The sequence below is a fragment of the Papaver somniferum genome, chromosome 5, assembly GCF_003573695.1.
Source record: "Papaver somniferum cultivar HN1 chromosome 5, ASM357369v1, whole genome shotgun sequence".
Lineage (NCBI taxonomy): Eukaryota > Viridiplantae > Streptophyta > Magnoliopsida > Ranunculales > Papaveraceae > Papaver > Papaver somniferum.
The window spans coordinates 182754853-182815800 of record NC_039362.1 but is presented as its reverse complement, the minus strand read 5'-3'; the positions used below and the strand labels follow the sequence as shown (position 1 = coordinate 182815800).

The 60948-nt window shown below is 35.5% G+C and overlaps 2 protein-coding genes across 2 annotated transcripts; one reads left to right on the top strand and one right to left on the bottom strand.

Moving 5' to 3' along the window:
* Positions 1 to 10202: 10202 nt before the first annotated feature.
* LOC113278294 (cysteine-rich repeat secretory protein 55-like) lies at positions 10203 to 11118 on the bottom strand. Its single transcript, XM_026527176.1, has one exon. It carries the CDS (start codon positions 11048 to 11050, stop codon positions 10256 to 10258), a length of 795 nt encoding a protein of 264 aa, XP_026382961.1. The 5' UTR covers positions 11051 to 11118; the 3' UTR covers positions 10203 to 10255.
* Positions 11119 to 12835: 1717 nt separating this feature from the next.
* LOC113280255 lies at positions 12836 to 13567 on the top strand. Its single transcript, XM_026528904.1, has one exon. The coding sequence runs from the start codon at positions 12836 to 12838 to the stop codon at positions 13565 to 13567; it is 732 nt and encodes a 243-aa protein (XP_026384689.1).
* Positions 13568 to 60948: the final 47381 nt, after the last annotated feature.

Genomic DNA, 60948 nt, shown 5'->3' with positions numbered 1-60948 from the left:
AGCTTAAAGCTAAAAGCTAAAGGAGAAGAAAAAAAAAGACATAATTTTTTTTTTTTTTAGGATTTAATTTTTTTTTTATTTTTTTTGTATATAGCTTTTATTTATTTTTTTTAGAATTTGTAAATAGGCTTTATTTTTCATAGTTTTTGTAATTTTTGGACTTTTTATTTGGACTTTATTCTGGACAATTGGACTTTATTCTTTTTTTAACCCTACGGAAGGGTATTATTATTAAAAAAAATAAAAAAAAATTATATAAACTGTGTGCAGGGAAGGACGACGATTACTATATCATCTCGGCCCCTCGGGTTCGTACATGACATAGAAGTCATGGCCCGAGTCGACTTCAACGGTTCATCCCCCTTCTGGTACGGGAGGTAAGTCCATCGAAACACTCGCGAATCTCCTGTAAGCGAGTTACTGTATTCCTTAAGGTGATTCATTGATTGAGGACGAATTTGGACTGTTTTTAAATTCCTAGTAAAGGGTAAGGCCTGGCCAATACAAGATAAGGGTTTGGATTTCATCACCGCTCCCTTCTTGCCCGCCTTAGGAAAACGAAACCTAACGCGAACCCAAGCTTAAAATTTGGAATAGAACGAGACCGATAAGGTAACGAGCTTAATAGGAAACTCGTTCGAAAAATATTGGTTGCTCTTTAAGCACACTCCAAAGTTCATGATGGTTTCTGTGAGTTGAATGCGTGATTGCGCCGCCTTGTGATAGCGGTGAGGCCTTGGGTATCAAAGCTCCACTGAGCTTCCCTCGCCTCAATTCAACTTACTTTGACTCGGATTGATTCCAGAGGGGTTTGCTTTAATTGTAACGAATTCCCTTTCGATAGATAGAAGCTGGTCTAGAAACAATCTAAGTGGAGCCATCATGCTTTTTTTTTGCTAGATTTTATAGGTTTGATTTGGTCGAGTCAGCCTTGTTTGTGATTGTGTAGAATTCCCTTACAATTAAAAATGTCGAGCTGGTATGATAGAAGCCAATACAATGAATATCGACCTGAATTTGAATATGGACATCATCAGTTTTATTACCATGGTGGGAATAGTGGTTGGGAACACCAAACTTTTCAAGGTTATGGTTCATACCATGGTGAACCCAATCACTATCCTCACAACCATCAGTCATACGAGAAAAATTCTGCTGATTCCTCTTTACTTGAGTCGACACGTAAGTTAGCTGAGACATCACGTAAGTTCGCTAAATAAATAACTTAGTTATGGACGAAAATAATGTAATGAGTGAACTTTCTTTACCTGATTTCCTAGATTACGTCATGAATTCATGTGAGTCGGCCCAAAAGCTTTTGTTAGAGACCCAGAATAGAACTTCTCTAAAAGATCTAAATTTCCAAAATAGTGTTTCCAATTTTACCCTTGATGTAAATAGTGAATATTTTCCTAATTTAGAGGACGAGATTAGAATAAAAGACACTACTTATTTAGATAAGGTTCAATCATCTTCGTACTATGATGATGAGGATAGCAGTAATGAAGAATCTGAAATATGTAGGCATAGTGATCAGGAGTCTAGTAATCCAATTGAGCTGTATAGTGATTATATTATTTCTAGTTCAAATCCAAATAATTTTTATGATTATTCACCTATTCAAAAGGACGAGGATTTGATTAGGGATACCACCGTTTTAGACGATGTAGTTTTTCCTTTTGATTACGAAGCCGATAGTGGGTTAGAGGAACGGGTTCATTTCGAAAATACTGTTTTAGAGTCTAGCGACTTAGAAACAATAGTCTTGGAAGAAGAAGATAGACCCGTAGAGATGAGTAAAGATGCACTACCTGATAATAACTTAGAAGAATCTCTTGAATATTTTAAGGACTTTGAAGATACGGAAATTCAAGAAATAATTAGAGGTCTATCTAGAGAAACTGAAAACTCTAAGTTTGGGGGTGATTATCACTTCCCTAGTGCCTTACCTTTAACTCTCAGAAAGTCCCCACACTTAGGACTTGATATCTGTGCCTCGACCATTTTACAAGATTACCTTCATACTCGTTTTCTGAGCCTAATGATGTCCATGAAGGAGTTCAGTTATTAGAAACCCATCCTATGGTTGATGTGGTTTTCCAAGGCTATGATACCCAGATTGACTTTGTTTTCCCACCAAATAGTTTTCTTCCAACTGTGGGAACGTTTCAAATGAGTCGAATATTAAGTTATGAGACTAAGCCTAAGTACTTTAGATTAATAGAATCGACACATTTTCTTAAGAATGACCACTACTCTCACTGTGGTCAACTATGTAAGTGATATATGATTGACTTAGAGGATCCGAAATTATTTAGGTTATTACTTCGTGATTCTAAGTTCGTATTTGAGTTTTTACAGACTCTAAGACCTAGTGATGCGGATCCCATCTATAAAGAAACGCAACCAATGGAAATATTATATTTAGACCCTTTCATAAAACCTGAACCTGAACCGCAATTAGCGATAGTTTTCAGGAAACTAGGTAAGGGAATGCTATTCTTGTCCATTTTCTTGGTTCACTGCAGTTTCATATGGTCAGCTCTATTTGGTTTTAAAGACCCACAGTTATTTCGACTGTTACTTTATGGTTCGAGTTGACCAATCCTTTTCTAAGTCTGGCTGAAGACTTTAAACTTAGCACTTCTTGGGAGGTAACCCAATCTCATGCAACACAGTAATATCCTTCCTTAACTCTTTTGCTTCAAATAGTAACCGTTTCTCCTTGTTCATGCTTTTAATTTCATCTTTAGAACATTGAGAACAATGTTAGATTTAAGTTTGGGGGTATGGGAGAAACTTTTTAGTTGCAATTATTAAACTCCAGAGCCTAGAAATTTATGCATATTAGGGTTTGCACTAACTAATCTAAGTGGATGGAAGCATCTTGGTTGTAGGAGTTGAGGAACCAATCTGATTAGATGAAAACATCTATATAGTCTATTCATAAAAGTACAGAGCTCAGGTGTTAGAAATAACATGATAGTTTCACCATATCTCGTTGAGTCCTTTTCACTTTCATTTTTATTTTATTTTATTTTGTTTTTAAACCATGTTTCTCTAAGTGATAGGTGGGGCCCACGATTCAAGTTGTTACCAATGCTAGGGTGATTAGAGTGATTGAGATACCATGAAAAAAAAAGAAAAAAGAAGAAAAAAAAAAGTTGAAAAACAAAAATTTAAAAAAAAAAAATTGAAAAAAAAAATTTGAGACCAGACCATTTGACCAAAAGGAATAAATTCAATAAAGTCGACTACTGGTACCCTTGTATATGCCAGTTGTGTTGACCTAGAATTAGGTTATCGACCACTGGTACCCTTGTATATGCCAGTGTGTTGATATTAGTCAGACTAGTATCTCAATCCATTAGGATAGGTTCATTTTGGCGTAGGCCTTCAGACAGATATGGGAAACGCCGTTCACTTAGTAAAAATCAAAACCATCTATGTTTTTCTATATCCATCTTCTTGATCTATCCATATGATTAGTTTGACTCCGAATATGATGTCCATAGTGCAACTATCTGAGTAGAGCTCTGTCACTTATATATGAATTTTAGTATGCTTGAGTGCAAACTCGTGTACAACAATTGGAATTTCGCATCAGGGTACTTCCTCCTATAGTCAATGATTGTATGCCAACCAAGGAGATTCTTTAGTGCCTTCCAAGGTTCGTTGTAGATAGCTAGGGTATGGAGTATTAAGGTTTTGTGGGTATATCTCTTGTAAGCCCTCCCGAGACTATAACTCGGCCACTAGGGCCACCTAGGGGTTTAAAGGCTTGTTGCATACGCTAAATGCAATCGACGGTGCCTGCGACAGTGAGTTAGGATTTTATTTTCTATTTGATTTGCTCGGGACTAGCAAATAATAAGTTTGAGGGTATTTGATAGACACATTTATGTGTCTAATATAGCCCAATTGTATATATTGTTAGTACCCATTTTTGTACTTATTATGGTATTTTATTTATTTGTAGGTGTTTTTGGAAAAATAAGGTTTTGCGGCGAAAGTGACTGAAAATGTGGCATTTGGACCTCTGTAAACAGTGAACCGGAAGTACCCCGAAAGTATGCCGGAAGCGCCCTAGAAATGCACCGGAAACGCCCCAAAAATATACTTGAGGAACCCAGAAAAATTACTATTTCCACCCCAATTGCTATTCGCACCCCATCTCTGGTTAAAGGGCACCCTTCTTTTCAAATTCAAAAATAAATTTGAGAAGAAGCGTGCGGTGTACATTACGCCCGTTACAAGACAGTGTCATAAGGATGAGGCGGTTAGTAAATACAGGGAGTAATGGGAAAACGCTTTCTTTATGGAACATCAATACCAGGCGTTACCGGTTACCACCTTCTCCCATTTACTCATCCGTTTTCCATTGTTACGATACCAGAGTACGTTTCACTTCGACTTGTATAAATAGGTCTTACCTATTTCCACCGAACAACAAGTTCTGTTTAGGAGCATACAACACTCGGAAAACGTTTGCTAGCTTTCCCATCTGTTAGCTTCCAACTTTCTGATGCAAGTCACAAAACAACTACTCTTCCAGAATCAACTATTCTGGTCTCAACATTCTCTTCTCTTCCCTCCCCAAAACCAACCCTTCTCCTCCTCTTTGTGACCCAAGCAAGTCTGGAACGACCATTTCTTGGTTTAGGACGGATTTGTACAGATTGATCTCTTGAATCTAAAGTACTCCCTTGCAGTACATTGTTTAGGTTTTAGACTCGTTTCTCACCCACACACCCGAAATTACCAAAATCAGCAGAAACCGTTTTCACCCTCAAACTGGGAGGTATCAAGATTCAGAAACTTTCTGGGATAAAATCGAACCGGAATACCACCGCCCTTTTGGCATACGTACAAACCGGACTCGAAAAGCGCTTCAAAACAGAATAAGTGCCCTCAAAACATATTGCAGAAGATTTGCTGCAATTGTTGCGGCTTTTCCCAGGAACCCGCCTAGTGGATGGACTGACGAACAAATCGTAAGTTTTGTCATACAAACAATGTTACTAATTTTTATTTAATTTCATATGATAATACTAACTCAGAAGTTTACTTCATTGACACTTTCCTAAATATGACTACAATACATAGAATCAAGAATGAAGTTTGTTGAAGGAATTGGGGGGAAACCTTGGAAACATAGCGCGGTTTTCGCAGTTTTGAGGCAGCATGTTGAAGGTTGTGACCCGGAGAATTTAAGAAACTATCATGGTGAACCTAGTCAGTCCACCCCGATTCCTATGGTTGTTTCAGAAATTGAAGATAGTGATGGCACAGATACAGCAACGGAAACCCAAACACAAACACACTTTTTTGCAAAAGATAAACCAAGGGGACCTAGCAGAGATAAGACTAAAATGGAAAATTCCATGGCTAAAGTTGCAGAACGAGGATGAAACAACATGATTCATTATTTTGAGAAGAAGGACGCAGTCAAACATGAAGAAAAATTAGCTGAAAATGAGTTAATTCGCCAGTTAGTTGAAAATGAGACAAGGGATACCTTGTCTAGAGAGAAAAAATCCCACACTGAAGAAATGTCCATTAGGCATAGAGATATGGAAATATTATTAACGGATATGGAAATGCTGCATGAATGAAGAAATATGCAGTAAGAAAGATGCAAGAGGAATTAGTTTTTTAATTGACGTGCTTAATATGGTTAGTTGGTTTTCTTGGTTATTAGTTGTCTTGTTTAATGTTAATTAATTGTCTCGGTTATTAGTTAATTAGTGGTGTTGTTAATTAGTTTTGATTTTAATTTCGAGATGCTTTTATTTAATTAGAGTATTTTTTTTAACTTTAATCCTATCGTATCCATTTGATGTTTGAATTTAAGATTATTATGCTTATTAAAAAACATGTTCGCAAGGATATATTCATTCAAGAATATAAAAAGGTACAACATCTTTCAATTGCTCATACAATGCATCAAATTTAGAATGTTTCTTCGTGTCTTCGCGGTACTCGATTCGAGCTTTCATTTTCTGAAAAAGAAAAAGAAAACATAACATGATAACTTAACATAAAACATTTGATATTAGAGTACATAGTTAATCAACTTATTAACTAGTTTTTATTATATCCTTACTCGAACTTCGTATGACAATGATGCACGCTTCAAGTTGATATCAAACAGAATAGTAACAAAGGTTTGGATTTCAGTATTAATTAGGTTAAATCTGTTTGTTACTGACTTCTTTGTTTTTTTATTGTCGTTTCCGGTAATTTCTTCAAAATTTTTGGAAAACGCGGTTCCAAAATTCGGTTAATTGATTTACTTTTCCTGGGATTGTGTCTCTATTAGTTTCTAAAATCCATGCTTCCACAACACCGACATCTTCTTCATTACTAAACCTCATCACAAATATTTTCTTACAAAACTTAGTAGAAGATCTTATTGCATATGAAATGAGGGTATGCTATTTGTGATCCAATTCAGGGGATTTTATAGAAAAGTATAAAATGTTACCGTACTGCAGAGTAAAATAATTGAATAATATATAATTCACGCAACAAGAAACACATCACTATGAAAACTCACTAAAATTTAAGACATTGATCTAAAGATTCAAAAAATACAAATACATCACGACGATGCTCAAGTTGCACTTGACTAGAATACTAGATGGACATGTATTAAAGTGAATGAAAATAAAATCAGGAACATATATGTCGAAATAATTGATGTGAGTTGATATGTCGAAAGATGAAAAATACATTGATACGTCAACTCAATTACCGAATCTTTAAGAATGTAATAAATTAATGAGTGAACCGACGAAACTGACAAGTGGTGATAAGAAAACTCACTTACAGATTCACAAATAGTGTAATAAATTTATGAGTGATGTGACTAAACCAACAACTGGTGATAAGAAAACTCGACACGACATAAATGCATCAGTAAACAAAGTGACCACACTAGACCACAATAGCAGTAGTAAGATTTGAAACTTGAGATACCAAAAAGACAGGCAATGTACTATAAATAATGTTGCTCTATACCAAAATAACAAAACCAAATTATCAACATCTTATTTATACTAGATATATCTTCTCTTTAATTTCCAGCACCTCCTTTTATTATTTTAGTAGACATGGTCGCCAGATTCACTCTTCTTGAAGATGCAGCTATCATCCAGTCTTGGATTACTGTCTTTGTCACTGAAGGAGAAACAAGAAATATTGTTTCAGGGGTCAACTTATGGGAGCTTGTGGTTCTACATTTGACGGTTAGGAACGGAAACCCACACCAGAGAATATCTAGAGTTTTACAAAACATGGTTCCAAATATTAAGAGAAAGGTTAAGCTATACCTAAGTTTTTTGGTTCCACTTTTAAGAAACATGCCTTCTGGATGGATAACGAACGTCTGTGTAAGTGTACTAATTTTGGACTAACATCTTAAATTTTCAAAACATAATTTTAATAACATAATTTTAATATCTGGTCATATAATATAGGAAGTGCATTCTCAATATGGATACGAAGCTGCAACCGGTAAAGAATTTCAATTATACGAATGTTATTTACTCTTGAAGCAGAGGTTGCCTGAAGAATACGATCCCGAGATATTATGTCGTAAAGAGGGTGAAGATGGTGACGAAGATTAGTTCGGCTGCGCCAACATTATAGATTTTGTGGGTACATCTCTGGCAAACCCTCTCGAGACTAAACTTGGCCGTTAGGGACACCTAACGGTTTAAAGGGTTGTTGCACCGACTAAGTGCAGTCGCAATGCCTGCGATAGTGAGTTAGGTTTAATTTCCAGTAATTTTATTTTAATGTACTGCTTAGTTTAAGTACCCAAATAAAATAAAATAAAATTGTTTACACATCTTTGTCACTTATATTTACATATTCTACAAACTAAATACGACTTAGAAACTCCATGTGTACACTACAACAACCATATTCCACAAACTAAATACGATATTTAACCTCAGCCGTGTCTACCCGTCTAGCGTAAATACTATTGTGAAAACATAAATAAACTGCAAATGAGTGTAGATGAAGTGTAAAAGAAAAAATATCAAGGAACGGGCAGCCATTTACCGTTCCATGAAAGGAAAAACGGTCGATGATTAACCGTCCCATTTGAACAGACAATGATTGTTCGTTATTATGAAGAAGAACGGTTAACGATTGGCCTGTTTCTACTTTTTCAAAACGGATAATGGTTAGCCGTATCCGGAGTCTTCCCGCTGGGATTACCGCACACTAGGGAATCCTTACGGGAAGACCCACCTATGACCACGGTTTTCATGGCTGGGAAGGGCTTAGGCATGCCCATAAGACCCAGTCTAAGGTTATCTTGTGCCGGAAGTGGCGAGTGGACTTTACTTTAGGCCATCCAACGGGATCTCATATTTACATTTACATTTTATATGAAGTCTGAGTCTCCCTTCCCGTCACAACAACTCTTTTCATTTGTTTATTTATTTATTTATTTTAACCAACTTCTTATTATAAAATTATATCGCAATCAACATAATTCCTCAAAAAACCATCAACCAACTCTTACAATGATCTGCATCAACACCTGACATATCCTCACTCTGCTTTCTACTCTGAACCTTACGGTTGGGTAGGAATGAGTTGGTATACCGGCAAAAACAAACAACATCAGATGAAATTATAGCTTGGGCCGTAAAACAACAACAAGAGTACTCTGGGGCTTTAAAAACTTCATTTCCTGTGCTACCAGGTGACTCTCCATTACCTAATGATTCTGGAAGTACCAGGAGAATATCAAAAATATTTGTGGTTGGTCCAAACGAAACTTAAACTAGATAAAGATTAATACTGATGGGGAAGCCAGGGACCATCCACGTTTTGCAGGCGCAAGTTTATCTGCAGAAAGTCAGGGACAATAACTGTGATGGCTCTGGCTCAACCTTTAGGAATTACAACTGCATTAACAGCAGAAACCTAGGTTTTGCTCTTAGCTACCAGAACGGCAAAGGAATGGAAATGGAAAAAGGTTCTGTTTGAGACAGATTCAGAAAACCTTCTCTGATTCATCATTACCTACTGCTCCACCGTGGTACATCGCAGGAATGGTTGATGAAATAGAAAATAGGATGTAACAAATTCCGCAGTCAGCGATCCAGCACAACTACCGAGAAGGAAATTAGGCGGCTGACAGCTTGGCCAATCATGTGGCAGATGGAAGTCAAATGAGAAATCTATCAACCAAAATTTGGGATCAGACAATCCCATCTTGTATTAGTCAATTTATTTTCCATGACTCTATGGGTACCATATACCCACACAAAATTATAGACTAATCCTTCTTATATATAAATACATGCTTCCAAAAAAGAAAAGAGTAAAACATATTAGTAAACATATTATTTCTTATACTTTTGGTGCATAAAAATAATTATTTATGAAGAATTAAATTGTTACAGTGGAAAAACAGTCAAAGTAGAAAGTCAAACTATCTGCATTTACATTTTTTTTATTTTTTTTGTTTTTTCTAGAAAACATGAAAAAAAAATCTTAAGAGGTCTACAATATACTGTATGTAGTCCGAGAGATGCATCATGCAGTAGATTGTAGACCTCAGCAACGTGACAAGCCGGCGAAATTACGGTTTTTCATATTTTCAGTTTCTTGATAAAATTGTTTAAAAATGCTCTCTCAAAGCGTATGATATCGTTGTTGAATACCATTGATAGGATCAAGTATAAATGCTACATAACCTCTACAAATAGCTTCATCCAGACTATATTTGGACCACGAGTTTTTACCGACGAAGTATTTTGTACTTATGATGAGCTGGCCATCTTTCTGGAAATTTTTTCTATGAAATTTTGAAATTTATAGTTTGTCTAAAACATTCATGTTTTTGAAAGTAAAATTATAAGAAATTATGGCGGTAGATTGGAAACGGTTGAATTTTTAGGGAGTGAAATAAGAGTCATTGTTTGCTCAAGGTAAGCCGGTCGTCTCAGGTTGCTCGTCTCAACAAGAGCGGAGTCTCGTCCCAGGTAAAGTCAATCCACACAAGTTGATCTCAAATTTGAGGATTTCCCCATCTAGTTTGCTAGTTTGGCAGTCCCGTTAAGGGGTGAAAATGGGCAAATCTGCCCATCACCGCATTGGACTTCCTCTCAATACTCAATTAACAGTGTTGATTTCGAGGGTGAAAATCGCGGATATAGTAATGAAGTATTTGATAGAAAAGCTAAATATTTGGTTCCAAACTTTCAATATTTTTATAAAGATACATCTATGGGTACAACAGGTGTCTTGAATAGACATTTTGACCGGTAGTATTGACGGAACTAACTGGGTAAAAGATCGGATACAGCTCGTACCGTATAAAACAACTACTATATATAGCGCGACATCCTTTCTTATCCTTGCAGTACCCAGCATAATTTCCAACAGCAGTTGCTAGACATTGCGAACAAGCTAATTTAGACAAGTCTCTTGTACATTGTACCAGAGTGTATAATGTCTCAAATGGCGATAACTTAATTTGCCCCTTGCCAAATCCAATCGGGTTTCTACGATCCAAAGCTTCTCTGGTAGCTTTATCCGTTAAATCTCCAAGTATCTTTTCAAAAACAGCAGAGTCTTCCGTAACGTTTTCGACGTTAAAGTAAATCAAACCACCAGAAGTATCTAATTCTCCTACAAATTTCTGAGTATCGTATCGTAAGAAACAAAATTCGTACAAAATTCTTGCATCAGCTTGGTTGGGACAAGTTTTTTGGATTTGGATTGAAGCTTTTTCGATACACTTGGAGCATTCTTTAGTGTTCAAAACATCTCCTCGGCACTGTGCGAGACCGTAAACACGGTCATTTCCTGAACCGGATGAGAGAAAGGTGTAACCTTGAACTGAAGTATGAGAGACTAAGTTGGGTAGTATATGATCAATGTTGGATGAGATTCTTGTACTGTTTATTTTCTTGTTGTCATTGCAGAAGCTCCACCAAGGATCTTCTGCATTGACGTAAGTAAAAGTGAGAACAAGTGAAATGATGAAGATGAGATGATATGAAAAGAATGATGCCATTGCTTACTTTCTTGGTTCTTTGGAGTGTATACTCTCTGGAGTTTTGGATGTGTTCTTAAATAGATTTTTTAGGAGATAGAGAGATAGATAAGGTGGAGGAGAAATGGTTGTGTCATTGGCCACGGGAATACTATTAAATGGCGGACATTGTTGACCGTTAACGGGACTTAGTTTTCAAGTTCCACCGAGATTGTAGTGGAATAGAAGATATATTCCACAATTCTTTAAAATATTGTTTCTTGTGTTTGTTTGTCGTTGGCTCATTGGTGCTGTTTTGCTTCCAGTAAAAGTGAAAATTCAGTGCACATGCAATCTGGGTGGTCGGCTTACATGGCCTGAATGTCTCCTGTTTTCTTTTTGCGTTACTCCCTAAAAACTAACAAATTCGTAAGTGAAGCTTAACTAGGGATCAACCGTTCCTGCATGAACCTTTAAAAAATATCGTACAATAATTCTTTACTTATGGGGTAAGCCAGATCAGGAGTGAAGAAAAAAAAAAAGCCTATCACTTTTTCCGAAATCAAAATAATACTACCTCCGTTTTAGGAAGAGTGATACTTTCATTTTTTTTCATTTTTACTTAAAAATAGACCGAACTGAAAATGTGAAAGTATCACTTTTCCTGAAACGGAAGGAGTATAAAACAAGATAGAATTATGATTTTGTGACCATGGGATGTTGTACTAGTATATATGATTCGAAAAATGTCAAAGATACCGTTGATTTAGTGATTAAACCACTCGCTCGATCGACTGATAAATGTTTAGACGAACTGATTTATTCGGACGAGATTGCCGTTGTTCATGTCAGTATCGTTACCGTTACCGACATACATTGACTTGTCAATGTTCGAAGTTAATATATGGTACAGGGTGTTTGTTTGGGAAGATCAGAATTATTGCAGCTCCTACCGAAGACTTTAATCAATTCAACAAATGCCAAAAATAGATTTTGACAGATCATCTTCTAGAAAGAAGAAAATGTATACATTTGACTCATTTTATACTTATTATGGTTTTTTGTTTTTGCGGCTGAAAGTTCTATCAAGTTATTAGGATTTGTAGACTTTTAGAGGAGACGACCCAGTTACATCTATAAGAGCTATAGCACAAGGACGCCAAGCTTGCTATGATGCCGTTTCATCCCTTTTCTATATTGAACAAATATTCAGTACGCGGATGAATAGTGATAAACGGGTATTAAGCACGCGTATTAGTCAACTCGTTGACTTGACCAAAAACGGATACTCAGTACGCGTTTCGCATGTTTAAGTTCTCAGAACTTCGTCCCAGTCGAGCATTTCTTCTTCTTTTCTAATTTTCATCCTCTCAAAATCCTATCTAACCCCTCTTACCCCCTTTCGATCTTCTTATTGATTCACTGCGATTCGATTGCTTAAATTAAAAGGGTTTGATCGTTACTACAAGGTGAAACAAATCCATTCTTCAATTTCGAATTTCATCCAAAAAATCATCTAAGGTGAGTGATTCTAATGTTAGGATTTCAAATTAATTTGATTTTAATTTTGATGAAATTGTTGATATTAGGTTGGTTGGATATGTAGTATGCAATTCAATAAGGTTATTAAAACATATATTTAGTGAAAAATCCATGATTATTTGTTGTGTGTCTTGATTTATGTTGAATGAAATGTTTGTAAACTACTACCAAATCAATGTACAACCTTGATAGACTTGTATTTATGTATGGTATACACAAATTGATATTGTGTTTGTTTGCTAAGGTGCATAATAAGTCTAATGCGTTCTTATATGAGAGCTAAATATGGAATCTATTTTGGATACCTCTAGTGATAGTGATGAAGAAGAGAAAGCTTTACTAATGTTTACACAACTATGTTTGGATGAACGATTGCGTATAATTAGACAACCTGTACCAAGGGAGGTACATACACGTAGTGTAATAACGCGTGATCGAGTGTGGCATGATGCCAAAATGATGAATGATTATTTTACGCCTGGAACTGGTTATACCTCTAGACAATTCAAACAACGTCTAGGCATGAGGGAAGACTTATTCGAGAAATTGTTAGGAAAATTTCTTGAAGTTGATCCGGAGTGGCATCAACGTCCGGATGCAATTGGTACTACGGGGCATTCTCCGCATATGAAATTAGTTGCGGTGATGAAATGTTTATGCAAAAGTACGCCAACTGATCGTGTTGATGATTACACCCGTGTGGGTGCCACCACAATACACAAGTATCTAAAAAGATTTTGCCACACCGTTTGCATGACTTTTGGAGAAAGATATTTGCGTGAACCCACTCCTGAAGATGTTCAGAGGTATCTAGATGAGAATGTGGACCGAGGTTTTCCTGGAATGCTTGGTAGTGTTGATTGTATGCAATGGCCATGGAAGAATTGCCTGGTAGCTTGGAAAGGAACTTACCGGGGTAAAGATAAAAAGAGTAGCTTGGTATTAGAGGCGGTGGCATCATACAATTTGTGGTTTTGGCATGCTTTTTTTGGAATGCCTGGTCAAACAACGATCTGAATGTGTTGGCACACTCACCCCTTTTTGATAACATGATAAAGGGTGTGACACCTCCATGCAATTATGTCATCAATGGTCACCACTACAATATGGGTTATTTCTTAGCAGATGGTATCTATCCAAAGTTGACTACAATTGTACAAGCTTTTTATCAGACATTGGACATTATCGACTATGTGAGGTTCAACAAGTATAAAATGGCTAAAAGAAAGGATGTCGAGCATGCTTTTGGAGTGTTTCAAGGTAAATTCAGAATTGTCGGATCTCCCTGTAAGTATTGGCACCAATCTGACTTGAATATTATTATAAAATGTTGTCTTATTTTACACAACATGATTATCGAGCATGAACGTCGGGATAGAGAATGGGACAGAGTTGTTCCTGTTCCGATTCCGGAACCTACCGTTAATGGTCGTGTATTTATGTCATCTCTGAAAAACCTAGAACTGCACATACAACTAAGAAATGATCTTGTCAAGCACATTGTTGCACTTCCTGGTAGAGGAGGCGCGACAGGGGACTTGTCTAGTTTGGAGGGTTCAGATATGGAATACGTGGTACTTCCATCATCAGAAGGAGATTATGATGATACAGACTTAGAAGAAGAAGTTGTTCCCGGCCAAAACGAGGATGGAGCATTTGAGTATTATGGAGATTACATTAATCAAATCCCAGATAACTTTGAATATGGAGATGAACATGTTCATGCATATGAACATGTGGGAGACGAATATCAACATGATGGAGATAACGATGAGGATTCTGGCGATGAGGAGGATTCCGACGATGATGATGAGGATTCTGAGGATGACGATGATGATGAGGAGGACGATGACGAGGATTCAGATGATGACGATGATGCTCCGTATGATGATGCGGGTATGTATGTATGTATGTATGATGATGATGATGATGAGGCATATGATGTATTTCACTGTCGTGTTTTAAGATTTCGAATGTTACACGCACTTGTAATAACAAATTTTAAATTATTTTTGGGTTTCAATTATGTATGCAAATGATAACGTTTATATTTGATGGCATATGATTTACAATTACGATAAATCGTGAAATCATTTAAACAGTATATGGATATGTATACATATCCGTGAAATCCATTTGTACAGTATATGGATTAGTATACTTATCCGCAAAATCTACTTCTACAATGTATGGATATGTATATTGTTCATGTATAAAGGACTCACAATCTCTTTACCAATGAAAACATTAGTTCGACCAACTCAGTTCTCCATCTTCAAAAATAAACACTTATTTTTGTCCAAGTTGTTATCCACAACACTTTTCTCAGTTAATTATGGTGGGTTATATTCCAGATGAAGACGAATTGATAGTTAGTTTATGGGTTGAAGTTCATCTAGAGAATGAAGAAGAAGATGAACAACTAAATAACACTAACCTTTTGGAGCAGTTGCTGCAAAGGTTGACTATACATAACGGGAATCCGAATCAACTAACGATTAAATATCTGAAAACAAGGTTAAACGTTATAACTTCAGACGTGAAAGTATATGTATCGACACAAAGATCGTTATATTTATGGAGGGCAGCAGTACCTTCGGAATTCGTAAGAAACTTACCGGTTACCTATCAAACATTTTTTGTGTATGTTTACTGAATTGTTGAATAATTTAAATTTAAACTGATATTGTTTTTTTTTTTGTTGTAGGAGCAACAAGCTTTGGATAGTTAGCAAAAAAAAGAAGGGGAAACCTTTTAGATTTTTTAACTGCTATGTGATTCTGAAAAACAGTTTTTCGGAGTATAACCCTTCCCCCTTTGAATATTCATCCTCCGAATCACCAGATAAAGAGTAAAGAATTTAAATAAAGATAGGTTTTGGGGTATATCTCTCTGTAAACCCTCACGAGACATAACTCGTCCAATAGGGTCGCCTATTGGTTTAAATGCTGGTTGAACGTGCTTAATGTAAACGTTAATCATATGAATATGAAAATAACTATTATTATTTATTGTAAAAGCATATTACTAAATGTTCATCACATTTAAACTCTCACACATACTAATTATAAAAAATCACATTACATCAATTGATATTCGATTAAACTAAAACAACACTTATTCATCCCATGCCATCGTTCCACACTCAAGGCATCTCCAGTAACGTTTTCCATATGTTTTTTTTGCACTTGACCGATGCATTTCCAGAAAGAAATAACAACCCTCGTTTCACACGGAATCCCCTTGGTGCATTCAAACTCCACCTTTCCTTTTAGTTTGAAGTTGTTGCAGAGTTCTTCAACTTTTTCTTGTTTGATTGCATCTTTCATTGCATCCACCAAACATTGTGCTTCTCCGGGACATTTAGCATACTCACATTCCAAATAACTTATCTTCTCTGGTATCGACTCTTTTACCGTCCTAGTGTCGGTGCAACCTCGTTGTGAACATTTTGTATATAGCCATGGGCATTAAAGCAGACTATGTGTATGCATGAAACAAAATGGACAAACCTATTTTGCTTCCACACATACTATTTGTTTTCCATTTCTACTCGAACTATTAGAATACATGATTGAGGTTGTTTATATCTAAGAATGAATTGAGATTGTTGTTGGTTAGAAAAAAAATGTTCTATATTTATATAAAGAAATAGAGTCGTTGGGAAATAGAGCCGCTGGGCACGAGTTATTATAAATAGAGCCGTTGGGCACGAGTTCTAAGAAATATGGTCGTTGGGAACGAATCATATATAAGAAAGATAACCCATTCTTCCTTGCAGCATTAATCTTCCTATTCTTCTTTGTAGTATTAATCTTGGAGGTGAAAATCAAAGCTAAACATCTACTCAATGGCAAATCAATCAGCAACTACCAAATCAGTCGAAGACATAATTAGAAGATGCAAGCGAACCACTCCATTAACTGCTGCAATGGAAAAGGAGATATGCAAAAGAGGTCATCAAGTTACTACGAACGCAACAACGTCTTTATCACCTACTAAATTAACTAATGTGATGGATGAAGTGTTAAGCAAAGGAAAATCCAAAAAAGAGGCCAAATATTTATCAAGGGGAGCGACAAAATACAATGAAAAACTCAAGGATACGAAGAAAAATTCAAGGCAAAAGAACGAGGTCAACAACAATTCTAACTGAGGGAAAGGCTAAAGGATGTTGAAGAAGAGACGAAATGGATTAGGAACTTTTACCTTCTAAAAGATGATTTTCCCGAAGATCCTAAAGATCATACTATATGTTGGATTGGATTTGGTTGGGGTCCTTACGTTAAACCGATGGGAAAGAAACCACGCTTTAATTATGAACCATCCTACATTTGTTCAAGGGTTAATCATGTTAGGAAATTATATATCGAGTACAATGAGTTACTCGATAGGTACAGAAGCGACAGATCCGCTGCACAAGATACATATAAAGCCTGGAGAGAAGAACAGTTTTATCATATCGAAGCGGCTTTGATCGTTGAATCTCACACCAAGAAAAATAATAACATCTAATGTATTCAGACCTGTCGGTGCACCATGTTAAGAAACGAAGGCAGAGCAATACACGCTTTTAATCGAATGATCTGTTGTAGTTTCTTTTTAAAATTATTAATTTGAATATGAAAATCATTTGGTTACAACGTATTGAAACATTTAATTAACTCAAACAACAATTTAAATTAATTTAGACAACACTTTTAAAATTAAGTTAACAACAATACTAACTAGAAATTTAGGACAACACTTTTAATTTAAAGATGGACGATAAATTAAAAAACTAAACTCAATAAAAGATAAAACAATTAGAGCTGGATTACATCTTCATCTTCTGAATCTTCAATGCTGATTATATTCATCCCCTTAAAAATCTCATTTTGCTTGCATCGATAATATTTTTTTTCGTTGGGAGCTAACCGACTAAGGTCCATAGACATTATTGCATTGTCTTGATCTAAATGCATTTGTTGTCGATGCATTTGATTAGTCTGTTGTTGAAGAGTTTTCAAATTGAGTTGATCTTCCATTTGATAACTCGGTTGTTGAGTATACCCCCAAAAAGTTTGGTATTGGCATTCTTGTTTCATTCTCATTTTTTCCTTCCTTGATCGTGTTTCCTTAAGATACTCCAAAATACTAGAACTTTGTTGATAGATCCTATCTTCTTCCATCTTAACCGAAGATGTTCCCTCATTACCTTCTCTAAATATAGCTCGCTCACGATCCTTCTTCTCTCTGGCTAGCTTTTTGGCTTTTTTTTTTTTTCCTATTGGACGTGCATTTTCCTTGTATTTCCAACGAGTTTATCCATTGGGAAGAACTTCAGTACCATCTTCGACTGATACAAAGTTACGATGATTATTAAACAACTCACTGTTTTGGCTCACAGTCATAATTATATCCAGGGACCTTTTATCTAAACAATTCATAACATGCATAATACTTGAATGGTTGTCCTCTTTGTTCCTGAAATTGTAAGCGACCATCTCTTGTCTGAAAAATTATATAAGAAACATTAGGTTTATTACAATTATCACCAACTATATGGAAAAACTCTACAAATTAATAGAACTTACCAAAGCTTCGTGGCTCGCACCGCTTTTGGTTTGTCGATATATAGCGTTAAGAATGAACACGAATTCTTTGACATATTTTTTAATACTTTTCATCTTGATTTTTAAAGCGTCCCAATCTCTTCGGAATTCATTGCCATTGCGTTCCTCCAAAATTTGATGAATACGTATCCAAAACATAGGGTTTTTTTGCCCCGAACTCACAATTTCGTCCATACTCACATAAATAAAAGCAATAGTAAGATTAACCTCTTCTTGTGTGACAAAATTATTCACCATTTTGAATGAAACTAAGATATAAAAACATGAGTGGTAGAAGATAAATATAAAAATCAAAGAGTTATAGTAAGATAAAGAGAAAGAAGAAATCAATTGATGTAAGAAGGAGAAAGTAAGAAATAAATTGATTTGGTGTGGTTTGAGTAGAGAATTAGAGTGGTATTTATAGAGGATTTTGAAAAATGGCCGTTGGGATCCGACGGTGTGGAAAATAGAGCCGTTATTAATGATGGATAGTTATGATCGGGAGTGAGAGAGGTGTAAACCAAAAAAGGTCGAACAAATATAATTTCCGAAACGGGTACTCAGTAGCCATGTAAAAATCTACGGCTACTGAGTAGCCGTATCAACGGTAATACGGCTACTCAGTACGCATAAAGCGTAAAAAAATACGCGTACTGAGTACCCGTGTGATTTCCCTTCCCTATAACGGGTATCAGATGTGATCATCCTTCTAGGAAAACTCGTGTAGGGATTTAGGAGACCGTAGTAGATTGATTTTTGGCGTTTTGAGGGATAAGGAATGGATAAATAGCACCATAGTGCTATCTCTAAATGGACATTATTTACGACAATCAACTAATAAAGGGTAAGACCATATCCTCACTGAAAGCTCCAGGACGTTTTAGTAGAGCTGTATATAAGTCGAGCGGGTCGGGTTTTAGTTAATACCAACCCCGCACTTATAAACATCGGGTTTTTATTTTCATAACCAACCCCACACTCACAAACATCGGGCGGGTTTTTTGAGCCGCCCGCTACGGGTCGGTCGGATTCGGATTTATACTCGCTAAAACCCGCTTCAAATTATAATTAATATTTTCTGACAAATCCGTGGACCATTCATTTTAGCAACAAAAATTTTAGGACCACAACATAGGACCATGGCATGCTGCATTTTTCAGTAATCGGAATAATGATTCACTCACTTTATGATTTCAATTATGAATTAATGTAAAGCGATACAGAAACCAAACAGAGTACATTCAGAAGAAACACCGACCATGTACTAGTAAACTGTTGCAACCTCAATTTTGTTCTTCTCCCAATGGCTATAATTTACCAGTGTAGTTTGTACTACTACTGGTTCATTTTTTTCATGTGGCATTAAGCTTTATGCAGAGTCATTGCAGGGACGTTCCTGAATTTTTTTTGCCCCAAAGCAGAACCAAAAAATGTTGCCCCCTTGTCTTAAAGAACTATGACCAAAAGCTTAGTTGCATAAGGTTGTTTATAAGCTGCTTGAATTTCATATCCAAGGCAACATACTGTGAATATTGTAATAAAAAAATGGAAACAAGTACGTGTATAATGTATGGATATGCATATAGATAGAAAGGCAAGGAAAGAAGGCCAAAACGCGTATGAGTGGTTTGTAATTATCATATGGATTTTATAGTCTTATAAGTACATGCCGCATATGGTATTTTGTGCGTTTCTAGCGCAGAAAGCCCATGTTTGAAAGTTCAATTGTGAAGTTGGAAGTTAATAGTACAATTCTGAGTAAAATCCCTGAAGATTGAAAATAGGATGGAATAGGTTTACATGCATTAAATCAAACGAAATTAAATTGTATCTGAATCTATATCGCATTGTAAAACTAAAAATATGTAAACCCAAAAATAAACTAAAACCTTAAAATTATGCTCAGAGATATTCAAAACATAACTTTTAGCAACATAGCAATACCAACTTAAGTCGATTTTTCTATCGTGAGAGATAGAGAGATCAAATCCCAAAAGAGAAATCCTAGCATCAACAAGAAGTCAATGTTCAATTAGCGATAAAATTGCTTCTCCACTCGATTCGTCCCAACTGAAAAAAGAAGAAACTCCTATTTTGTTGTCCCTTTAAGACTGTTGTTCCAAAGTGGGGCTTTCCCTGCTTCCCCACCAGGACCGGCCCTGGTCATTGGAACGTTTTCAAGGAGGATCTCCTTATATCTATCCACTTTATGGTTTATGTGAACTCCCATAGGTTAGTGTTGTCTGTAGCTTGATACGGATTTGTCAGGAGATAAATTTATAAAGCTATCACTTTGACACTGTATATGCATTTACAATCTACTAGTACTATTAGGGTTTTAATAACGGACGGTTAGGATTAGCTTAATCAATGATGTATATTTAGCGGGTTTTTTCGGACGGGTTCGGACTAATACCAACCTCGCACCCACAAATAGAGGGTTTTTATTTTCATAACCAACCCCGCACCCACAAGGACGGGTTCGGATTAAAAACCCACAGACTTAGCGGGTACAGACGGGTTCGGATAAGTTAGGCGGGTCTTGTGCATCTCTACGTTTTAGTAACCAACGGTTCTGCATGGATGGTCAATCTGGGCAAGGTAAAAACAGTGCAGATACATAACAGGTGGGCCATTCCCTCCGATAAAACAAAGGGTCCCATTTTGGTGCATAATTGTGTCTGCACAGTTTTTGCATAATTCATTTTGGACTGTCCATACAAAAATTTTAATTTATAAACGTCAACAAATATACTTGTTAGTTTTAGTTCTAGACGTACCGTTCAAATGAACGGTTCTAAAACCGTCCAGAAACACAAAGTTGGGCTCAGCCGTCAGGAGATTTGTTGGGCTGGTTTATGGGGCCCTCACGTGTCTATGCGGTTTAAAATGTGAAAACTACAGGGAGACCCATTCTCCCAGATTTTTCCACTGTCAAACCCACGGACAAAAAAGTTCAGGCGCGCACCCATTTTCCCGTCAAAAATTCGTAGCAGACCCATAATTTATGAAATTCTGCTTCTCAGTTTTTAAAAGGCCAAACTACCCCTTTCTTCGAGCGACGAACAGAGAGAAGCGAGAAGAAAACAATGGTGAACTCCGATTCTTCGTTTTTAACATTTGGATTTTTCCCTTTGTCAAATCTTTTTCCAAATCCTTTTCTGAATTGAAGTTGAAAAGGGTAAGAAGTGTGTTGCAGTATTTCGATATCAACTGAATTGGAAATTTGCATACCTTATTTGTCTCCATGTTTTTGATCTCAATCGGAAATTTATGATTATATTTGAATTAAAGATGTTATGCATAATGTCTTATGTATAACATCAATTTTGTTTAGATGCATAAAACATTATGCATTATTTTGTTTTAGCTGCATAATGTCTTATGCATTACTTTTTCACTTTTCTGGTTATGCATCAGTTTTGTTTAGATGCATAAGACATTATGCATTATTTTGTTTTAGCTGCATAATGTCTTATGCATTACTTTTTCACTTTTCTGGTTATGCATCAGTTTTTTTTAGATGCATAATACATTATGCATTATTTTTGTTTTAGCTGCATAATATCTTATGCATTACTATTTTTCACTTTTCTGGTTATGCATCAGTTTTTTTTAGATGCATAAGACATTATGCATTATTTTGTTTTAGCTGCATAATGTCTTATGCATTACTTTTTTCACTTTTCTGATTTATGGATTTTTTATGCACGTGCATAATGTCTTCTGCATCATTTTGTTTAGTGCATAAGACATTATGCCATTATTATTTCTGCATAAAACATTATGCATTATTTTTGTTTTAGCTGCATAATGTCTTATGCATTACTTTTTTCATTTTTCTGGTTATGCATCAGTTTTGTTTAGATGCATAAGACATTATGCATTATTTTGTTTTAGCTGCATAATGTCTTATGCATTACTTTTTTTCACTTTTCTGGTTATGCATCAGTTTTTTTTAGATGCATAAGACATTATGCATTATTTTGTTTTAGTTGCACAATGTCTTATGCATTACTTTTCTCACTTTTTCTGGTTATGCATCAGTTTTTTTTTTTAGATGTATAAGACATTATCCGTTATTTTGTTTTAGCTGCATATTGTCTTATGCATTACTTTTTTCACTTTTCTGATTTATGGATTTTTATGCACGTGCATAATGTCTTCTGCATCACTTTGTTTAGTGCATAAGACATTATGCAATTATTATTTCTGCATAAAACATTATGCATTATTTTTGTTTTAGCTGCATAATGTCTTATGCATTACTTTTTTCATTTTTCTGGTTATGCATCAGTTTTGTTTAGATGCATAAGACATTATGCATTATTTCGTTTTAGCTGCATAATGTCTTATGCATTACTTTTTTTCACTTTTCTGGTTATGCATCAGTTTTTTTTAGATGTATAAGACATTATGCATTATTTTGTTTTAACTGCATAATGTCTTATGCATTACTTTTCTCACTATTCTGGTTATGCATCAGTTTTTTTTTTAGATGCATAAGACATTATGCATTATTTTGTTTTAGCTGCATATTGTCTTATGCATTACTTTTTTCACTTTTCTGATTTGTGGATTTTTATGCACGTGCATAATGTCTTCTGCATCATTTTGTTTAGTGCATAAGACATTATGCAATTATTATTTCTGCATAAAACATTATGCATTATTTTTTTTTTAGCTGCATAATGTCTTATGCATTACTTTTTTCATTTTTCTGGATATGCATCAGTTTTGTTTAGATGCATAAGACATTATGCATTATTTCTTTTTAGCTGCATAATGTCTTATGCATTACTTTTTTTTCACTTTTCTGGTTATGCATCAGTTTTTTTTAGATGCATAAGACATTATGCATTATTTTGTTTTAGCTGCATAATGTCTTATGCATTATTTTTCTCACTTTTTCTGGTTATGCATCAGTTTTTTTAGATGCATAAGACATTATGCATTATTTTGTTTTAGCTGCATATTGTCTTATGCATTACTTTTTTCACTTTTCTGATTTAAGATTTTTTCTCCATCATTTTGTTTAGTGCATAAGACAATATAAGGGAAAATTTAGCTGCATAACTTTTTTCTGTTTCTTCTACTTGATTTTTTCTTCTTCGTCTGTTTCATCCATTTTTGTTGAAATGTATTCTAGGATTTAGTCAAAAATGATTTACTTCTTTGAATCATCGATTTTAAATGATTTATTTCTTTAAATGATGGAGAAAAAATCTTTGCAGATCCGTTACAGAGATTAATGGAGGAATAGGGAAAGAAACCGGCGGAGAAGAAAAAAAATTATGCCCAAAAACGATGAAGGGTAATAGAATCTTTCAGTACGTTTTAAATATTTTTAAATAATTAGGATGCAATTGTATTAGAAATTAATTGTGGGTCTGGCGGTAAGATATTTTTTTTTTGGGCCTGCGCCTAAGTTCCCTGTTTAAAATCCTTCCAATGAAGGGTCCATTTAGAATTTTTGTAGTTTTTTTTAGCTTACATCTACGCGATCCTAATTGCTAAAGGGGGAGTCTCCTTAATTTACTTCGGATGTTCATGCCCAATCTATTGCACAAAAATTGGAAAAAAAAATAAATTAGGCTGTAGTGCTCCAGAATTTTAAATTCATACTTTCGGCAATAATTTTTTCATACGTTGTGGTCACCTGCGAGGCTATGTCTATCCTCGAAGTTCGTTTTCCAAAACTAAAAAGTTGGCCGGATTGGCCTAACTAACGGATCACAATCCTCTAAGCAAATGAAGTTATGTGTCTAAATCTCGTTGATCACTCTCTCACGGAAAAATAACTATTAATGCAATGACGAGATTCGGGTCATGATAAGAGAAATTAGTAATAAGCAAGGTAGACCTTAACAAAGAGAAGCAACGTAGAAACTTGCAGAGTTTTATTATTCTTACGAAACTTGCACTATTACATATCTAAGTAGTCATTTTTTCACACAAAAAATATCCATAAGCAAGCTACAGTGAACCGATGTTTTTTTATCAAAATAAATAAATAAAAAGAAATCCATGTGCATGCCTATGTCACGGACTCACGGTGAAGGCCATCTCTTAACAATAGCAGTGGCATCCGTATTTCCCATTTCTCAGCATACATTGTCCACCCCTGCAACTTTCCTGGCAATAAGTGTGACACTTTTCGTTGATGCAGTAATCCATCCTGTTTTCCCCGCAGCACGTAGCAGCATCCGCTACCATTACACTGCTAAAGTCTGCATGAGGAAAATTTTATCATGAAATGAAAAATCAGTTTATTTCTTAGAAAATAATCTGAGTTTTCTTTTTCTTTCAAATCTGTAACATGCATATATATACATATACCTTACAATTACAAAAAGAAATCACTGATACTAACCTGAGCAGACAACGATGAACATGAGAAGGAATGCAATAGCTGTAACTTTTCCGCTAGCCATTTTGATCTATCAAACTAGAACTCCAAAAATGTTATGGTTTTTTTCCAAAAGACTCAAGCGTTGCTATGAAAAATGTATCGCTCATGGCTTCCAATTTATAGATAGAGGATCAGTACTGAGAGTGCATGTATTACATTTGATCATTAATTATTTGTTCCCCTATTAGGAATATAATTAATAGGTTTTAATGCATAAATATTATGGATTAGTTTTTCTGATTCTCCAAATATTTGTATTTGATTGCATATTGTAATTAGTAGCATGCATGAATTTTAGGAAGTGTGTATCGCACATTGGCCATATATGAATATTGTGCCTATTCCAAAATCTCCAACATCCGCAGGATAGGAACGAGAGCACAGTCTGCGATCAATTTTGACAAGAAAAATAAAAGCAGCGTGGAGTATAGGTAGTATGAGGTTGTAGCCTTGTAGGTAAGGTCGGTATATTGATGAAATCCCGATGAAATAAATTGGGAGCTTCCATCGGACTTATCCAGGAGGTATGTTCCGGTAAGGTAAAATTCAATAAAGTTTGAATAATATCAGCCAATAACTTATAAGATGGCAGCGTCCTATGTTATTTTTTTGATAAAAGGAAATTATTATTGCTTAAGGAACAGGATTGTGTAAATCTTTTACCATAAGGCTACAAATTTGTTCTGGAAAATTACTAGTAAGGAGAATAGGCATAGATGTCTCTCACTGATTTAGCAATATTGTCTGCAACTTGATTGTTGTTGCGATTGGTAAAAGAAAAATGACAATAATTAAAACTTAAGCTTAAATGTTTAATAGCTTTAAGTATGTTTTTGTTCTCCCATTGGATGAGGAGATTGTCTTCAACTAATGACTGAATGACAAGCTGCACATCTGATTCAATGTGAACTTTATTAAAATGCAGTTCTTTCGCCCATTGAAGAGCTTAAAATACTGCCATGCATTCTGCCGCCCCAGGACTTAGAATTCCATCTGAATAGCTCCCATTGATGCTTGTGCAGGTATCTGTGTGATCACGGATAATAATACCCGTACCATCTTGGTTAGTATTGTATGGCTTGTCGTAGGCTCAACAAATTAATAAATATATTTTTCACTAATTAACTGGTAATATAGCGGTAGTAAGAGATCGTTCCCACAGAGGGCTGTGTAATTGATAAGTTATTTGTATCAGCAAGACAAAGTAAATAACAATGGGGGATTGGTTGTAGGATAAATATAAAGACAATAAAGAAGAAAAGAGATGATCAAGGAATCCCTCGCCGTTACCAAGTGATAACAGGATTATAATACTTATTTATTGTTCGCAAGAACCATTCATCACCAACCGTAGAATAACATCTAGATCACAGTTATCCCAAAAACTCCTTAAATCACTGGATACAGAAGTTCTCGACTACCAGATTATATCCAACGAACCACCAAGTAGTAGATCACTCAAGGTGTAATCCAAATGAACGCTTTAAGCTTTGTGAATTTAGGTTGATCCCAGTAGTTAAACTCTTAGATCAAGGTTTACTTACTGGTGTTGTCTTCACACACGATTGCTCCACAGAATCTCTCTGTAAGGTCTCGCGATTTCTACCTGTGTAGATAGTTAATCGACGATTACTTATCTCATAACTTCTACTAGCAATAGAACAATCAATAAACTAATCTAGCGTGCACTCCAAATCAATCTAATAATCACTCATAAACCCTAGATATAGTAAAGACAAACGATGATGATAAAATCTCTCAATAGATTTGTATTATTAATAAAGCTTCACGCTTAGAACTTTGAATTCATCCTTAATCAACAAAGGATTTAACTACTCATATTACAAAGAAGACCAATAATGGTGGTTTCCCCCTAAAGGGGTAAACCCTAGGTTTTTGATGTAGAACTTGTGATATGAGAAGATGATATGATATCCTTTTACATAACATAATACCTTTTTATAGGTTTACATTACTTGGCTTCCAAGTATTTAGTTCGGTTCAAGAACCCGACCCGAAAACACGAACTAGCGACCCCAAACATGCCCTTAGGCCTTCCAAGGTAGTCATACACGTTTTCATACTTGTTGAGTACGCGTACCTCAAATTCCAGCAGATATTTTCGGAACTAAGGTATGCGTACAGGTATGTGTACCTTATTGTCTTCGATATTCAATAAAAACTCGTTTTGGTCACAACTTCTTCGTTGGAACTCGGAATGACCTCATTATTTTTGAATTCTTTTTATCTTTCAATTATCTTCAAGATGGTGATGAGAAATACTTAATTTGACTGAGTTAAACTCGGTATTTGGACCTTCTCTTGATTTTGAGCGTTTTGCTCATTTTCGTCGTACTTCTTCCACTTCTCTTGGACTTGGGCGCTTGGATACTTGGAATACTTCTATTATTAGATATTTTCAGCACTTTGTAGCTCCTTTTAGAATGATTCACCTTTTAGAGGAAAATAAGATAAAACAAGAGTAATAATACGAAAATATGCAAGAATAACAGCTAAAGCAAGTATGGAATGAACACTAAAATCATATGAATTATGCACTTATCAAATTCCCTCACACTTAGATTTTGCTAGTCCTTGAACAAAATAAATCAAACTAATCCTAAATACAACAACTCCATGTCGTGAGGATACGGTTACTCTTAGCATGAATAACATGCCTTTAAACCTCTAGGTGTCCCTAGTGGACGAGTTATAGTCTCATGAGGGATTACAAGAGGTATACCCAAAAAACCTACTCCAATTTATCGCCTTGGAAGAACTACTAAGTATAGACACCAAGTAGTGGCTAATAAGATAATCAACCGACATAAGTTCTTTAGCTGCAAATATCCCACATACATTCCAATCATCACATATAAGCAATTACTTACGTGCGACGTTCAACCTGATTGCAAAAATCTACCAAGATAATCATCGTACTTGTTGCAACGTTTTTCACAACACTCACATACTGAAATCACATGGATAAATAAGATAATGGAAATAGAAAACTGAAGTGTGCAAATGTTGATTAAAGTGAAAGATGTTACCCACAATTCTTGTATGAATGTCGTCAAAGGATATGTATTTATAGCGCAATATTTGAGAGAAGCGCCCATTTAACTTGACCACATGATTAGATACTCAAAGCGCATGTTTCCTTTTCACCAAGTACATGATAGTTTCCTTGGATCGGGCGTTCCATGCTTGTTTAGGCGACGGAGACAGGGACAACGTTTCACACATACTGCTATCCAAGTGTCAAGAACCTCATCAATAGTCTTTTTGACTTTCTATAATATGATGATATGGTTTTTGTTTTCATCGACTATGATTAGTCCGTAATTCCGGACCTATCATTTACTAGTGTCGATAAATGAAGAGGAGCCTTTTTTTTTTTTTTTTTTTTTTTTCCCGGATCACTCTTTATGAATGTAATACAATTATCTATGGGGATTTTAAATAACTCAACCAATGATTACCTTTCTACAACATCCAGGGAAGTATCAAGATCCCACCAAATAACTTTAGAGAAACATATAACTGCAAAAATAAAAAGAAAGTGATTCAGTAATGATTAATTGTGAGGATAAATCTTTCAAACGACTACTATAGCTGAGTTTCGCATTCAATTATGAACGTATATATTTAAGGATTTTAGAATGACAAAATGGGACTCAATCTATAGCCGTAAGAACTTTTTCAACCTTAAAAGGTTTAGTGTGTCATCCTAAATAGCTCAGAATTAACTCCAAAAGATGAAGTCTCAAGAATGCAAGAAATCAAAGAGTATTATTTTGTTATTTTATTTTATAAGAAAGCCAAACACATGCTTAACTACTCCCCCACACTTAAACTTAACATTGTCCTCAATGTTCAAAACCGAGAATTCTGATTTCTGACGTAACAACAAATTAAACTCGAAAACTGTGCAAATGGGTAGGGAACTAGGAAAAACATACTAAATGAAAGTTGTTCGCCTACGTCTTTTCTATGATGTGTCAAAAGGGAAAAGTATTTCGATAAACGGTCTAAATTTTATGGCCTCCATACTGACTGACATGCAATCTGAAAAAGTTCTTAAAAAATACCGAAACTCAAATGTCCAGGCATATCGCTCCAACTTAACAGACTCTGAATTAAGGTTTTCTTTTTGGAAAAGAAAGATGAGTCTGTCCTCTTTAAAAGTTTAGTCCTATTTTTTTTTCCGGCTCCCTCTTTATGAGTGTAAGACAATTGTCTATGGGGATTTTAAATAACTCAACCAATGATTACCTTGCTACAACATCCACGGAAGTATCAGGAACCCACCAAATCACTTTAGAGAAACATATAACTGCAAAAATAAATATAAAGTGATTCAGTAATGATTAATTGCGAGGATAAATCTTTCAAACGACTACCATAAATGAGTTTCGCATTCAATTATGAACGTATATATTTAAGGATTTTATAATGACAAAATGAGACTCAATCTATAGCCCTAAGAACTGTTTCAACCTTAAAAGGTTTAGTGTGTCATCCTAAATAGCTCATAATTAACTCCAAAAGATGAAGTCTCAAGAATGCAAGAAATCAAAGAGTATTATTTTGTTATTTTTATTTTAATTTTTTTATAAGAAATCCAAACATGCTTAACTACTCCCCCACACTTAAACTCAACATTGTCCTCAATGTTCAAAACCGAGAATTCTGATTTTTGACGTAAAAAAACTCGAAAACTGTACAAATGGGTAGGGAATTAGGAAAAACATCCTAAACGAAAGTTGTTTTCCTACTTCTTTTCTATGACGTGTCAAAAGGTCACAGTATTTCGATAAACGTCCTGACTTTTATGGCTTTTATACTGACTGACATGCAATCTGAAAAAGTTCTGGAAAATACCGAAACTCAAATGTCCAGGCCTATCGCTCCAACTTAACAGACTCCGAATTCATATTTTATTTTTTGGAAAAGAAATATGAGTCTGTCCTCTTTTTAGGGTCAACCACTCAAATCGGACTCTGTATAAAGTCTCGAGAGCAAATTTGGTGACAAGTCTGCAGTCAGAATTTTCTGACGATATTTCGTCAAAACTTTCATTATAGATATAGGACTTTGTAAAATCTAAGAAGGGAATCAAGATATGATAATAAAAAAATAATAAAATTAAAAACAAAAGGGATAGAAATACAAAACCGATGGGTTGCTTCCCTCGCAGCGCTTGGTTTAACGTCGTCAGCCCGACGTTATTGTTATCTTCCGTACACCAGTAATCTGAAAATATGGTAATCCTTCCAAATAACAATCTGCATTTCAAATAATATCTTCACAAAAACATTAGCACAAAATATAAATATAGAAGATATCACTTTATTTAAGTTTCCCCCACACTTAATCCTTTCTACGCTCGAAAGTGGATAAAGAACATAGAATTCGGGAACTTAAAAAGGTTCCTCAACTTGATGAACCTGCACAATACTCGAATAAAACACATCAAGTGGTGGATACTTAGAAACTAAATAATCCGTTAAAAATTTGGAAGCACACAACTCCAATCCTAAGTAAGGTATTTTCCTAAAAGTTGGGTTAACAACTCTTTGAGAAGCTACTTCAATTAGAGGAAAAAGATCAATGGATATAAAATTATGCAAAGGATTAGACAAACCTTGTACCGGATCCTCATTCGTAATTAACAGTGAATTATTTACCTCATGTATATCGTGGTCCTCTATTGAACTATTATTATCTAGCTCAATTGGGTCTTCCACGACTTCAATCAATTTGGTTTCATTCTCAATCTCTTCATCGGAATCAGAATCTTCCCCCAAAAAGTCTAGTTCATTGATGCAACTCCTAATTTCTTCGTTTGAGTACGTTACACCATTTATAACAATAGATATGTCATACCCAATCTCCTCCTTTTTAATAAGCGAATGATCATTATTATGATACGGAGTTGGGATAATCGTATCATTGTTGAAAATACTTTCAAAAGGTTGTTCATCTTCATCAGAATCTTCGTCATCCATAGGAATTTCTGATTCTCTTTGGCTTTGAGACCAAACTTCTTCATTCCTTGTCTCATTTAATTGAGCAATTTGTGTTTTTGAGTTCTCCATATGCCTTTAAATTTCCCGAAGTTGCTCAGATTGTTTCTGTTCAATTTTATGGAGCCCTTGTTGATGTTGTGCCATCGCTTGGATCAATTGGTCAAGACGTTCATCATAACTAAAACCTTCACTCACCACACTATTTCCAGACAAAGTCTCCCCTTTTTGAATAGGTAAATGATCATAAAAACAATCAGGAGTTTGGTTATATATATTGTAGTAAGATCTGGTTGATGTGTTGTTCTCCGCGCTTGGTCGTTCATTAAGGGGTTCCGGTGCGGATAATTTTTCCTTGAACTGAAGAATCAACCAATCAAGATTCTGCTCACTTTCATAAGATAGATAATTAGAAGAATACCTATCCTCTCATCCTTGTGATTGTTCACTTACATGCCCGTCATAAGGTTGTTGACATATATGAGAATATCCATAAGGTTCAGTGGGATATTGATCATATCCAAAAGATTGGTTTTGATTACACCCATAGGATGGTTTGTAGTTGTTATAAGAATGAGATTGAAAACCATATTGATTACCGCTATTGTATGTGTAATCTTGTGCTCCGTACATGTTATTTTCGTATGGCAACATGACGACTCACAAGAACAAAAGAGAAAATAAAAGCAAAAACCTAAAAAACTAAAAAAAGCAAAACAAATAACAAATCAATTAGCAACTGCTCCCCGGCAGCGGCGCCAAAATTTGTTGCGGTTGTCGTAGGCTCAACAAATAATAAATATATTTCTCACTAATTAACTGGTAATATAACGATAGTAAGAGATCGTTCCCACAGAGAGCTGTGTAATTGATAAGTTATTTGTATCAGCAAAACAAAGTAAATAACAACGGGGGATTGGTTGCAGGATAAATATAAAGACAATAAGGAAGAAAAGAGATGATCAAGGAATAGGTATTAATAGGGTTTAGAGATACTACTTGAAAGACAGAATCACATCTGTCTTTCCATAAAATCCATGAAGCAACCATCAAGGTGGAGAGTTTCTCAGTACCAACAGAAGTGGTACTGTGGGAAACCAATCTTCAACCCAACTAGAAACTGAATCATAATTTACTGTTACTATCTCAATATTGATGTTCAACAACTTCTAGATGACTTTAGAATGTTCACATACCCACATCAAGTGTTCCTTAGTCTCATCTAACATTCCACAACTTCCACATTGAATGTCACTGTCACTGTTATAGAGAGCTAGCTTGAATCTAGTGGAGCGGATTCCATGAATGTACTTCCAGGAAAACATTTTTGTTAGAGCACTGCTCTGTCAAACTAATATGCGTTGCTATATCAAGCATGTTTGTCAATGTTAGTGATCAAAACTATAAGTCTTAATTTCTAGTCTATTATAACTAAGTCTCGGACTAGGATAGTAAGCGTAGTTGAGATCAAGGACTTCATGGAGATTCATCATAAAAGTGGAAGAACTACTCAAGGAACCAGTGGAACTTCTTGACAAAAAGGTATGTGAAGACTTCAACTTATCTGTCACTCAAAAGTCTATCTATTCTATCTCCTACTTCTTGAGAAAAAAATCGTATGATATATATATAGACTTATATTATACACATTTGGTATTTCGATCCGAGTATACCTCGCCTATCTATATCTCGAAATATGTGTTTGTAAGCGTTTCGCTTTGACCATTTTTTTCTTTACTTAGTGACGCAAGTCATGGTATGTTTCAGTCATCTTGAAAATTGCTTTGACGAGAAATAGTGTAACAACTGTATAACATTATCTAAGAATGTTTCAATGATTGGAATGAGAGTTTAGATTACATAACCAATGATGGACATAAGTATGTTGTGGAAACACATATGTGAATAAGTCCTATACTGGAAGAATGGCTAGTAGCCAAGTCCGCGAACTCAGTCGGCGAACTGCCGAAGTTCTCAAACCCGAGAATTTCTGTTGGAGTTAACAAACTGCTTGCATGAGCCAAGTCCGCGAACCCAGTCCGCAAACCGGCGAAGTTCTCAAACTTGAGAATTTCTGCTGGAGTTTGTAAGCAAAACGACAGCTCATTGCTACTCTGAAAAGTGTTGATGCGTTGAAAACTGAGTTGGAAAAGGTTACCGTTGACCTTGGTCTCATAAAATCTCACATCAATGATTTCCGTAAAGAGAATCACTTCTCTGATGATGCAATGGATGTTGTCAATCACAAGCTCAAAGACCATTTGTCTCATGAGGATTCCGAACCGTCCATATGATCTTAGTTCGTGTTCAGAATAGCACTGGAGTGTTTTTTCCTTTAGCTTGTTTTATTTAGTTTCCTAGTATGTCTTCTTTTTGCTTTAGTTGGAAGAAAAACTAGTTCTCTGAATAGCAATGATTGTGACTACACATAGCTATTATTTTCATCTTCTTGTATTATTTTTTGGGTTTATTGGTTTTAAATTCTAAAAATATTTGGAGGATGATGGTTTGCAGTATTTAATCTTTATGATTTGTTATGGGATATTGGTGTTTACATCCGTGAACTATGTTGTCCCATATTTTGTCAAAAGTAAAGTCGTTCAGGATCGGTAGTCATGTATTTATTTAAGGATGAATAGACTTTTGACATATACAAAATTTAAGCCTATATTGTCAATTATTTGATGGAAGATAGGTTAAAATCTTTTGTTTTTAAGGATCATGTCTATTATTGTCGTTATGCAAATAGTGATTGAATATAGAATAAATCCTTGTGTATTCCACAGTATTGATCTTCATTTTTATGTATTACTGTGGGGCTCCGTAATGTGTCTTATGTTGAGCACGATACAAGTAAGTTGATTATTTTTTATTAGCTTGGTTGGTTGTTCCGTAAGGCATTTTATGTTGAGCATTTGTGAACTAAATTAATCATCTTGTTTGGTTATTTATTTATTGCTCCGTAAGTTCTCTTATGTCGAGCAAAACAAATGTCAATTAAATTGATTACTTTGCGATTAGTTTAATTGTGTATTCCAATTAGATTAATTATGGGTTCTTTGGTAATTATCCTAGTTGAGTATTCATATATTCCTTGAGTTTCCTTGTGCTGAGTATATGAACGGATATCCTAATCATTTTCTAATGGTTATGTTAGTCATATGTTCCGTAAGTTTACTTATGTTGAGCATAGTCAATTAAGTTGATCACCTTGTGTGTTTAATTTGATTGCGTATTCCGAATTCAGTAAGTGTAGTTAATGTTAGTCAATGTTAGTGATCAAAACTATAAATCTTGATTTCTAATCTATTATAGCTAATCTCGGACTAGGATAGTAAGTGTAGTTGAACTCAAGGAATTCATGGCGATTCATCATACAAGTGGAAAAACTACTCAAGGAACCGGTGGAACTTCTCGACAAAAAGGTATGTGAAGACTTGAACTTATCTTTCACTCAAAAGTCTATCTATTCTATCTCCTACTTCTTGAGACAAAAGTCGTATGCTATATATATAAACTTATAGTATACACATTTGGTATTTCGAGCCGGGTATACCCCTCCTATCTATATCTCGAAATATGTGTTGGTAAGCGTTTCGCTTTGACCATGTTTTCCTTTACCTAGTGACGCAAGTCATTTTATGTTTGAGTCATCTTGAAAATTGCTTTGACGAGAAATAGCGTAACAACTATATAACGTTATCTAAGAATGTTTCAATGATTGGAATGAGAGTTTAGATTACATAACCAATGATGGACATAAGTATATTGTGGAAACACATATGTTTATAAGTCCTATACTGGAAGAATGGCTAGTAGCCAAGTCCGCGAACTCAGTCGGCGAACTGCCGAAGTTCTCAAACCCGAGAATTTATGATGGAGTTAACAAATTGCTTGCGTGAGCCATGTCCGCGAACCCAGTACGCGAACCGGCGAAGTTCTCAAACCCGAGAACTGGAGTTTGTAAACTCTATCCAGTATCTTAAGTCCGCGAACCTAGTCTGCGAACTTGAGAAAGGTTATATATCTGAATATGATTTCTGAAATTAAACTTATAAATACTAAGGAATGCTTTTGCAAACCTTGGCTATAAAGTTCATGAACCGATTCATGTGAATCAAATCATTTTTGCTTCAATTGTTTCTTGTTTAGTACATGAGATCTCCTTGCAATTGAACAACTCTCTAACTAGTTTATATGAGTCATTTGAATCAGTTATGGTGAAGAAGAAAATGGTTGGTACGGAATGCTAAAATGGCTAACCTTTAGGTTGACTACTGTTGAACCAACAATGCACTCGTTTGGGTACGGTTAACAAACTAGAAGCGTGCACTTCATTTGTGTATAACAAGCTAAGATTTTGATCTAACAGTTGAGATATATTAGCTTGAATCTAAATCAGGTTTTCATCTAACGGTGGATAGTGTTTGCTTTGTGAGAAAGGCGAAACCGTGATTTGAAAGACTATATAAAGGAGACATCTAGCCTTGTGCAAAACTAATCCCCACACCTTACCTGTGATACTAGTTTGCGTGCTAGAGTCGGTTATCCTTTAACCTTTGGTTTTCTTCTTCTAAAACCAGGTTAACGACTTAAAGACTTCATTGGGATTGTGAAGCCAGACCGATACTACTTTTATCGTAGTTGTGTGATCTGATCTTGCATCTTATGTCGTACGAGTACAATCAGATTGATTGGCTTGAGATTAACTTATCAGATAGAAAAGATATAAAAAGTAATCACAAACATCTTCGTCTCATCGTTTGTGATTCCACAACATCTTTTTTCACTACCATACGATTAAGATTGGTGTGAGGTGATTGATTAATCTAGGCTGTTCTTCGGGAATATAAGTCCGGATTATCAATTGGTTTCTGTTCACCTTGATTTTATATCAAAAGACAAAACAAAAACTTTAAGGTTTTTCTGTGGGAGACAGATTGATCCTTTGATAGACTTGTCTGTGTGAGACAGATTTGTTTATTTCCAAAGCCTGCGATTTTGGATCGTAGCAATTCTTAATTGTGGGTGAGATCAGCTAAGGGAATCAAGCGCGTAGTATCCTGCTGGGATCAGAGGCGTAGGGGTGCAACTGTACCTTGGATCAGTGGGAGACTGATTGGGGTTCAACTACAGTCCAGTCCGAAGTTAGCTTGGAGTAGGCTAGTGTCTGTATAGGCTTAATACAGTGTGTATTCAATCTGGACTAGGTCCCGGGGTTTTTCTGCATTTGCGGTTTCCTCGTTGACAAAACGTCTGGTGCATGTGTTATTTCTTTTCTTCATTACATTTGTTATATAATTGAAATACAGGTTGTGGGTTTAGATCAATCAATTGGAGAGTCCGACCTAACGGTTGTTGATTGATATTGATTTATCCTTGGATATTGGTCTTTGGTATCATCCAAGTTATTCCTTGTGTTTGATTAAAGACTCGCTGATTTCTATTAGCTCGAGTAAATCAAAACAAGAGAGAGATATTAACATCTTAAGATACTTTTACCTAAATCGAGTCTGACTGTATAGTTGATTCTCTAGAAAGTATTTCGGAGTTAGTCCATACAGATTGCTAAGCGAAATATTGGGTGGTGTTGTTAGCCCCCGCTTTTTCAATTGGTATCAGAGCAGGCAAACACGTTTAAGACCTCAAAAGTTTGTGTTTGTAGTGATCTGACTCTATGGACAAGAGTACTATCTCTGATAAACGCTTTACCAGAAATAAAAGTTCTATCTCGTCTAACTCTACTAAAGAGAAGGGTTCTACAATCTCGGATATAGATGAACCTTATGTACTGACGAGACAGACTAACATTGACATGTGTACTTCCTATTACCTTTCAAATGTGAGCCTCTCCATTAATGAACAGGATTCGTCTGAAGAGAGTGAATTGATTCTAAATCTTGTTAGAACCCAAGCTGATAGATTTAATCGGTTGAAGCACCATGTCAATGTTCTACTTGGTGTAATAAGAGATTGCAAATCCAAAGGTAATACTGAAGTCCATTCTTCGTGTACGTATCTTGAAGCTAGCCTTAGAAGAGATGCCTTGGAAATTGAACATCGCCTAAGTAAGCTCTTTATTCAAGGATGCTCAAAGCAATCTAATATTCCAAGTACTTCTGACACAACTAAAGATGGTTCATGCTCAGAAGTAAAAACGAAATTCCCTTCTAGTAAAACGGATGTTCCTGAAGTCACCATCACTCAAGGATGTTGCACATCAAATGGAAGGAAGAAATCTTCTAACGATGATATTAAGACTGTACTATCTAATCATTCTGATGATCAGAAAGTATGTCTTGTCTGTGAGACAAAGAGTTCTGTTAAATGAAAGGGAACCTCTAGGTTGAAGAAAAACTCCTTGGTTCAACTTCAACACACCTTAGACTTAATTCTTAAAGGTGTAACTGACATTCGTATGACTAAACCAATCGGTTTTCGTACCTACCCTGTGTATGTTACCAGGAAAGTCAGTTCAATGAGTTACTCGAACACTCAAGAACAAAACAGACGTCTTAATAAACATCGTCTAAAAGAAAATCGTGTCGTGGTCTCTGGAAACAACGCTGCTCCTGCTGAGAAAGGAAGTTCAGAAGAAAGAAGAATAATTGATGAAATGAGAGATAATCTGAAAAAGATAATTGAAGGGTATAAAGAATTTTTCAACAGGTTGTCTTCCTCCTCAAACCAAAATTCTTCTGGTAAGAACTCAAACTATGTCGCGTATTTTGATGACATTAAGTTTTATGATAATTTCTCACATAAAAAGGAGTCCCTCTCTAGATTCAGGAGGAAAAAGAGACTTGACCATAAACACAAATATCTTGATGAGCTTGTGGATCATACTTGTGCTAATTAATCACAAGGGTTGAAGAGATTACTCATAAAAACCCTGTTGAGTAAGATGTGTTAATTTTCAGGTATACTTTTGGCATTTGCATCTGTTAAGTTGAGCTATCTTCTTATCGTCCATAGCTAAGCTTTTTAATTGTAAACTTACTATGCTTAAAGTATTGTTTGTGTCTAAAGTGTCTTGTCACTTTCGTTAGGAAGTCGTCTTTTGATTTATTTATTTTTGTTACAACTTTTCTCAAAATTGCTTTCCTGAGTTATGGAATTTTTCGAGGCTTTTGTTGCAAAAATCCCTGTTGGCCTTTATTTTTTGGGGTCAGGTTGTACTCGAACGAATATCTGTGTTACGATAGTAAGTGTAAAAACTCGCATGTGTTGCTATATCAAGCATGTTTGTCAATGTTAGTGATCAAAACTATAAATCTTGATTTCTAATCTATTATAGCTAATCTCGGACTAGGATAGTAAGTGTAGTTGAACTCAAGGAATTCATGGCGATTCATCATACAAGTGGAAAAACTACTCAAGGAACCGGTGGAACTTCTCGACAAAAAGGTATGTGAAGACTTGAACTTATCTTTCACTCAAAAGTCTATCTATTCTATCTCCTACTTCTTGAGACAAAAGTCGTATGCTATATATATAAACTTATAGTATACACATTTGGTATTTCGAGCCGGGTATACCCCTCCTATCTATATCTCGAAATATGTGTTGGTAAGCGTTTCGCTTTGACCATGTTTTCCTTTACCTAGTGACGCAAGTCATTTTATGTTTGAGTCATCTTGAAAATTGCTTTGACGAGAAATAGCGTAACAACTATATAACGTTATCTAAGAATGTTTCAATGATTGGAATGAGAGTTTAGATTACATAACCAATGATGGACATAAGTATATTGTATAAACACATATGTTTATAAGTCCTATACTGGAAGAATGGCTAGTAGCCAAGTCCGCGAACTCAGTCGGCGAACTGCCGAAGTTCTCAAACCCGAGAATTTATGATGGAGTTAACAAATTGCTTGCGTGAGCCATGTCCGCGAACCCAGTACGCGAACCGGCGAAGTTCTCAAACCCGAGAACTGGAGTTTGTAAACTCTATCCAGTATCTTAAGTCCGCGAACCTAGTCTGCGAACTTGAGAAAGGTTATATATCTGAATATGATTTCTGAAATTAAACTTATAAATACTAAGGAATGCTTTTGCAAACCGTGGCTATAAAGTTCATGAACCGATTCATGTGAATCAAATCATTTTTGCTTCAATTGTTTCTTGTTTAGTACATGAGATCTCCTTGCAATTGAACAACTCTCTAACTAGTTTATATGAGTCATTTGAATCAGTTATGGTGAAGAAGAAAATGGTTGGTACGGAATGCTAAAATGGCTAACCTTTAGGTTGACTACTGTTGAACCAACAATGCACTCGTTTGGGTACGGTTAACAAACTAGAAGCGTGCACTTCATTTGTGTATAACAAGCTAAGATTTTGATCTAACAGTTGAGATATATTAGCTTGAATCTAAATCAGGTTTTCATCTAACGGTGGATAGTGTTTGCTTTGTGAGAAAGGCGAAACCGTGATTTGAAAGACTATATAAAGGAGACATCTAGCCTTGTGCAAAACTAATCCCCACACCTTACCTGTGATACTAGTTTGCGTGCTAGAGTCGGTTATCCTTTAACCTTTGGTTTTCTTCTTCTAAAACCAGGTTAACGACTTAAAGACTTCATTGGGATTGTGAAGCCAGACCGATACTACTTTTATCGTAGTTGTGTGATCTGATCTTGCATCTTATGTCGTACGAGTACAATCAGATTGATTGGCTTGAGATTAACTTATCAGATAGAAAAGATATAAAAAGTAATCACAAACATCTTCGTCTCATCGTTTGTGATTCCACAACATTTTTTCATACCATACGATTAAGATTGGTGTGAGGTGATTGATTAATCTAGGCTGTTCTTCGGGAATATAAGTCCGGATTATCAATTGGTTTCTGTTCACCTTGATTTTATATCAAAAGACAAAACAAAAACTTTAAGGTTTTTCTGTGGGAGACAGATTGATCCTTTGATAGACTTGTCTGTGTGAGACAGATTTGTTTATTGCCAAAGCCTGCGATTTTGGATCGTAGCAATTCTTAATTGTGGGTGAGATCAGCTAAGGGAATCAAGCGCGTAGTATCCTGCTGGGATCAGAGGCGTAGGGGTGCAACTGTACCTTGGATCAGTGGGAGACTGATTGGGGTTCAACTACAGTCCAGTCCGAAGTTAGCTTGGAGTAGGCTAGTGTCTGTATAGGCTTAATACAGTGTGTATTCAATCTGGACTAGGTCCCGGGGTTTTTCTGCATTTGCGGTTTCCTGGTTGACAAAACGTCTGGTGCATGTGTTATTTCTTTTCTTCATTACATTTGTTATATAATTGAAATACAGGTTGTGGGTTTAGATCAATCAATTGGAGAGTCCGACCTAACGGTTGTTGATTGATATTGATTTATCCTTGGATATTGGTCTTTGGTATCATCCAAGTTATTCCTTGTGTTTGATTAAAGACTCGCTGATTTCTATTAGCTCGAGTAAATCAAAACAAGAGAGAGATATTAACATCTTAAGATACTTTTACCTAAATCGAGTCTGACTGTATAGTTGATTCTCTAGAAAGTATTTCGGAGTTAGTCCATACAGATTGCTAAGCGAAATATTGGGTGGTGTTGTTAGCCCCCGCTTTTTCAATTGGTATCAGAGCAGGCAAACACGTTTAAGACCTCAAAAGTTTGTGTTTGTAGTGATCTGACTCTATGGACAAGAGTACTATCTCTGATAAACGCTTTACCAGAAATAAAAGTTCTATCTCGTCTAACTCTACTAAAGAGAAGGGTTCTACAATCTCGGATATAGATGAACCTTATGTACTGACGAGACAGACTAACATTGACATGTGTACTTCCTATTACCTTTCAAATGTGAGCCTCTCCATTAATGAACAGGATTCGTCTGAAGAGAGTGAATTGATTCTAAATCTTGTTAGAACCCAAGCTGATAGATTTAATCGGTTGAAGCACCATGTCAATGTTCTACTTGGTGTAATAAGAGATTGCAAATCCAAAGGTAATACTGAAGTCCATTCTTCGTGTACGTATCTTGAAGCTAGCCTTAGAAGAGATGCCTTGGAAATTGAACATCGCCTAAGTAAGCTCTTTATTCAAGGATGCTCAAAGCAATCTAATATTCCAAGTACTTCTGACACAACTAAAGATGGTTCATGCTCAGAAGTAAAAACGAAATTCCCTTCTAGTAAAACGGATGTTCCTGAAGTCACCATCACTCAAGGATGTTGCACATCAAATGGAAGGAAGAAATCTTCTAACGATGATATTAAGACTGTACTATCTAATCATTCTGATGATCAGAAAGTATGTCTTGTCTGTGAGACAAAGAGTTCTGTTAAATGAAAGGGAACCTCTAGGTTGAAGAAAAACTCCTTGGTTCAACTTCAACACACCTTAGACTTAATTCTTAAAGGTGTAACTGACATTCGTATGACTAAACCAATCGGTTTTCGTACCTACCCTGTGTATGTTACCAGGAAAGTCAGTTCAATGAGTTACTCGAACACTCAAGAACAAAACAGACGTCTTAATAAACATCGTCTAAAAGAAATCGTGTCGTGGTCTCTGGAAACAACGCTGCTCCTGCTGAGAAAGGAAGTTCAGAAGAAAGAAGAATAATTGATGAAATGAGAGATAATCTGAAAAAGATAATTGAAGGGTATAAAGAATTTTTCAACAGGTTGTCTTCCTCCTCAAACCAAAATTCTTCTGGTAAGAACTCAAACTATGTCGCGTATTTTGATGACATTAAGTTTTATGATAATTTCTCACATAAAAAGGAGTCCCTCTCTAGATTCAGGAGGAAAAAGAGACTTGACCATAAACACAAATATCTTGATGAGCTTGTGGATCATACTTGTGCTAATTAATCACAAGGGTTGAAGAGATTACTCATAAAAACCCTGTTGAGTAAGATGTGTTAATTTTCAGGTATACTTTTGGCATTTGCATCTGTTAAGTTGAGCTATCTTCTTATCGTCCATAGCTAAGCTTTTTAATTGTAAACTTACTATGCTTAAAGTATTGTTTGTGTCTAAAGTGTCTTGTCACTTTCGTTAGGAAGTCGTCTTTTGATTTATTTATTTTTGTTACAACTTTTCTCAAAATTGCTTTCCTGAGTTATGGAATTTTTCGAGGCTTTTGTTGCAAAAATCCCTGTTGGCCTTTATTTTTTGGGGTCAGGTTGTACTCGAACGAATATCTGTGTTACGATAGTAAGTGTAAAAACTCGCATGTGTTGCTATATCAAGCATGTTTGTCAATGTTAGTGATCAAAACTATAAATCTTGATTTCTAATCTATTATAGCTAATCTCGGACTAGGATAGTAAGTGTAGTTGAACTCAAGGAATTCATGGCGATTCATCATACAAGTGGAAAAACTACTCAAGGAACCGGTGGAACTTCTCGACAAAAGGTATGTGAAGACTTGAACTTATCTTTCACTCAAAAGTCTATCTATTCTATCTCCTACTTCTTGAGACAAAAGTCGTATGCTATATATATAAACTTATAGTATACATTTGGTATTTCGAGACGGGTATACCCCTCCTATCTATATCTCGAAATATGTGTTGGTAAGCGTTTCGCTTTGACCATGTTTTCCTTTACCTAGTGACGCAAGTCATTTTATGTTTGAGTCATCTTGAAAATTGCTTTGACGAGAAATAGCGTAACAACTATATAACGTTATCTAAGAATGTTTCAATGATTGGAATGAGAGTTTAGATTACATAACCAATGATGGACATAAGTATATTGTATAAACACATATGTTTATAAGTCCTATACTGGAAGAATGGCTAGTAGCCAAGTCCGCGACTCAGTCGGCGAACTGCCGAAGTTCTCAAACCCGAGAATTTATGATGGAGTTAACAAATTGCTTGCGTGAGCCATGTCCGCGAACCCAGTACGCGAACCGGCGAAGTTCTCAAACCCGAGAACTGGAGTTTGTAAACTCTATCCAGTATCTTAAGTCCGCGAACCTAGTCTGCGAACTTGAGAAAGGTTATATATCTGAATGATTTCTGAAATTAAACTTATAAATACTAAGGAATGCTTTTGCAAACCGTGGCTATAAAGTTCATGAACCGATTCATGTGAATCAAATCATTTTTGCTTCAATTGTTTCTTGTTTAGTACATGAGATCTCCTTGCAATTGAACAACTCTCTAACTAGTTTTATGAGTCATTTGAATCAGTTATGGTGAAGAAGAAAATGGTTGGTACGGAATGCTAAAATGGCTAACCTTTAGGTTGACTACTGTTGAACCAACAATGCACTCGTTTGGGTACGGTTAACAAACTAGAAGCGTGCACTTCATTTGTGTATAACAAGCTAAGATTTTGATCTAACGTTGAGATATTTAGCTTGAATCTAAATCAGGTTTTCATCTAACGGTGGATATGTTTGCTTTGTGAGAAAGGCGAAACCGTATTTGAAAGACTATATAAAGGAGACATCTAGCCTTGTGCAAAACTAATCCCCACACCTTCCTGTGATACTAGTTTGCGTGCTAGAGTCGTTTCCTTTAACCTTTGGTTTTCTTCTTCTAAAACCAGGTTAACGACTTAAAGACTTCATTGGGATTGTGAAGCCAGACCGATACTACTTTTATCGTAGTTGTGTGATCTGATCTTGCATCTTATCGTACGAGTACAATCAGATTGATTGGCTTGAGATTAACTATCAGATAGAAAGATATAAAAAGTAATCACAAACATCTTCGTCTCATTGTTTGTGATTCCAACATCTTGTTTCACTACCATACGATTAAGATTGTGTGAGGTGATTGATTATCTAGGCTGTTCTTCGGGAATATAAGTCCGGATTATCAATTGGTTTCTGTTCACCTTGATTTTATCAAAAGACAAACAAAAACTTTAGGTTTTTCTGTGGGAGACAGATTGATCCTTTGATAGACTTGTCTGTGTGAGACAGATTTGTTTATTTCAAAGCCTGCGATTTTGGGTCGTAGCAACTCTTAGTTGTGGGTGAGATCAGCTAAGGGAATCAAGCGCAGTATCCTGCTGGGATCAGAGGCGTAGGGGTACAACTGTACCTTGGATCAGTGGGAGACTGATTGGGTTCAACTACAGTCCAGTCCGAAGTTAGCTTGGAGTAGGCTAGTGTCTGTATAGGCTTAATACAGTGTGTATTCAATCTGGACTAGGTCCCGGGGTTTTTCTGCATTTGCGGTTTCCTGGTTGACAAAACGTCTGGTGCATGTGTTATTTCTTTTCTTCATTACATTTGTTATATAATTGAAATACAGGTTGTGGGTTTAGATCAATCAATTGGAGAGTCCGACCTAACGGTTGTTGATTGATATTGATTTATCCTTGGATATTGGTCTTTGGTATCATCCAAGTTATTCCTTGTGTTTGATTAAAGACTCGCTGATTTCTATTAGCTCGAGTAAATCAAAACAAGAGAGAGATATTAACATCTTAAGATACTTTTACCTAAATCGAGTCTGACTGTATAGTTGATTCTCTAGAAAGTATTCGGAGTTAGTCCATACAGATTGCTAAGCGAAATATTGGGTGGTGTTGTTAGCCCCCGCTTTTTCAATTGGTATCAGAGCAGGCAAACACGTTAAGACCTCAAAAGTTGTGTTTGTAGTGATCTGACTCTATGGACAAGAGTACTATCTCTGATAAACGCTTTACCAGAAATAAAAGTTCTATCTCGTCTAACTCTACTAAAGAGAAGGGTTCTACAATCTCGATATAGATGAACCTTATGTACTGACGAGACAGACTAACATTGACATGTGTACTTCCGATTACCTTCAAATGTGAGCCTCTCCATTAATGAACGGATTCGCTGAAGAGAGTGAATTGATTCTAAATCTTGTTAGAATCCAAGCTGATAGATTAATCGGTTGAAGCACCATGTCAATGTTCTACTTGGTGTAATAAGAGATTGCAAATCCAAAGGTAATACTGAAGTCCATTCTTCGTGTACGTATCTTGAAGCTAGCCTTAGAAGAGATGCCTTGGAAATTGAACATCGCCTGAGTAAGCTCTATTCAAGGATGCTCAAAGCAATCTAATATTCCAAGTACTTCTGACACAACTAAAGATGGTTCATGCTCAGAAGTAAAAACGAAAGTCCCTTCTAGTAAAACGGATGTCCTGAAGTCACCATCACTCAAGGATGTTGCACATCAAATGGAGGAAGAAATCTTCTAACGATGATATTAAGACTGTACTATCTAATCATTCTGATGATCAGAAAGTATGTCTTGTCTGTGAGACAAAGAGTTCTGTTAAACGAAAGGGAACCTCTAGGTTGAAGAAAAACTCCTTGGTTCAACTTCAACACACCTTAGACTTAATTCTTAAAGGTGTAACTGACATTCGTATGACTAAACCAATCGGTTTTCGTACCTACCCTGTGTATGTTACCAGGAAAGTCAGTTCAATGAGTTCCTCGAACACTCAAGAACAAAACAGACGTCTTAATAAACATCGTCTAAAAGAAATCGTGTCGTGGTCTCTGGAAACAACGCTGCTCCTGCTGAGAAAGGAAGTTCAGAAGAAAGAAGAATAATTGATGAAATGAGAGATAATCTGAAAAAGATAATTGAAGGGTATAAAGAATTTTTCAACAGGTTGTCTTCCTCCTCAAACCAAAATTCTTCTGGTAAGAACTCAAACTATGTCGCGTATTTTGATGACATTAAGTTTTATGATAATTTCTCACATAAAAAGGAGTCCCTCTCTAGATTCAGGAGGAAAAAGAGACTTGACCATAAACACAAATATCTTGATGAGCTTGTGGATCATACTTGTGCTAATTAATCACAAGGGTTGAAGAGATTACTCATAAAAACCCTGTTGAGTAAGATGTGTTAATTTTCAGGTATACTTTTGGCATTTGCATCTGTTAAGTTGAGCTATCTTCTTATCGTCCATAGCTAAGCTTTTTAATTGTAAACTTACTATGCTTAAAGTATTGTTTGTGTCTAAAGTGTCTTGTCACTTTCGTTAGGAAGTCGTCTTTTGATTTATTTATTTTTGTTACAACTTTTCTCAAAATTGCTTTCCTGAGTTATGGAATTTTTCGAGGCTTTTGTTGCAAAAATCCCTGTTGGCCTTTATTTTTTGGGGTCAGGTTGTACTCGAACGAATATCTGTGTTACGAGACGAGTCAACTGTTTAAGAAAACTCGAATCCCTTCCCTAAGAGACCCTTAAATATCAACCTACTGAGTTGCAAAAGTCACGGTTGGTTTCTGAGTTGTCAAGAATGTCTTCTTCTTCTTGCTATGGTGGTTTTTTAAGAGGATTCCTTGATAAAGGTGTTGTTCAGTCCAAGAAGAAAAGAACCCTTGTATATAAATATCATCCTAATGCTTTATGTTATTTGGCCTATGTTCATGAGGATGATGAAAAGGATGATATGATTTCTGCTGAAGTTGTTCATGACTTTCTTAAGTACTTCAGGGAAACAAAACAACAGATCATGCTACTCTGAAAAGTGTTGATGTTTGAAAACTGAGTTGGAAAAGGTTACCCTTGACCTTGGTCTCATAAAATCTCACATCAATGATTTTCGTAAAGAGAATCACTTCTCCGATGATGCAATGGATGTTGTCAATCACAAGCTCGAATACCAGTTGTCTCATGAGGATTCCGAACCGTCCATATGATCTTAGTTCGTGTTCAGAATAGCACTAGAGTTTGTTTTCCTTTAGATTGTTTTATTTAGTTGCCTAGTATGTCTTCTTTTTGGTTTAGTTGTTGGAAGAAATAATAGTGCTTTGAATAGCAATGATTGTGACTACACATAACTGTTATTTTCATCTTCTTGTATTATTTTTTAGGTTTATTGGTTTTAAATTCTAAAAATATTTGGAGGATGATGGTTTGCAGTATTTAATCTTTATGATTTGTTATATTGCAATTTGTTATGGGATATTGGTGTTTACGTCCGTGAACTATGTTGTCCCATATTTTGTCAAAAGTAAAGTATTTCATGATCGGTATTCATGTATTGATTTAAGGATGAATATACTTTTGACATATACAAAAGTTAAGCTTATATTGTCAATTATTTGATGGAAGATAGGTTAAAATCTTTTGTTTTCAAGGATTATGTCTATTATCGTCGTTATGCAAATAGTGGTTGAATATAGTATGAATCCTTGTGTATTCCACAATATTGATCTTCATTGATCCATACTTTATATATTACTGTGAGGCTCCGTAATGTGTCTTATATTGAGCACGATACAACTAAGTTGATTATTTTTGATTAGCTTGGTTGGTTATTCCGTAAGGCATTTTATGTTGAGCATTTGTGAACTAAATTAATCATCTTGTTTGGTTATTTAGTTATTTCTCTGTAAGTTCTCTTATGTCGAGAAAAACAAATGTCAATTAAATTGATTACTTTGTGATTAGTTTAATTGAGTATTTCAATTAGATTAATTATGGGTTCTCTTGTAATTAGTCTAGTTGAGTATTCATATATTCCATGAGTTTTCTTGTGTCGAGTATATGAACGGCTATCCTAATCATTTTCTAATGGTTATGTTAGTCATATGTTCCGTAAGTTTACTTATGTTGAGCATAATCAATTAAGTTGATCACCTTGTGTGTTTAATTTGATTGCGTATTCGGATTAAATTAATCATGAGTTTACTTGTGATTAATTTTTTTGAGTTTTTTGGATATAGAAAATCATTTATCATGTTTTTTGGTGTCCAAGAAAAATTCTTCTTTTCTTTCGAAATTAAAGTCGCTCTTGTTGTTCCATTGGGAATGGCATCTGATGGGGGAGAGTTCTTTTGTACTTGTGCTTAATGGTCATATCTTGAGGGGTGTGCAGCTGTGGAAATTTAGAGCGGTTATCTTGTATCTTTAAACTCCTTGATGAATGTTATTAGCTTCGGCAGTATGATTGCATCTAAATAATAAGATGTGTATTTTTTCTTTTAGTCATGAAATGTCTCTTACAGAAATTTCATTATGATCCCGTTCTTGTACCTTTGCCAATTTTATTGACAAAAAGGGGGAGAATTAATATGTAGTTCACACAACAAATACATATGATTTTCGGATCATTATGTAAGGGGGAGTGGTTTCCATGTGAGATGGAGTATTGACTAAGGGGGAGTGATACATATCACCATAGTATTATTATTAAAGTTGTGATACAATTGGACTTTGACACTGTGTAATAATACTATGGCACTGTATAACAATGATCGAGACCAATGCTTTCTCATTGTTACAGCTACGGATCTTCAACAACGGTGATGCTAAACTTAAAACCTTTGGGATCATTGGAGTACTTGGAAGGACGAAAATTTCAAGGAATGTTGAAGATTATACATGTGGAATAGGATCTACTAAAGTTCATTATCTTTTTTATATTTCATATGTATTGATAGTTTTGTCATTAAAATTAACAAAGGGGGAGATTGTTAGAGCACTGCTCGGTCATACTCGCATGCGTTGCTATATCAAGCATGTTTGTCAATGTTAGTGATCAAAACTATAAGTCTTGATTTCTAGTCTATTATAGCTAAGTCTCGGACTAGGATAGTAAGTGTGGTTTAGCTCAAGGACTTCATGGCGATTCATCATTCAAGTGGAAGAACTACTCAAGGAACCGGTGGAACTTCTCGACAAAAAGGTATGTGAAGACTTGAACTTATCTTTCACTCAAAAGTCTATCTATTCTATCTCCTACTTCTTGAGACAAAAGTCGTATGCTATATATATAGACTTATATTATACACATTTGGTATTTCGAGCCGAGTATACCTCGCCTATCTATATCTCGAAATATGTGTGTTTATGCGTTTTGCTTTGACCATGTTTTTCTTTACCTAGTGACGCAAGTCATGATATGTTTCAGTCATCTTTAAAATTGCTTTGACGAGAAATAGTGTAACAACTGTATAACATTATCTAAGAATGTTTCAATGACTAGAATGAGAGTTTAGATTACATAACCAATGATGTACATAAGTATGTTGTGGAAACACATATGTGCATAAGTCCTATACTGGAAGAATGGCTAGTAGCCAAGTCCGCGAAATCAGTCGGCGAACTGCCGAAGTTCTCAAACCCGAGAATTTCTGATGGAGTTAACAAACTTCTTGCATGAGCCAAGTCTGCGAACCCATTCCGTGAACCGGCGAAGTTCTGCTGGAGTTTGTAAACTCTATCCAGTACCTTAAGTCCGTGAACCTAGTATGCGAACTTGAGAAAGGTTATATATCTGAAGATGATTTCTGAACTTAAACTTATAAAGACTAAGGAAGGCTTTTGCAAACCATGGCTTTAAAGTTCATGAACCGATTCATGTGAATCAAATCATCTTTGCTTCAATTGTTTCTTGTGTAGTACATGAGATTTCTATGCAATTCAAAAACTCTCTAACTAGTTCATATGAGTCATTTGAACTAGTTTTGGTGAAGACGAAAATGGTTGGTACGGAATGCTCAAATGGCTAACCTTTAGGTTGACTATTGTTGAACTAACAATGCACACGTTTGGGTATGGTTAACAAACCTAGAAGCGTGCACTTCATTTATGTATAACAAGCTAAGATTTCGATCTAACGTTTGAGATATATTAGCTTGAATCTAAATAAGGTTTCCATCTAACGGTGGATAGTGTTTTCTTTGTGAGCAAGGCGAAACCCTGATTTGAAAGACTATATAAAGGAGACATCTAGCCTTGTGCAAAACTAATCCCCACACCTTACGTGTGATACTAGTTTGCGTGCTAGAGTCGGTTCTCCTTTAACCTTTGGTTTTCTTCTTCTAAAACCAGGTTAACGACTTAAAGACTTCATTGGGATTGTGAATCCAGACCGATACTACTTTTATCGTAGTTATGTGATCTGATCTTGCATCTTCTGTCGTACGAGTACAATCAGATTGATTGGCTTGAGATTAACTTATCGGATAGAAAAGATATAAAAAGTAATCACAAACATCTTCGTCTCATCGTTTGTGATTCCACGACATCTTGTTTCGCTACCATACGATTAAGATTGTTGTGAGGTGATTGATTAATCTAGGTTGTTCTTTGGGAATATAAGACCAGATTATCAATTGGTTTCTTTTCACCTTGATTTTATATAAAAAGACGAAACAAAAACTTTAGGTTTTTCTGTGGGAGACAGATTGATCCTTTGATCGACTTTTCTGTGTGAGACAGATTTGTTTATTGCCAAAGCCTGCGATTTTGGATCGTAGCAACTCTTAGTTGTGGGTGAGATCAGCTAAGGGAATCAAGTGCATAGTATCCAGCTAGGATCAGAGGCGTGTATGGGTGCAACTGTACCTTGGATCAGCGAGAGACTGATTGGGGTTAACTACAGTTCAGTCCTAAATTAGCCTGGAGTAGGATAATGTCTGTAGTGGCTTAATACAATGTGAATTCAATCTGGACTAGATCCCGGGGTTTTTCTGCATATGGGTTTCCTTATTAACAAAACTTCTGGTGTCTGTGTTATTTCTTTTCCGCATTATATTTGTTATATAATTGAAATAATACATGTTGTGCGTTTAAATCAATCAATTGGAAAGGCCGACCTAACGGTTGTTGATTGATCCTTGGATATTGGTATTTGGTACCATCCAAGTTATTCCTTGTGTTTGATTAAAGACTCGCTGGTTTCTATTAGCTCGAGTAAATCAAAACAAGAGAGAGATATTAACTCCTTAAGATACTTTTACCTAGATTGAGTCTAACTGTCTAGTTGATTCTCTAGAAAGTATTTCGGAGTTAGTCCATACAGATTGCTAAGCGAAATATTGGGTGGTGTTGTTAGACCCCCTCTTTTTCAATTTTAACTCGATGTGCCACCTTGGTTTTCCATAATGCCTTCCATGTCTTGGATGAAACAATCCTGCTATTAACTAGCGCTTCACTGGTGTTGTTAGAAAGCATTTTGTAAGTGCTTTTAACTGAGAATTTTCCATCAGTAGAATGCATCCAAATCATTGTACCCTCATTGTTGATATCCATAAAAATATTTTGTATCTTGAGAGAAATATCAGGAGCAAATAACTGGTTGAGCAGGTTAATATTACATGAATTAGTATTTGGGATAAGTAATTCTTCCACAACTGAGTAAAACTTGTGAAGATCATTAACAGGTGAAGGAGGAATATTGTGGCCTGGAATCCATCTGTCAATCCAGATTTTTGTTTGACTTCCATTGTTCACTTCCATGAAGAAATTTTGTTGAACAATTTTAAGTCCCTTAGTGAGACCATTCCAGGTGTAGGAGCATTTTTAAGCCTCAAAATGTTGATGTAAGATATCTCCAAACCTCAAGTATTTGCTCTCCATTATTTGACACCATAGTGAGTTCTGCTCTGTGCATAATCTTCAAGCTAGCTTTGTTAAGAGTGAAAGATTTAGAAGTTCTAAATCTCTAAAAGCCAGTCCACCCATTTCCTTAGACTTACAGACTTATTGCCAACCTAGAGGATTTAAGCCTCTATTAGAGCTATAACCCCAGAAAAACCTTATTTGTATTGAAGTGAGAATATTAATGAGCTGAGTAGGCAATTTAAAGGTTCCCATATGATATACTGAACAGATTTAAGAACATGTTTAACCATTGTTGCTCTCCTAGCTTGAGTTAGAGAAGTAGTAGACCAGGATGAATGTCTTTTCACGAAACTCTCTTCTAAAGCTTTAAAGGCTTCTTGTTTGGAGTGACCTAGAATCAGTGGGGATCCCAGATACCTTTCTTAAGAAGACATCCTTTTAACACCAAGAATTTGAGTAAGAGTATCAACTGAACTGGGGTCTGTGTTTTTGCTGAAATGCACTGAAGACTTGTCCTGACTGAGAGCTAAAATCCTTGAGTAACTGAAGTAAGATTTGCTTGAGTAAATACCAAACAATCATCTGCAAAAAACAAATGATTAATGGCTGGAGAATTTGCAGCCACTTTAATACCTTTGATGGTGTTGTTTGATTGAGCAGTGATAAGATTCCTTGAGAGAAATTTCATTGCTTAGATGAAAAAATAAGGTGACAGAGGGTCACCTTGTCTTATGCCTCTTGAGGGATGAAATTCTTCACATGGAGAACCATTGAGCATCACAAATAAGGAAGTAGTGATGATACATTGATGAATAAGATCACAAAAATCTTCACTAAATCCAAAGTAAGTGAGCACTTTAATGAGAAAATTCCATTCAAGTCTATCAAAAGCCTTATAAATGTACAATTTTAAGGCCATCCAACCAGTTTGTCCTTTCTTTTTCTTCATTGAGTGTATTATCTCTTGTGCAATGATAGTTGTTTTGGGGTAAAAACTGATTCTGTTGTTTATGGTAATTTTGGGTGTGTTGATGAGAAATGAGTTCAAACCCTAAACAAATGCACTGCACGGGAATGCTTTTAGGTTCGAGAAATCAATATGTAAGACTCTGGTCTAAACCAAGAAATGTTCGTTCCAGATTCAATTCGGTCACAAGGTGAAGGAGAAGGCTTGATCTTAGGAGGGAAGCGGAGAAGGTGTTTGAGACAGAGTGTTGAATTATGAAGGTGTGGCTGTTTATGACTTTTGTATCATAAAATGGTTTCTGGCTACTTGTGTTGATAACACTTGTGTTCTCTCCCCTTTTTCGAAATAGATTGAAAATCTATTTATACAAGTCATTTGAGCGCAACCCTGATCTGGTAGGAAGTAGAGGAAGTTAAGCGGTGGGGTAATGGAATTGTGTAAGAGGTGGTAATAATTGTGTGATCACACCTTCACCCACTATTCCATCATTGTTAACCATCCGTCTTTTCCTAACAAGTTCTCGTAATGGACGTTTTGCACGCCGCATGCTGTAAACATCCAGACCAATACCCCAGTAAGCATCCCCCGGTTTATGACGTGTCGAATAAGTGGGTCAATTCGTGGGAACCGCCGCGGAGAATAACATGGTGTTATTAGGTGAAACAACTAAGTTGTTTATGAGGCCAATATAAAATATTGTATGTATTCGATGCATGTGAAGCATCATTGTTTTAGTGCCCGATTGAATAAGTCTCGGATAGGCATCTTAAAGGGGGCAACATGACCGACTACCTTTGGGTGATCGTTTGAGGACCCTACGGTAAAGTCATCACTTGGTCGATCGCCTCATGTGGAAGAGGGATGAACGGTCTTCACAATGTTGTTTTTCTTGTTTTCTGAGAATAAATCTACACTGTCCGACTAAGCTGGCGAAGTTGGATGGTCGTGATTAATTTGCGGCAGTTGTTCAATGTTGTTGACGCGATTTTTAGGGTTTGGAGCCGTTCGACCAACTCCCTTTTGAGCGAATGATTCGAGATGCCGCGCTTGGGTTTGAGTAGGTCGATCGACCATGTACAAAGATGGGTTTCCAGCGAGCTTGTTGATATCCCCTGGGTCACCTAAAATTAAATCTAAGCCACTCAATTCGGCTGGCAAAGTTGGATGGTTGTGATCGATTTGCGGCAGTAGTGTGTTGCCGCAAACATAATTTAGGGTTTTCAAAGCAGTGCGTTCAAGCTACTTTGGGCAAACGATTTGGTATGTTCCGGTTTTTCCATGGAGAGTTCGATCGTCCAAATAATAAGTTGGGCCAACGGTGAACATGTTGGCACTTCTTTAGTTGCTCGAGATGCGATCCAAGCCGTCTAACTAGGTCGGCAAAGTTGGACGGTCATGATCGATCTGCGACAGCTATGTATCACCGCGATCCAAACTAGGCCTTTGTTCACGACGCGTTTACTCGAGTTTGGGCGATCGATTTAGCGCCCTATAGGCTTGCCGTCGGCAAGTCGTTTGTTCAAAGGGAAAGTGGGGTCGCCAATGATCATGCTGATACTTCTTTAACCGTTTGCAGGAAGATCTAAGTCGTCTAACTAGGCTGGAGAAGTTGGACGGATATGATAGCTTTTGAGACCGTTTTTTACGATCTTAGTTCGTTTGAGCTTGGTTTTTACGCAGCACAATCGCTCATGTTTAGGTCAGCGTTTAAAGCGCTCGTGAATGAGCAACATGGGGGTCGATCAACTAGAGGACTGGTGGGCCCGCCGGTGGTTGCTACGGTGATTGCCTAGTCCTGCTAGGAGTAAGCTATGCTTGTTAAATCATGCGGCCAAGTTATGTGGCCGTGATCGTTTCTGAGACTAACATTAGCAGTCTAGATTTTCTTTAAGAAATAAATGTGTGTTTGATCACGCTAACTTTAATTAAAAATGTGTGAACGCGTTGGTCTCTTTGTCAGAGAGATATTGTCTGTATGAGTATTTTTTGTGCAGATCCCAATAATAGCACTTCGGGAGATTCATGCTACTCTGCTGAGAGTGAGCATTGATCGTCATGTCATTCCAGTATTGATAGTTCGGCTGGGAACACATCACGGAAAAAATACAAGGAAAATCATGCATTAATAATGCTGGCATAAGTTAGAATTCACAGTTAATTTGGGATTGCTAGCACCATTCTGAATGAATTTCATCTATATACTGAGTCGTTCAATGCATGTATGAGTAATGAGGTTTGAGCACTAATTACTTTCAAATGGCCTTTACTCCTTTGCAGGATCACAGCGTTAAATATTAAGTCCCCTGCTTAGCACGTAATGGTGACACTATTGCGGGGTAAGCACCAGATGGTGATAGGAATGACGAGATAGAGACGAGGATAATAGGCTTACCAGGAGGAGTCAACTGTCGACGCCATGCAGGGCGGTGTCGCCGCGGCCGTGAGGCGGTGGGCCCAACTTCCCTTCCCATGTTCGAAACCAAGAAGGTTTCCTTCTTTCGTTGGAATTCTGCCAAGCCTTCGTGTATAAAAGGATGCCGACCTTTTTTTTTCGTTTGCTCCAACTCCCTGCCGTCGTTTCCACTGCAATCAGCCATCTCCGCCGTCGAGTGCCCGTCAGCAGCAAGGTGAGTGCTCCACCCCTTCTTCGTTTTTTCGTTTTTTTTTTTTTTTTTTTTTTGTGGATGTAAACCCTAATTTTAGGTATAACTGCCTTGAACTTGGGAAAACCATCTCATTACGAACGAAACTTCTTTGCTATCTATATTGTAACGAACTCCACCAGTAAAATCAATAGCAAAGTAGTTAATGTTGCTAGAATCATTAGCCTCGAGAGAAATTTTCTTCACTAGGTTCACAAACTTAAATATCCAAAAGGCCTCAAAATAAATTTCTACAATAGTTTCATGAACTTACCTATCTAGGTTAGCGAACAGAATTGATTTATTGACTTTAATTATTGAGTTCTACAAGTAATAGATTCAAAGAATCAAATTTTTGAGTTCGTGAACTCAAGAGAGTGATTATTAGTAGTAAAATACCAAAAACAAAACTTTACAAACTCAAGAATTAATTTGAAACTCTCGATATTTACAGTAAAACACTTGTGCTTTCTCTCAAAATTATTTTTCGAGTTCTTGACAAAAAAAAGCTTGGGAAACTGAAACAGAGACTTAACAAAAGCTAAAATCCATGATATGATCTTCTTTGAATATGATAATTTACAAATACTCAACTTTTTAGGAGGCAAGTATATATACGCACACACACACACATACATATATACATATATAATCGAAAAGAGTCAGAAAGGAAAGATCGATCTTCGATTCGTACCTCGATGAAGTTTCTTCAAACTGAAGTCTTTCATATGATCTTCAATTTCTCATTCTTCTTCAGCAACTTGGAAAATCCTAAGACTCTATTACCTATTATATTCCAAACTGAAGCTGACTTTAGTATGTTAAATCAAAAAATAGTTTGGAATCCAAACTCTACAACATACCCGACATACCAAGATTTGTGGGTTCGAACGAGCATTCACTCTAACAATTTTTCTTGCAAGAGATTGTAGATATATATTAATATTTACTCTTGAGTCGATGATTTCGAATATTGTTATACTTTCTATTATCAACCATGTTTTCTTTATTCACATATGAAAAAATATTCAAGGTAATAGGTGTTTACCCATGTTACAAATTGTAAATTCTTCTCCACACAATAAAATTCTTTTAATTAGTATTTCCATAATATCTAAACGGGCTTCAACTTAAACTGCAAAATTCCAAATTTATTTATATACGAATTCCGCCACTTTTATATTATTACAGAAAAATGTTATGTTAAAAAAAAAGTTAATTTATAATTACGAAATTTATAGCATGATTTACTCTCTTGCATTTGATTATTTGCATGTAAAAGTTTTTGGCTTATAAATTTAAATCTTTATTTTAAGTATATGAATACATTTACTATTCCAAATAATACTAATTTAATTGCCTAAATATGTCTCACGTGTGAAAAATACATTGTGTCACTGTACAAATTTTTGTTTTTGTTGATGAATATCTTTTTACATATACTTTTTCAAGCGCAATATGATTTATTTTCTCTTCATATAAATATTTTTTCGTATATAATATCTTAAGACTTCATATAGAAACAAAAAACGGTTTGAAATGCTAATATTTTGTCTAAAACCAGGAGATCTTAAAATATTAATTTTATATTATATTTAAGTAAATATTCATACGATGGTAAAAGTGGAGTGGTGCTTAGTGAAAAGTCATACAAACATTATATTAATTTCTAACGTAATGGCAACACATAAAAAGCCCACCTTTAGAGTCCGCCTTAGAGCCTCTGGGAAAGCTGTGAGGGCCCCAGGATCATCCACATTAGTCTTCAAACATGATTCACAACATACATCAAAAAAACCATGCAGATGTAAACCACAAGTTCCATCCTTGTTAGCCCGCAAGCAATTATTTATAGTATATGTCACCGAATCCGAATTACACATCACACAGGCTTGACTAATATCCGGATACTTTCCTAGAAGATCCAAACTTTTCTTAATACCCTCAACAGTATGGTAAAATGCGGGAACACAAACTTGGACACACCACATTTTTGCAACAAAAGAGTCACCATCCTAGCGCCTAATGATAATACCAAACCTTCCATTTTCAAAGCTATTTTTCTGTTTGTTATTTCCCTTCTTGTAGACATCTACAAAAGCAACATATGTTTTATTTGGATAGATTAACACTTGTCTTCCAAAGGTTTCTTTAAATCTTTGTATCATTTGAATTTAAAGCAAACATCATGCTGCTATATATTTTTTTCAGATCTTTTATTGCTTCAGTTACTGGATCTTTTTCAGGATCAGATTCATCTTATAGGCCAAATATATCAGGAACTCAATATATTCCACCTCAGTTTCATTTTCTTCTTCTTTGTCTAAGATCACAGTTAAATTCATAACTCTTAAGGATCGGATTCAAACTACAATGAAAGATAACGGAGATTAAATCGTGTTTTCATTAAATAATTTTAATTGTGATAATTAACAATTTAATAGGCTTGTTTTATTTTATTTGGAAACAATGACTTAAATCTTAAGAAACCTTATAAATTAACCTAACTTGAACTTTAAAAATAAAAGTTTTTAAATAATAATACTCCCTCCGTTTCAAAAAGACAGTCTGGTTTGACTTTGTCAAGATATTAAGGAGACCATAGTAGGTTACATTCCTACCCCTAATTACTTTCCTAATTTAATTCAATAAAAATGTTCGTAATAAAATTTACCAAAAATTGTCATGGGACTGTAAATAGGAAATAAATTAAAAAAAAAAATCTAAAAAATCGATTTATGGAAATAGTATCAATAAAGTAAAAGAAAAAGTATTCTAAACATTGGACAGCTAAGTAGATTTTCCTCCCGCTGCTTCAAAAATAAAAATAAAATATACCTCCCCTGTGAAATTATAGGAGCGAAATTGACCGGGAACATTGAAATGTAAAGATTATAGAGATAAAAAAATGGTGTTTGGAAGAAAAAAAAAAGAAAAGAGATGAAAAGATTATAGAGATAAGAGATTGCATACTTATGGAGTATAACTTTTATAAAGAATTCAACTTGGAACCATATATATTGTCTTCAAAAAGGAATGCAGGATATATTTGTTTCCTTGATTATACAGATTTCATTAACATTTTATATTGGGTCTCATTAAAAAAAGAATTTATAAATATAAAAAACTTAAGGGTATATTAGAGAGTTCATAGGAAAAATATGACTATTAACAGAAGCTGGACACATTTTTGAAACAGACCAAAATGTAATAGAGGACGGTCTTTTTGAAACAGAGGGAATAATAAATAGCAAAAATATAAATTCTAAGTCAAACAGATATCATGCATCAGACCTGCCATCTTGAAAAGAATCCGTCCCAAATTAACAAAAAATTGAATAACATGTCATACATCAGGCCCGCCATCTTGAAAAGAAGTCGTCTTCGGGTTCACTGGGTATTGCAAACATCTCGTTCAATGAATAAGATATTTGGATTATGTTTATAACCTCAACTTGATATCTTTTCCACCCATCTAAAAATTTATGCAGAATTGTTTCACATGATCAATATCGATTAAAGCAAACTGAATGAAAAATTATATTAAAGTGATAATTGAGAGATTGAAAAAATAGTTTTTTTGTGTATGGATTTTCACCAAAGAATTTTGTAGAAAAGGTAAGGCAGGAAATATAAACCAGGAATTAGAAAAGATTAAGAAAAAGATAGGTAATACAGGAAATTGAACAAAGATTAAAAGTAGAGGATAGTGATTTATTATTTAATTTTCTTGATAACTGTAAAATAAAAAGATAGTTGATATAATTTAGACGAAGAGATATGGATATCTTAATAGGTAAAAGTGACAAAATGATAAGGAAGATTATAATTAAAAAAAAGAGTATCGAAGACATGCTTTTGATGCCACTTAATGATGAAGAACGAAAGCGTGAATAAAGAAATTGATAGTAAAAATAGAAGAATTGTAGAGAAAATCAATGTTGATTCAATAATAATGTGTTTTTAAACTACATAGGACTTGTATCATTATATAGAGAATACTTGAACTTTAGTTCTAAGAAAACTCTATAAGTCCTAACTTGCAATCTAAGTAATTATAAAAATAAATAACTTTTTAAAATAAATAAATCCTAAAAATAAGAAACACCTAAATTAATAAAAATTAATAATAAAAAAATATAAATCCTAAATTTGATATATGTCTTACATCGGGCCTGCTATCTTGAAAATAATGCATCCCGAATTAACGAAATGTCGAAGAACGCGTCTGACATCATACCCGCGATCTTGTAAAGAAGTCGACTTCGAGTTTACCAGGAATTGTAAACGACCCATCCATCGAATAATATACTTTGAATAAGTTTTTAATTGAACAATATACCTCACTCGCAATACTTCTGACCGAAAAATATATCTGTGCATACCTTCTTCAAAACTGGGAAGATAACGTTTCAGCTTGGATGATAGAAAATTCACAAGAAGATAATGGTGTCTCATGTGCATTAGGTGTTAATGTTGGCATGAGTTTCATCAATAGTACCTCAGTGTTTTTTTTCATAAGAGATGTGATAATTTGCATATACTTCATCGTTATGAAGTTGGAAACAATAGATAATATATCTAGTGTCTGATAGATAATTATAGTAGTTCAGAACCGGATTGGGGTGTGAGATAAATCTTAATCACTAAAATCTATCAAAAACTAAAAGATTTATTCGATTATCATATTCGTTTTCTTATTGTGCATACATATTATGAATTAAATTTTTTAGGTTAAACCAATTATATTATGGTTTAGAAGCTTATAGAGATTAGGGAATAATTGGTTTAGAATTATAACATGCACTCGATCCAACACTAGAGAAATAATGGGATTAGTAGTTTGATAGATCCCAAATTCATTTAGGGACATATTGGGTTTCTTTAAATATACTTAGAACCTTTAATATATTAAAATAAAAAGTTAGTGTGAGGAACTTAGACTTCCATATATATTTGTTAGAATGTAAACCAACGTAACTGAACCTAGAGCTACAAATTTTGAATCTTAGTTGTAGAAAGACATAAAGGTTTGTATTTTATTTTATGTTGTTTCGAACTCATCTGAAATGAGTTGGATTACGCGTGGTTGTTTGTATGAGATGTACTTACATTAAAAGGTAGATCGATCTAATTTCCGAGGACGAACATTCTTATAAGGTGGGTAGAATGTAAGGATTCGCAATCTCGTCATTGCCATTTGGCCAGTCAAGAAACGAATTAGCCGTTATTGACTTGAGTAGAAGAACATGAACAATAATTATTAGAAATTAATCGAACAATAATATAGATATGAAACTGGTACCATTGAATAGATCTCGAAAAGTTACGCGAAATGGACTACTAGAATGTGACATTCGGATACACTGGTTGAAGACGATTCGACACTAAGAACATACCATGCAAAATTTGACTTTAGTCAACGGGATTGACCACAAATTTTAAGCTTGACTTCTTAAGTGGTCTATTCTTAGTTGTTTATCTAGTGGGTCTTGGTGTATAACCTTCATATACCTATAACTAATAAATAATATATAGGGGCAGATGATTTGATTAATGACTTGGCTTTCGAGCTGGGATGTAAGATTGAGGTTTTTCCAATTATCTATTTGGGTATGCCAATCGGGGTTAGTAAGAGACGTGTAACAATCTGGGATATTATAATTGAGAGGATGAAAAATAAATTAGCTGCTTGGAAGAGGAAATTTCTAAACAAATCTGGAAGAATAACTCTCATTAAAAGTTCTTTGGAAAGCATATCAACTTATTACATGTCTATTTACTCTTTGCCGGTGGCTGTGGAAAAGACGTTGAATACGATTATGAGGAAGTTTCTTTGAAGTGAGATGAGGACAATAAAAAGATGAGCTGGGTATCGTGGAATAAAATGAGCAAACATAATAAGAACGGGGGACAAGGCATACAAAGTTTAAGATTAAGAACGGGGGACAAGGCATACAAAGTTTAAGATTAATAAATAGATCATTATTGGAAAAGTGGCATGGTAGATACAACAAAGAAAAATCTTCTTGGTGCATAGGATTATGTGCGAAAAAATAAAATCAGACGAGTCTAGCTTAGTACCGCTTCACACTAAGGACCCTATAGGAAGAGGCATGTGGTTTCAAATTTTGAAATCTAATGCGGATTTCTTTTTATTTAGCTGCAATACAGGTGAAGAGCGGCAAAGCGTCAGATTTTGGCATGACTGGTGGATTGTAAAAAGGTCTTTGAAGGATAAGTATCCAAGATTATACAGGGTTAGTACGTAGAAATTTTCTTCAGTGGCTAATATAATACTTGGAGTTTTGTATTTACAAGGGACCTAGACCCGGTACAACACATTGACTTGTTGGAACTGAAGCATGACATGAGGAATGTGGCTTTACTGCCTGTTGAAGAGGACGAAATTATAGGGGATTGCACTGCTAAAGGAATTTATCAGGCTCTCTCAGCAACGATGAAGATTGG

Bases quoted from the DNA above. Each gene is read 5' to 3' on its own strand.
- LOC113278294 (XM_026527176.1), bottom strand. From the start codon at position 11,050: ATGGCATCATTCTTTTCATATCATCTCATCTTCATCATTTCACTTGTT.
- LOC113280255 (XM_026528904.1), top strand. From the start codon at position 12,836: ATGGAATCTATTTTGGATACCTCTAGTGATAGTGATGAAGAAGAGAAA.